This window comes from Thermobia domestica, chromosome 8, assembly GCF_964235325.1.
Source record: "Thermobia domestica chromosome 8, izTheDome1.hap1.1, whole genome shotgun sequence".
NCBI lineage: Eukaryota > Metazoa > Arthropoda > Insecta > Zygentoma > Lepismatidae > Thermobia > Thermobia domestica.
This window is the reverse complement of record NC_137461.1, coordinates 100,460,135-100,532,223: the sequence shown is the minus strand read 5'-3', so window position 1 is coordinate 100,532,223 and position 72,089 is coordinate 100,460,135. Positions and strand designations below refer to the sequence as shown.

The following is a 72,089-nucleotide window of genomic DNA, read 5'->3' as shown; positions in this document are numbered from 1 at the left end:
GCAAAACAAAAAGATACAAAATATTTGTAAATTGAAAAACTGGATTTCTGGAAAACAACTTCAATGAATAATTTTCTTATAAAAGATATTCAGAGCCAATAAGGGGCAAGGACGGAGATTAAGAGATCAAATAGTATTACAACAATTAACGTTAACAACAGGGTTAGAATATTAAAATAATGAAATTGGAACTATGTACAGTATTAATTACTAAACGATTGTGAGGTCAGCTTGGGACGAGGGATTTTTTCCCAATTAATATTTTGGGCAAAAATCACCCACTAAAACTTGCTTTTGGTGAATAAATTGAAATAATAGCAGAATTTTGCAAAATAATTACAATAATTCGTATGTAATCAATTCAAATGTAATTACTGGGTAAAATAGTGGAGGTTAATTCCTAATACAGTAAAACTTCTCTTAACGGCCATCTCTCAATAGTGGACACCTTCATAGGAGGACAAACTTTATTATTCTTCCATGCCATAAATATGTGTAGTGTAGTGTTATGAGAGAGAACCCTTCCTTTTATGGACATCTCTCATTTACGGACAAATAATCGGTTCCACTGATGTTCGTTTTGAGAGTCTTCACTGTATTACTTAGCTTAATAATAATAATAAATGCTCAAATGTGTGAACTTACTTTATTGAACCTACCACTGCGAAGAGCTGATATAATAATAATAATATAATAAGTAGTAGTAGTATTGCAATAGTTGCGTAACAAAATATACTGTTTTATTTGAGTCTGTTTAAAAATGTATATCACTATTCTGAGAGCACCCCCCTTTTTATTTTGAACACCCTCCAAGTAAAAATTTCTGGCGTACTTACTGACTAGAAATGTGCTTACACTAAGTTGTTCAAAATTTTATACACTTGTTGAGTATCCGGTGAAATAATTACCTTACATTGTTATGACTAATTATAGGATTGTTACCAAAGATTTTGTGATTGAAATATTATATATTTATTATTTTTATTATTATTTTTATTTTTTTCCACGGGATTAAAAATTATAGCAAAAATATAATGTACATAAAGATGAAGTTTATATGTCATCATTGTAATTTCCGGTCTTTTTAGTCCATTTATATATATATATATATATATATATATTGACATTGTTAATTTGTAAGAAAAATAGTAGAGCTTTATTGATTTTTGCATTATTTAGTGACAAAAGATTTTGGACCTTGTGAGGGCCAATGCCATTATATTTCGTGATTACGTCAATTAGAATGTTTCTATATTTACTAGTGGAAGAGCAGTTAAAAATATGATCTATATCGGCCTTTTCATCCCCACACCAACATCCAGGGGTGTCTTTTTTATTGATTTTATATAATTGAACTGGTGTTAGTTCCGTATGTAGTCGAAGCTTAAAAATATTTATGATTTCTGAGCGTTCAGTGTTGAATTTGATCCCACGGTTTACTACTTGCTGGATCTGTGATGTTCCAATAATATATACCTGGGCCCATCTTGATTTTTTGTCTATATTGGTCTAAGTATATTTTAAATTTTTCTTTGATAATAGGCATAAAATTGTGGTATGGAAGTTTTATGTTTGTAGATAAGCCGTCTCGAGCTGCTAGTTTGGATGCTGTCAGTTAGTTCATTAAAAATTATGTTATGGGCTTTCGTGTATATAAAATGAATTTCTACTCCATTAGAGTTGAGGGATAGTATGATGCTTTTAATTTGTAATTGAAGCCAAGTTGATTGTTTATTCCAATGTATGGAGAATAAGCTGTGCAAAACATTAAGAGCATCAGAGCAAATACAAGCTTTATTAAATCGGTTTGCTTTTACATAAAGTAATGCTTGCCTTATAACAAATGCTTGTGCTTCATAAATAGAAGTGTATGCCGGAAGTTTATATTTTATCATTTTTTGTTCTTGAGGTATGTAAATAGCTGCACCCACGATGTTCTGAATTTTTGAACCGTCAGTACAGATTATCATAGTATTTGCTGGAAGTCTGTCAATGTATGATTGTCAAATTGCTGGTACTATCTTGGAGGAAAAATCATACGATAATTTGGTAGGATACCATGGGATGATGGGTACAATTTTTGATGAGACAGTGTTGTATGAAACATAGAAGCAGGGTAATAACAATACTTTTGATATTTGATGTTGTATATGTCTTAAATCCAAATAAGCTTCAAAAATCCACGGGAGTCTTTTATAATATGGTAATTTTTTAATTCGTTATCATGTACCATCTGATGTAGTTTTTCTATGAGCGGTAATCCTGTTATTGCAAGTCATGAAAGAATAAACTTAAAAGCTTGTTGCCTTATTTGTAAATCTATTGGGGTGGTTTTGGCTTCTTCTAGTAAAGCATTTTTTTTGGACAGAAACTCGGTTGTGAGAAAATTAATTTTAGACCTTTGTACTGAATGTCAGTTAACGAGTTGATATTATCTTGTGGTATGGGGGATAAAAAAATCGAACCATACATTAATTCCTAAACACTGCTTATATATTGTGTACAAAATTGGAAGGGTGGACACCCCATATTTTTGAATTTAGGCCAATAAATAGTTTAAAGAATTTTGAAGCCTCATTGTTGAGATGTTGCCATTTCAGCTTTTCATCTAAATGTAAACCTAAATATTTGATATGGTGTGTTTGTTTAATACTAGTATTGTTAAATTGAAGGTGAATGGGAGGATTATGTTTTTTACGTGTAAAATTGATGAGACTGGATTTCTTCCAATTTATCGATAGACCATTTTGATTACTGCAATTAGTTAAAATTTTAAGTCCTTTTGTAGGTGTTGAAGACCTGATTGGATGTCATATGTTTTGACAAAAAGAATCAGATCATCTGCAAAGATATTGAATTGGAGATGAGTTTCTTGACTTAGAGGGTTAATTAAGTCTAGAATGTATATATTAAATAGCATAGGGCTTAATTTACTGCCTTGTGGAATCCCCCGTGAAGTTTCTCTAAGTGTACTAATATAGTTTCCAATTTTTATGTAAATCCTTCTGTTAATGAGGAGGTTATGGACTATCCGAATGAATTTTGGGGTGATGTTGAACTTATTCATGTAAAAAACTAAATTTTCAAGTATAATAGTGTCATATGCAGCCGAAAAATCAACTGATAATAGTATTAGATATTGACGCGTTTGAAGGCAGATCAAATATCTATTATTAAATTTCCAAGTGCATCTAATGTTGATAAGTTTTTTTCTAAAACCACATATGCTTGTGGGAAATAGTTGATTGTGTTCAGTGAACCAAGTTAATCTGTTTAAAAGTAGCTGTTCAAATACTTTTTGAACGCATGACGCTGATGCGATGGGGCGATAACTGTCTGCAGAACCTATAGGTTTTTTAGGGTTTTTTATAGGGACAATGGCATATTTTTTCCAAATGTTAGGTATATTAGACGTATTCCAGATGTAATTAAAGGTTTCACATAAACAACTTTTTCCTTTATGAGATAAGTATATTAAGTGTGTGTACCAAATTGTTAGTATATGGAAGAGTTAATTTTGTATGAAATAAAGATCCCCATTCATCTACATTCTTCAAAGTACCATATGAGGATGGGGAATCAAGTGGTTTCCCATTTCGGAAAAAATCGCCAAACTTGAGAAGATGAAGTATGAAAACTTAGGCTATTACAAAATTCTTTCCAATATTGACGTTTTTCTGTATTTAAGATTTTTTTATCTCAACATTTATCTTTCTATAATACAGAAAATCTGTTTTTGAATTACATCTGCTAAATGCACGTAAAGCAATTGTACGCTTATTAACCCATTTTTGGCAAGTTAGTTTCCACCAGGTCGGGTGCGAGGATTTGTATATGTTCTTTTTCTTGGTCTTTGTTTGTCGTTTTAGGTTGTTAAGTTGTGAAACATCCGAAGCATGCAAAATCTGTGACATCAAAGGTTCAATGTTTGTATTATTTTCTTCTGGGATGACAGTATGTTTCTTTTGTATATTGTTGCCAATTTATTTTGGTTGATAGGGTAGGTGTGTAAATTGTACAAAAAGTTTTCTTAGTGTTGGTAACCGGTAATGATAATTTTTTGTTATTTGTGATTGTGGTAATAATGGGATAGTGATCACTTCCAATGATGTCATAATATACTATCCAATCAGAATGTATATATTTATCTTTCTTAATGATAGTTACATCCGGTGCTGAAGGTTTTTTCTTTGTGAGTCTAGTTGGAGTTCCATTATTTAGAATTAAATAATTTGAGTTTTTTAGTGTCGAATTTAGTTCCGATCCCGCAGTATTAGTTCGAGTATTACCCCACAATTTAGATTTAGAATTTGCATCTGCTCCAATTAAGTCAAAATTATTAGTAGAAGTAAATAAAGTTTGCCTGTTTTGTGTGTTTAATATTTTTTTCAGGAGGACTATATATTTACTATTTTATAATTGGAAAGTTCGATAGCTAAACTTTGAGTTGCATAATGTATATGGGGGAGAAAAATAGGAATATTTTTGTATGAGAGACTTTTGTTTACCCCCACAGCTATCCCCCCATATCCATCAGCTCTTACTCGTTCAATAAGATTATAATCAGGTATGTGTATAGGATATTCTGGTTTGGATCAAGTTTCTTGAAGTAATATAATGTGAGGTTGGAAAAGATATATAAGAAATTTTAATGCATACCATTTTCCCCGAAAACTCTGCATATTCCATTGAAGAACCCTGAATACATTAGAATATGTTATATCCATAGCGGTTAATAAAAAATTTGGGAAATTTGTTGCATGATTGAATTAACGATGTCATTTGGGGAATTTATACGAAGTGGAAGTTGGAGTATTTGTTGTATAGCTGCTATTTTGTTTTTTCATAGAAATATGTTGAGATTTATATAATGAATTAGATTTTGTTGTCTGATTGTAAGCATCAGGCTGAGTATCAAATAATCGAGTGTTTTCCAATTGTAATGGTGAATGCATTTTATCTTGCTGTATGTTTGAGAAGGAGTTTGTTGACTTGTTTATCCTGTTACTATTGATGTTACTGGAGTGGGAGGGATCTCTAACCAATTCCGTATTGCTTTTGAATAAGTCACTGTATGGTTTGAGAGAGATGTACCAACAATATATGAGCTCATTTTAGATGACACAGCGGAACTGTATTGTAATGGTCGAGACGTTGATTTTGGGAGTTGTTGTAAAGCTTTGTTATATATGTTTTTTGTTGCCATAAGGTTCATGATTTGTTTTTGTCTCAACCGTTCCGCACAGTTTTGTGCATTAGCTTCATGTGGTTGTAAGCAATGTAGACATTTAGGTGAGTTTGAACAAAGCTCCCTATTATGTGATTTACCACATTTACTACATTTAATATGTTTATCCTTACACTGGGAGGTCAAATGTCCATACCACCAGCATTGCTTGCATTGTCTGATTGCCGGGATGTAAGACTCGACCGGTAATTTTTGATAATATAAGGCATTGTCAAGTGGTAAGGTTTGTGCTCCAAAGCTAATTACTAACGTTTGAGTAGGTTTTTTGGTGCCATCAGGCAAAGTACGGTGAATTCGTCTGACTGATATAATTTCTCTCTGATTCTATGTCTCTAGGTAAGCCCTGCAAGGGGATGTCTTCTTGGACCCCCTTTACTACACCTACGCTAGACACGGCATGGTTTGGGATATACGCTTGCCATTTGTTTGAAGTTAGTACGTCATTATCAAGAAAAGCATTTACATCGTGTGCGGTTATAAATTGGATTTTCATGAGATATCGACCTATTTTTTGGAATTTACTAATGCCCGGAATATCGGAAAGGTATAATATGCGACTAATCGCCATCGGGTGAGTGAGTCCTGTTTCTTTGACTTTGAGAAATACAATGTATGGGGTTTTGTGAATGTCATTATATTTTTTAGCTATTGACGATTCATTATTAATGTGTGCCGTAGACGAATGTCCTTCTGACTCATTGTCTCCTACCTTATTATATATGATATTTTTATTTTTCCCTTGTATATCAGAAAAAGGCTTATTTTTTGCTTTTGAAAGTTGTTCTGTTACTTCCATTGAGTCACTATCAGATTCATTTACAGTGAAACCTGTCAACTTGGCCACCTCTCTAAGTTGGCCACCTGCTTATCTTGGCCTAGTTCGTCTTGAACCTACATTTTCCCATAAGACATTCGTTACTTACTACTCTTATAAGTTGGCCACCTGTCTATTTTGGAAGTTGGCCACACTGAAGCAGTGTTTACCCTATGATGATGATGATAAATTTACTTGCGTATCTTGGCCACGCAAAATGCAGTTTTGTTATTTTTCTTAACTCTTTCGAATTCCCATATGTGAGGCAGATGTTCTGTATTTATGACTGGACACAAAGAAGCATAGATTCGCACGATTTGTTCTTGGAGGTCAATGGCCAGAAGACTACCCTCATAAAGGGGTGGTGAAGGAAGGTGTGATTTAAGAAAAAGCACGTACAGGAATTCAGGACATGGTTGTACGATTTGTTTACCCTGTCTGTTTTGGTAAAACCATTAGCTATATCAACTCCTCTCATCAGTGGGGAGCTTTAGTAATTCCGGAAAATTCTCAAGGTTAAAATACAATTGTCAACTATTGGCACCTGTCGGCTTGTCAAAAGATAGCGGAGTGTTTGAGATATCAATTCCCTCAAGATTTTCTCAAAACATCTTTTGCTGCGAGGGAAACACTTCTGGCGCATTAACAAGAGGTAGTTAACTACAATATTAGAATGTTCATATCTGCCAAAAAGAATAAAACAACTACATCTAGAATGAACCACTATTCAGTAACAACTGAAAACATGTCATATAAATTGCATATGAATTTCTCAATTTATAACTTAACTTTTCTTGTTTTCAATCTGAATAACTCAGTGTGTTATAATATCAATTTCAATAAACTGCGTACATGCGCTTCTATTTCGTGGTTGTTTGAGTTATTGTGTTTTCAGTCCGAATAATCCAATGTACCAGACTAGTTTTCAGGAAGAGAAAGGTATGCACATATATTAAACATACAATAGTAATATTTTCTAGTACTGTATATTTTTATGATTACTCTATATACATTATTTATAAGTAGCTGTCGTGCCACTGCTTATTAAAATTTTACAATCAAGTCATACTAGAAATCCTATTCTAAAAATACACAAATCACACTTATTTTCTGTAAGTTGGACACTTTTCGATGGAACCGATGGTGGCCAATATAGACAGGTTTTACTGTACATTATTATTACTGGATACTATCATGTTGTCCATCATGATCTTCAGATTGTGAATTCCTTGTTCACTGACATTTTATCCCTGCACTTTGTTGACAAAATAACAAAAAGAAAAACTAATCTTACCTTATAAGAAGAGGGCTATTTAAGCAAAAATTATATCCTAAAATACTACTTATCACTATTTGATCTGCTATAACACACGTGAGCAATATAAAATCAAAACTGGTAGTATTTTGTTATTAATTAACAAGGTGTCCTGTCACCTATTTTTTAAAAAACTTTTTCTTGTTTATTTACACTTTACACTTTACACATATAAATCACACAGACACTAGCACTTTATTGATTGACTTTTTAAATCATTTTCATCATGTAGATAATTGTGAGTGTTAATTGTTCACATTAGCGAAACACGGATTTAACATCTTCCGCCATTTTGATCTCTTTCTCCTTTAATAAACAAACAAATGTATGTAAAATTGAAAAACTCATATTCTACACCACGAGTAACATCTTTAGGCTTGTTGCAAGGAAGTAAATTAATCCCGATTCTATTTAAGATTTATATAGTTGATTTAATAACTTCATCATGGAAAAATAGTACTATTACTTCTTTCGCTGATGATCTACTAGTATTTCTTATACAACTCATACTGAACGTATAATATCATGTATGGAGAATAACTTAAATATTGTCAATACATGGATGAATAATAATGGATTAGAACAACTGAGACAAAACAAAATTTATTGTCTTCACTCGAAAAAAAAGTTTACAAAACTACCAGTTGCCATATCAAAATCATAAATTAAAATCTGAAAAATCTATCAATCTTAGATTAATATTAGATCGCAAATTTAATTGGAAAGCACAAAATACAATTTCTTACTCAAGAGAATATAAAATACATTAATTTATTAAAACGTCTCTCTTCCAAAAGATGGGGCATTAATCCGTTTACTTTACTATCAATACTACATCATAGATATCGAAAATATCATATGGCAGTATATTCTATATCAAATCTGGTCAATACTACAACTGTTTAGAACAAACAATCTATAGTTTATCTAAAATAATATTTTCTCAACCGTCTTTCTGTCCAAAAAAGGCTTTAATAAAGGAATCAAAATATATATCTTTATCAATACTATTCTCCAAATTGGCCTGCAAATTCGTAATAAAAGCGTTCGGCAAATCTAATTCTCCTCAAACTTCAACAGATTGAACTGCTTCTCGAAAAAAAAAAAAAAAAAAAAACGCTCCTTATACTCGTAACCATCCATGGATAGTCCAGGCATACCTCAACTTTAAATTATTAAATACCACGATACATAAAGTTCCATCGCTTCCATGTTTTGTTTGGAATTATAAGGTTAATTTGACCAAATAGAAGTGATGAAACTTACCAATTGCAAATGAAGACCTAAAACAAAAAAATTATCAGCATCTATGGAAGGACTTTAAACAACAATTTGATTAAGATGCCACATTTATTTATACAGATGCTTCAAAATTTAACAATATCAACGTAGGAGCAGCAGTTTATATTCCATCTAGAACAACAACGCTTCAATACGAACTACCTATAAACACCACAATATTTGAAGGAGAAGATTTGCCATCCGACAGGCACTAGTCTATATCAAAAAACATAAACCGCCTTATGCAGAGTCGTTTGACGTATGATTAGCCGCATACTAAAACTCAGACTACTGCAGGAAACATGTTAGTCGAACTCTTTAGTATGGCACTAATCACGCATCAAAACGACTCTGCATAAGGCCCAAAATTACTAAATCTGTTATATGCTCAGACTCATTACAGGAGCGTCATTTCAGACTTCGCTTGAGGGAGGCAAGATCACCACCGACATGAGACTTTCGTGTTTCCTACTAGTATATTAGTAGACAATCTATTAAAGTATATGTATTCCTCAAACTCTTGGGGGGGAGCAATTGCCACCTTCTGCCCTCACAAAATGACGCCCCTGACTTATTGTGTTTACAGCTTTAAATTCTATCCATTGGAACAATTCTACAACCTGGACTCTTTTAAATATTAAACACCTTTATCGAACACTGATGGAGAATATTTATAAAATAGATTTCACTTTTATTAAAGCTCAAGGTTATATTGAAACGAATAGCAATATTGTAGACAAAGCAGCAAAAATCTCGTGCCTTGAAGGAATTCCAATGAATATCAAATTATCACCATGGAATTATTATAATTACATCAAAGAGCTTCATAAGGAAGAGTTAATTACCTGGTATAATAAACAACAACCACTACCTGGAAAATTTTATTGGACAATCTCTACTTCACTGCAAGACCAAATGAAAAAAAAAAAATCATTAAAACCTAGACTCGTCGAGAAATCATAATTTATTATCGACTAAGTTTTGGAAAGGCGGTAACACCTATAAAATTATTCCAAATACGGAAAAAATCTACATACCACTGCTGGTGCTATAAAGGAATAGGAACACTTAATCATATTATTTTTGAATGTGAATTGTTTCAACCTCTACGCTCACAGTTATTAACACAGTTACATAAATACCTTGGATATGCACCATTTTCTTTTAAATATATATTGACAACCAACAACTGGCCATCAATTAAAGCTTTAATACATTTCCTCACAACTTCTGGCATAAATATTAAAATAATAATAATAATAATCCATTAAACAAACGTTTTCATTTGGACATACGGAATATAGCGAAGTAATATGGATAATCAAGAATACCAAAAACTGTTTTTTATTCATCTTTTTATTAAGTTGGATACAGGTAATTTTGATAAAGATTGTACACATAGTGAAGATCGACTACCAGAAACATTACTAAAGGATGGGAAACATATTGCTTTCTTGGAACTTGATACAATCTGTTACTGTTTTCTTCCCATTTTGCATTTCTAGCACATACTGGTGGATTCTTGGCACGCCTATTGAACTCTATTAATAGTGCAGAAGACAAGACAAATATGGAGCTTAAATACAGTATTGCAGCGATGAAATGTTTTCTTCTAGAAAATGCATGGTTTAGAACAATGTAAATTTTACGTGATATTACAAAAGGTAGGGAAGAGGCTATTCCCTCTGTTCCTTTGAGAAATCGCTACAGCTATCTACAGGGTAGCTAAATGCTAGTTAATTTTTTCAGTTAAATATTACTTTTCACATTGCGTTGAAAATTGTTACGAAATAAAACAACAAATTTGTAATGTGGTCAACATTAACTACATTAAAATGGTTTCAATCAACGTAGTAGATATTTATTCATCTATACAATTGGAACTGGTCTTTGTATCTTCAACTTCCACTTTGTACATTAAGAAACTTAACACCTCTAAAATAAATGAAATAGTGATGCTTTTTGAATGCTGTTTAATATTCTTTCTCCAAGAAAATATATTTCATCAAGTTGAAGGTTTAGCCATGGACAATCATTTATCTCTGTTCTTGGCCAACTTAGTTCTTCAATCTTTTGAAAATAAGGTTCTTCAAGAATAAGAACTACATACTGTGTGATATTATAGAAAATGTTGATGACGCACTTTTCCTGTATAAAGAAAATTCGCAATAGGATTTCTTAATAAGGAAACTAAATTTGGTACACACTAACTTGAAGTTCATCATGGAACATAAAAATGAAGTTAAACTTACCTAGTTAGAACCAAATATTAAAAGGTACACCTTGTCTCAAAAAGGTTGAGCGCATTCTTTACTGGTGTTTTGAGGCAATAATTTTCTAAGTCCAGCTTCGGGTATCTTCGGGAAAAAGTAAGCCAGGTTCGAACCTCCAAGCCAGCCTTTGCAATCGGGAAAAAGTTTGCAGATTTGTTTTTCTTCTTTTCAATATAATAAGACTTGTTACCAAGTGTTTAAAAAAGCAACATTGATTGAAATACTTAATGATACAATATTTCGAAACTTTTTTTTTTTTTTTTTAATGTCAGCACATGCTTGTTTGTCATTTAGCTCTCCATACGTAATGGAACATTTAAATACGTTAAAGAATCTTTCCATATGTAAAAGAATGCTCAAAGTTAAGAAATAGAACATAATTATCGCCTGAGTACTAAAATAAAAGTTAAAGTAGAACAGAAACAGCGTTTGTAATGGATATGAATGTCATAATTATCTTGAGATCCGTTATACATCGCTAGAAGCATAATTCTAGAAGTCCTTGTGCTAGCTCATTGGTAAGCTGTCGGATTTCAAATCTTGAGGTTGAGAGTTCGAATCCCGTTTAGGTTAATCCTTTTTTTTAAATTATATTTTCCGCAATGCATGAAAAATTATATAAAATAATTACATTAGAATACATAAGTTGTGTATATATAACATAATCATTGCAGAACATAGTAATTATTATGTTTAAAATATAACATCTGAGATAATTTTCACAGTAGGTCGGTATTATATATGAGGATGTAAATACAACTTAAGAAACTCGTTCAATAGCAATAAATAAATCATGTAGTGTATTTATTTGCAGCTATTTGTCATATAGAGGGTAATTCTCAACATTCATAATACAGAATGTCATTTATGTTCTTGAAAAGTTATTCGATGCATAAACAGAAGGTATAAACAGAGAATCCAAAGTCGGAACGCTCACAAAAAAATTCATGAACCCCAAAGATCACGTGAGCAGACTGGAATTGTCCTTATGAAGCATGCCACAGCAGAAAGTCTTTACATAGATTTTCAATTCAATTCCTGATATATGCTTTTGCAATGTGGAAGTGGTGATGCCTTCAGTCGCCCTCTCTCGCTCGCTCGCTCGCTCACTCTCTATTTATACAGAATATAAAAGTGGATTTATGTGTGCATTTCAACATAATTCTGATATATCTAGAGCAATTTTAACTATATTTCTTACAGTCTGGAAAAAGAGTACTGTCGGGATACATATCAAAAATGCTAGAAACGGGTCGATATTAGTATCGAATCCATTGTTTCGTGGTCGCTTAGGTGAATGTTTCTACTTTCAATTCAAGTCCAACTAAGCTCCCATTAGCACCCAGGGTGGTTACGTAGCGACATAAAGATATCGAAATCATTCGATATTAGAATCGAATCGTAAGTTTTCAGCGCCGCTAACAGTGCAGCATTTCCCATTAGTCCACAATAGTCCACATTTCACATTAGTCCCATTGCCTAGAGGGCAACATATTTGCAGAGTGCAAAGTTTAAAACTTGAATAATATTTTATTTTTTTCCGTATGAAAAAGTTATAAATCAAGAGCAAATATACTATTTCACGAACAATCCTCTTTTACTATTCTAATATGTTTAATAATAGCGTAAGAAATCTAATAGTAATTCAGAACATGTTTCACAGTTGTTATTTTTTGTTACATAGTTGTAGCTGTAGCATGTAGTGAGTGGAATTTAACTGTAATAAATTCACTAATTAACCATATTCGAATTAAGTTTTATTTTTAAGTTCGGGATGAAGGGGCGGAGAAATATGTAGTTATTGGGGGCACCGAGCTTTTCTACATTTTACTTTCAAGATCTCCATTTTTCTTTTGTCATTTGTTCCTAATAAAAACAGTTCAGTCACTTTTGGATTGGCATAGGATAGTAGGAGTTGGATTTTGGGATGCAGCCTGTGAGATTCTAGAGGAGCTAACTGCTTGAAAAAGTATTTTTGAATCATCTGTAACATATGAAATAAGGATATGTATCATAAAAAATTGAAAGTAACTATGTCTGCGTAATCATCACGGTCAAATTGCAAAGTCAAATAAATTGACGTTTGGTATATAATCAGGCTCCAATCCCAACTGGGAAGTTATCATACGCGTGTCACTTTCATTATAATACATATCCTTAGGGGAAGTAGAAGTCCGAATTTTTGCGAAAAATTGAGTTGAGTTGAGTTTAGTTTAGCGTCCCTTTCAGCAGCGAGGCTATATGAGACGTGGACCTACTGATTAACGTGGAATCCGAACCACATGAGCGAAAAATTGAGTATCTCACAAGCCGTTCAACTGAGAGCTGAAATTCAGCATATAACTCTTTATTAAAAATAAAGAGAATATGTCCTGGCATTTTTTAAAATTATCTTTTATGAGCGGGGGGACGGGGGTGAATTTTCTATATATTGGAAATTGGTAGTGGGTTGATTTGTAAAAATAATCGAAAACGATTGATATTAGTTGAGAAACAAATTGAGTAATGCAAATTAAAGTTCTTTTTGAATTTTATACCCACTGCTTTCTATTTATAATTGCTGAAGCTGGTGTTTAATATATGGAGCGTTCCGAGCATAAGGCAATCAAGCCATAAAGTTAGAGAAAAATGGCCATAAAATTTGTATTCTAAACTTAATTACATGGGCATTTTCAATTAGTACGGCATGCTTAATTATATAGAAAATTAGTTTCTCTCTCTCTCTCTCTCTCTCTCTGTTTTTTTTACGTTGGTCTACTTTTCCTTGATTTGAAACTTTCAAATTTCACCCTATTTTCTACTGAAATGTGTCTGTAAGGCAACAAAGAAATAATTATATATGATAAATTTAAATTCATTTTAATTTGGAAGATGAGAAACACTTTTCCATTATATATCGTAAAGGTCAGACCCACCAGTATTGTAACAGAGAGATGCTTGAGCCATTAACGGTAGAAATTCAAACTCCGATAAGTGATAATTTCACAGTCTTGTTTTATTACAAGTGTAACCTCTTTAGCCAATGGAGAGGAGGACGTGGGCCATCGGTCAGAGTTGATGTCGATGGGTTTTGGTGGGCAGAGTTGGTCACAATGGTTCAGAGTGGTTCATAGTTGGTGGTGGGTCAGAGTGGATCACGATGGTTGATGGATCAGATTGGGCCAATGGGGCATTTGGGTGGTGGGTGATAGTGGGTCATGATGGGTCGTGGATCAAATTTTCATTGACCCACACCATCTCTGGTTAAAATTGTACTAAAGATAAGAGGCACCGAAGATGCATGTCGGCTATTATGCTCAAATTTTGCTCATGGATAGTACTCCACCAGGAAGCAATAAATCTGAAACGGTTCACGGTATCACCTTCTAGAACTCGAGATGTAGGGGTTTGTCTGATTGGCTAAATTAAGACGTCAATGATTTATCCTTCAACAACCAAGCTTTTTATGATCGTTTCCGTGGGGAAGTCAGAAGAACACGTGCCTAGTAATCGTAATATTGATAGTTTGCGTCCACCCCGGGTATTTGTTTTGTGTTTTTTGATTCACCTAAATATAAACAAATCACGCATATAGGCATTTTGACATATTTTGGGAGAGTAATTTTGTGGTTCGTTGGCGTTTCATCGCGTCTCTGCTGCTGGTAGTAAAGTTTTCAAAATGGAACTTGGGCCACCACGGATCGTCGCTGCGGGGCCACCAATTTCTGGCGAGAGGTCAATAGTTGACCATCTGTAGTCCACCGACGCTTACAGCTTAGAGTAATGAACGATGTCTTTGCCTTGTAGAGTTCATAACTACCGACGTCGGCAGTCAACTAGCTTTTAGTATTCCTTTACTAACCATCTATTGTTCATGTTTGTACACGGTGTTGTCATAATAATAATAATAATAATAATAATAATAATAATAATAATAATAATAATAATAATAATAATAATAATAATTATTATTATTATTATTATTATTATTATTATTATTATTATTATTATTATTATTATTATTATTTGTAGTAATAGTAGTATAATTGATGATAGAATAATTATTGTCTATGTATTGTCCAGGTAGGACTACACACAGGATTTTGCTCGTTTTGGTTCGACTTGACTCTAATCCGAGTCGAGTTGGAAGATATTTTTCGCGCCGAGTCCAAGAGTAGACCTCAAAGATGTCTGTTTCGAGTCGAGTCGAGTTTCAAAGAAAAGTCGTTCGTGCCCATCCCTACTAATGAGAGCTTAATCGGAGTTAAGCGAAATTGAAAGTCTCACTATTTATCTAAGCGACCCCGAAAACTATGAATCTAATATCGATCATTTTCAACCAATCTTTTATATGTATCCCCCTCCCATTCACCATAGGTAACCCGACAGCACTCTTTTCGAAACTATAAGAAATGTGGTTAAAATTACTCTAGGCCAGTGGTTCTCAATCTGATTCCTATCACGATCCCCTTTTATCACACGCTCTTGCCAGCGACCCTTTTATAATTTGTTTTATAATAAGCTTGTGTGGGATTTTTAACATACCTATTTCTATAATAGTAGAATCCATTTTTTTTTTGTTTATAGTGAACAGTGCCATGGAAAATCAGCGCCCGGGGCGAGAGTATAGTACGATGTCACCGTATATATGAATGAGGTCGACATACTAGCTACGAAGCGCCACCATGGTTGGCACGAAGCTCAATAACATTTTCAAAATAAACCCTACCTTTCCTTAATTTTGAGCACATTTTATTACGTTTTTCCTTCTATTTTACCCATGTGCACATGCACTTTCCTAACATGAGTAACACACTTCCTCCGAAATGTGTGGCCCCTTTTTTCGGCGCCCGGCACTGACAGTGGATACAGTAACTGTAATATCTATATTCCCAACGACGAAGGTGCTGGTTCAAGATGGATGTTAAACTCCTTCATTGAAGAGGCCATTAACGTATCCGATCTAAGCCCACAACTTCTTGACCAAATAATAGAATGATCTTGCGACAAGTCTTTGCAACTGGTTTTTTGTAACGAAGACTTGGACAAGTTCTGCCTGATGAGGAGAGAAGAATATCCTGGTCTGGGGATTGCTGCTTTAAAAGTAATAATTCCATTTGCTATATCGTACTTGTGCGAAAGTGTGTTTTTATGGCAAACATTAAAACAAAGATGAGAAATCGCTTATCAGTTGAAAATGGCTTGATAATGTTCGTCATGAAGATTGAACCGGGCATTGCTGAACTGTTGAAATTACACCATGCTTAGGTGTCTCATTAGGTTTTAATTTTAATTGTATTTCAATGTGCAGCTTTTGTTGCATGTGTATTTTTCTAGTATTTCTATATACAGTTCTCATTAGTTTTATATCATACCTCTTTGATTTAAATTCATTTTTAAACAACTCTACTAACTAACTAACTCTATGTCCTATGGAACCCGGAGGTTCAATGCCGCGTTCACAAAAGCTCTACACTGACTTCTATCCTTAGCTAACTGCATCGAGTTTCTACTTTGTATTCGTATCTCAGCGAAGTCCATCTTAATATTGTCCTCCCATCTGCGCCTAGGTCTTCCTAATGGTCGTTTACCGATTGGTCTTCCAGTCAAGATTTTGAAAGCGTTTCTACTTTCTTCCATTCTAGCTACATGACCTGCCCACCTAAGCCTTCTAGACTTGACGACCCTAACAATGTTGGGTAAACCGTATAAATTATGTAGTTCCTCGTTATGAAGTTTCCGCCATTCCCCATTCCCGTTCCTCTTGGGTCCGAATATTCGTCTCAGGATCTTGTTCTCAAATACTTTCAGTCTATGTTCTTCCCTCAAAGTAAGCGACCATGTTTCGCAACCATACAGAACAACAGGCATGATTATCGTTTTGTATATTTTAAGCTTCAAATTTCTCGACAGAATTCGCGACGACAAGACTTTGAACCGAATAGTAACACGAATTCTACACCCTTTGAAAATGTTCAGTAGACTTATTTTTTATTGTTCTTTACAGTGTGTATAAAAAACAAAAGTATGCCTATCAGAACAAAATTAAAAATAATATTTAAAAATAATTTCTGGTATTAGATTCTAACTATATTTATCTCTTCCGCCTATCTTCGCGATCCCCTAGGGGCCGCGACTCCCAGGTTGAGAAACCCTGCCCTAGGCATACATGAGTTATGTTGGAACATACATACATACACTTTTATGTGTATAAATGCAGATAAGAGAGAGTTGAGTGAGAGCGATTAAGGAATTACCGCTCTCAATCTCTTCACTTTACTTTTGCGATTCGCGAATTTCTTACGTGACAGTTTGGGGCTAGCTAGTTTTTTTGTCTTGGACCACGATCCGATTTTCGATATGCTCTACCTAAATGCTGTAATGCGAATATTGAGAAGTTATCTGCGATGAAAGTAGCTGCAAATAAATACATTACATAACTTATTTATTGCTATTACACGATTTTTTAAATTTGTATTCAATATTCACACATAACACACCGACGTTCTGTCAATACCTCAGATGTTATATTTTAAAGATAAGAATTACTTATGTCGTGAAATGATATGAATATATATATTCAACTGATATATACAACTGATGATATGAATATATATATTCAACTGATATATACAACTGATGAATTGTAATGTAACTATTTTACATAATTTTCATGCATTGAGGAAAGTAGAATATCATAAAAGAATTTCACCTGAACGGGTATCGAACTCACGATTTAAACGCTCGGTGGTGTACCACTGAGCTAACATGACCTCTTTTCGGAAGCTGCTTCTGAAATATAACTGAGCTCATACGTAAATGCTCTTTTCCGTATGGAAATCACAATGACGAAACGAGAGTGTGAATACATAGTCTCGAAATATTGTATCATTAAGTATTTCAATGTTACTTTTTTCTACATTTAATACCATTTCAACATGTCTTATTATATTTAACAGAAGGAAAAACATATCTGTACATTGTTTCCCGATTACTAAGGTTGGCTTTGGAGGTTCGAACCAGCAGCTTTAGTTTACTGTTTTCCGAAGATACCCGAAGTTGGACTTCGAAAGAGTTTGTCTCAAAACAGCTATCATCATATCGCTCAATCTGTTTGGTATATGGTATATGTTTTTATACGTGTAAAGTCAGTATAACAATTCATTCTTTAAACAGCTTTTCGTATGTATTAATATTCCTTTATAAAAACTGTTTTTGATATTATTATTACGGCACACCATTTTCAGATTTCTTTCGTGAGTCGTTGACCAAGTCGTTCCCCACCAGCATTGCCAGACTCACAGCTCGGAATTATTCCAAAACCTGATCGAACTTATGCTAGATTCGGTCAAATTATGCTAGATCCTCATAATTACTAATTCAGGAGTTTAAAAAAACGAAGTTGAGATACGATAACGTAACTTAAAATACAGAGAGAGCAAGAATGCAATACTTCACGCACCAAAATTTTAACTCAGCTAAATTAATGCAGTCGTTGCCAGACTCAATGGCGTATATATCGTATAAATGAATGCAAAGTTTTTGTTTACATATTTTGAAAGAAAATTACTTCGCAGCATAAGGGGAGTTGGGAATCGTCTGCTAGGGAGGGGGTGGCAGATTTTTGGTCGGTCTCGGAGCTGTCATTTCAGGAATAAATATGATCATGAAGTCAGAAATAAAGATGGCAAAGTTGTCAAAAAGTTGGGGGGAGAATGGCCCCCATAGCTCCGCCCATGCCTCGGAGTTAAAGGATTAGAAAACCCTGGGTGGAGCCACAAAAAATCCCAAAGACGTTTCGAACTTACTTCGGAAAATAAGACTGCCTGTATGGTTTACCGACTGTATGAATCAATGGAAGAGGATACATTTCTGCCGTTCTTTTTCTTCCCACGACCAACTTCTTTCTCATCTCCAGGTTTTACGGCTTTCTGATAAACTTGCTGAAATTGTGCTAGATTTGGGCAGGATGCCAAAAGCAAGATGCTAGATGCTAGAGACATGCAAATTATGCTAGATCTAGCATCATTATGCTAGATCTGGCAACGCTGTTCCCCACAATAGGCGTGTCGTGCAAGTAACCAATCACACGTCAGGTACTAGCTTTTACCTATTGCTTCCTTCTCACAGCTCAGAACATTGGTAACTATGGATAGGCGTACAGCAGTAATTTCTTTATGGGAGTTGGAAGGTTATTCTGCAACTGCAGCTAGCAGGCGAGTAGGTGACCCGGCCTCTACAGGAAGGCGATGGATTCGGAAATATGGTGCTACAGGTCAGACTGATAATTTACGATCTCCTGGTCGTCCGCATGTGTCAACCGAAGCCCAAGATGCGAGATTAGTAAACGAAGCCCGGTTAGACCCACTAAGGACGTCTAGACAGCTAAGGGAAGTTTCTCTCTTTCCTGGTAGAAAGCATACAGCTCTGCGAAGGCTTCGTCATGCTAGGTTACGTGGCCGTGTTGCTGCCGTGAAGGAAAAACTCTCAGACGACCACAAAATTTACCGTCTCGCGTTTGCACAGGCGAATGTGGGTCTCAATTGGGAAAACGTAGTTTTCTCAGATGAATCCATATTCACAACATCAAAGGAGGGACGCCGTTTTGTGTATCGTCCAAGAGTCACCCGATATGACCATGGATATGTGGCTGCTTGCAATCGCAGTGGCCATGTATCTATTTTATGTTGGGATTGGATTTCCAGTCGCGGAGCAGGACAGCTTCATAGAATTGAAGGACATCTGGACAATGCTCAGTAATTAGACATTATCAGTAATATCATGGTGCTATCTGTACGAGTATTTCAGCCTGATGGTGTAATTCAGTTCCAGCAATACCAGTCGCCAATACATACTTCCCGTGTGATTCAGGAATGGTTCGCAGGGCATCCTAAGATTGATTTAATCGACTGGCCGCTCGTGGAGCAGACCTCAATCTCATGGAAAATATGTGGGCAGAAGTGAAGCGTACTCTAAGGGAAAGTTGGCCTGAGGCAGATCCACCAAGAACTCAGGATGACCTGTGGCATCTTGTTTCCGAAGCATGGCTGGAGGTAGGGGAAGGAGATAGATTTGTCACCCATGTAATAGATTCCATGCCCAGAAGAATGGAGCGTGTAATAAATTCAGAAGGGTCTTGGACACAATATTAATGTCCCCGCCTTAACTCCCGAAAACAGCCCTTTTCAGGGCTACCTAAACGCTTCTGAAAATATTTCTAGAAATAAACCACTCCTTGTATCCGATTTCTGTGCAATCCTACTAACAAAAGAATGATTATTAGCTGTAGGCTTTGAACTCAAGACCTCTTTATTGGCAAGTCCGTACTCTACCAGTGAGCTAACATGAACACGCAAACCCAACCTGAAGAAACACGACTTTCAATTTCTGGTATTCGATGACAATGATGCTCATATACTTGGCAAATGTTGTATTCAACTTGGGATATTCCGCAACACACACACACACACACACACATAAACAAAGCGAAAGAGAGAAAGAGAGAGAGATGAGCAAAAGCATATTCAACGTATTCGAATGAGACTCTAAGTAACGACATTCCGTTCTAAAGAGAGTTTGTGTTTCTTCCCGTGACGTTAAGGGGATCGGGAAAAGTTATGTGTCTTGAAGCAGGATACGACTTTGGATACTCTGTTTATACACTTTCTATATCCGTAGGAATATATTGTATTTCACGAATGTAAATGACATGCTGTAATGAGAATATTGAGAAGTTACATCTGTATGACAAATAGATGCAAATAAATACACTACATAACATATTTATTGCTATTGAACGAGTTTCTTAAGTTGTATTTACATCCTCATATATAATACCGACCTACTGTGAAAATTATCTCAGATGTTATATTTTAAACATAATAATTACTATGTTCTGCAATGATTATGTTATATATACACAACTTATGTATTCTAATGTAATTATTTTATATAATTTTTCATGCATTGCGGAAAATATAATTTTAAAAAAAGGACTAACCTAGACGGGATTCGAACTCTCAACCTTAAGATTTGAAATCCGACAGCTTACCAATGAGCTAACGCAAGGACTTCTAGAACTATGCTTCTAGCGATGTATAACGGATCTCAAGATAATTATGACATTCATATCCATTACAAACGCTGTTTCTGTTCTACTTTGACTTTTATTTTAGTACTCAGGCGATAATTATGTTCTATTTCTTAACTTTGAGCATTCTTTTACATATGGAAAGATTCTTTAACGTATTTAAATGTTCCATTACGTATGGAGAGCTAAATGACAAACAAGCATGTGCTGACATTAAAAAAAAAAAAAGTTTCGAAATATTGTATCATTAAGTATTTCAATCAATGTTGCTTTTTTAAACACTTGGTAACAAGTCTTATTATATTGAAAAGAAGAAAAACAAATCTGCAAACTTTTTCCCGATTGCAAAGGCTGGCTTGGAGGTTCGAACCTGGCTTACTTTTTCCCGAAGATACCCGAAGCTGGACTTAGAAAATTTTTGCCTCAAAACACCAATAAAGAATGCGCTCAACCTTTTTGAGACAAGGTGTACCACTACGAATAAGAAGTTTGCTATGAGCGTCCACTGTAAGCACACAACATATGCCTTATTGATCACTCAATCACGAGCAACCAAAACGAATATATGATTTTTTTTCATGCTATAAGACACCTTCCTGCTTCCTCTCCCCCCCAAAAACAAATTGGTAAAGAATACCACTCAATTTAACGCTAAATTGGTAAAGAATACCACTATTATAACGACTCAATGAAAAATCCGGAGTGTACGAGATAAAATGCAGTTGTCTGGAGGTTGTATAGGCATGGCAAAAAGGAACTTAAAAGTGTAAGTCAAAGAACATCCCAGAGATGCTTAAGCAGAACACCCGGTTTCAGGTCTCTCGAAACATCTTAAAGAAACACAACAATGCTGCTGATTCCAGAATTACATTTGTAGCCAAGAATGAAATAGGGAAAACTTGTTTATTTTCCTTTTAAAAAATCAAAGTTTAACTAGATAAGGATTGATTAAACAAGGAATGAGAGACAGTAATTAAACAGAACATACAAATTGAGCCCGACATTTCAGTGTGCTGTTCCTCAGCTCGACGTGTGACTGGCAGCTAAGAAAAAGCTTCATACTACCCTATCCCGGTGAATCCGTTCCTTTTGATTTTCCTGATGCTTTTATTCCTTTGTTTTTATATCTGTGAACAAGCCGAGAGCAAAATATACGAAATATTTTCAAGAATTACAATTGCATGTAAGTAAAATGATTAATACAAAAGTAATATTAAAAGTAAAATAACCCAAAGACATGGAGAAGAGAGGAAGTACCGTAACTAGTGGTTTCGTCAACTAATGCAGCATGCTGTGACGCCATCAAGTAAAGTTGCTATTATTCTGATGCAAGTTAAAATCCAACATATGTACTGATACAGGATTTGTTATAAACGACAAGATTTTTCCCCCTAAAGGGTAACTATGCATTTGCTTCATAACTTGTTTATCTTGCATTCATACATTACAATGTACAAACAAGAATAATTTTTACATTAACGTGGTCTCTTGCTGTTCGCAGAAAGGAAAACCTCTCAGGGATTGGCAAGATGGGATTTACGAAGTCTTGATTAGTTTTATTGGCTATGTACAAGGGCTGGATAAGAAGTTATAGCAACATTGTTATAATTCTTAACTGGCTTTATGCATAGAAGCACAAGCACACCTGATGTATTCCTTCAATGTAATCTATCATCTTTTATCACCTTCTTCCACGAGTATGGAAGGGAAGATCGTACACCGCCAGCACGTCAATCTTTGTCGATGTCAGACAAGGACTGCCATGTGGCACGGATGACGGTATCTCTTGTGTTACAGTGCTTCCCGCGAAGTACTTCCTTGCAGGGCTTTGCATCCACGACGTGTCTTTTCATTTGTTGTTTTCTGAGTGGTGCTTCAGCACTGTGTGTGTTTTCTCGGACTGTAAAATGCCTAAAATAAAGGTAAGTGTTTCAGCTTTTTTGCAGAAGTTCTGTGACAAAGGATGTGTTTTCTACTGATAGCAAAGTGCTATTTTGCCAACCGTGTGGTAAATCTGTCACCGCTTATCAACGTTCACAAATTATACAGCATTTAGAATCAAGAAGCTTATTGCTGCTGCTTCACGTTTGAGAGAGACAGGCATTTATCGATCAACCAATTGCGTCTAGTTCTGGTGAACCGTTAAAATTGTCCGCTTTTTAACGAACTTGTGCAGAGCTTTTGTATCCACAGATATTCCACTGTTCCAATTAAAGAACCATGAATTACGGAAGTTTCTTGTGAAATACGAATTTCGAACCGCCTCACAGTGCGTCGACCAATGGACAAAAATGAGAAAAGAGACAATTTTCTTCGGACTTGCAAATAGCACGGAATGAAGTACAAATGATTCACAAGACAGAAATCCCTAGCCACAAACTGATGACAACCCGTCAGCCCACAGAGAGCGCGCGTAAAGTTACAATATTAGAGCGACCCGAGTCGAGATGACACTCTTACAGATGACAATTCGCATGCATAACTACTATACTAGACCGACCTGAGTCATTATGTCCACAGCGATCGCACTGGTGTTTCATACCAAAGCGAAAGTTGAGACCTTTTGTCACTAGCGGGCAGTTATAGCACAGGTACATTCTTTCCTTCACGACGAACGATTGGTAATCATTTTCTACTGGTATATTTGAAATATCTCAAAAAAGCCTAAATATGTCTTGAGATCTCTGCAAGAATATCTTCCTTTAATGATTTCCTTTGGATTCAGCAATAGTGTGTGTGCAAGTGTCCGCAATATTGACTGTAGTTAGTGAAATTGCGAAAGAAAACACCATGAAAAACAAGGACATTTTTGAAAGATGGATAACCACCAGTGCTAGTTGGAAGAAAGTGGAAACTATGCAGGCTATTTGTAGTCGTTATAAAGTTGAAGACGTCACGGAAGATGTGTACAACAGTTTAGAGAAATTTAGTAAGTTATTAATATGACCTTGAGCAATAAAATGGAGGATGTCGCACAGAGTTTCGTCGGTTTTCCTAGCTAAAAATAAAGAGTGGTTTGATCGTGCATATACACTTCCGAACTATGTCTCAACAGTGATAACTGCTCGGTATCACAGCAACGTGAAGACCGATGTAGCTTGCTCTACTCCCGGTAGAACCAGTAAACTGTTCACAGTGTGTTCAGTAAAAACCAAGAAAAGGCGCTTAGAACCTCTTGTAGCGACTAAATCGCCAGAGGAGCTTGCCTTTGCTGCCAAAGAATCTTCAGTGAAAGTAAATACACCAAGAAATGACGAATAGTTAAAGGATTGTCGGTTATGCGGAAGAAGCTTTAGAAGCCCTCCACAAAGTCTTCCGTCACTCTAGGCTACATCTTATAACTTCTCTCTTCAATACTACTAATTTAGACCTAATGAAGCATATGCTTTTTCTTCTGACCCTATTGTCTCCTCCAAGATACAGATTCACGCAAAGAAAAGGAGGACAGATACGGATCTGGAAAGTTATTTCAAAACTGATGGTGTTAATGCTGTCCAGCTTCATAATTCTGTCGCTATGGAATTTGATAACTTAGACAGTGATGGTACTGGCTGATCTTAAAATAATAATAATAATAAAAACGAACTATTTCAGTTATTTCATGCACTGCTTTTCATTATATTTTAGTGTTATGTAGTTTTGAGTCGTATGGGTTCATGTTTACGAGTGCCGTAAACAGGAAGGGCCTTATGCAGAGTCGTTTTGACGTATATTTAGCGTCATACTAAAGGCCTGACTACTGCAGGAAACATATGTTAGTCGAACTCTTTAGTATGACACTAATCACGCGTCAGAACTACTCTGCATAAGGCCTTAAATGTCTAACTTATTTTTTTACGACCCTGAACGGGGTATTATTTTCTATATCAGTACAGCTGTCAAGTTCGATAACTTCAAGAACAACTTTGCTTCAGTCTAAGTGAGCAAAGAACGTCTTGCGACACAATAAAAATGTAATAAAAGCTTCAGTATGATTTGTTTTATTTTTGTCCATTACTCCCATATGCTCGACGCACTATGCGCCTGAGGAATCAACATTGCGAAAAACTTACCTGCACAGGTGTTACGAGCAAACTTTACAACATATTCGCTCGGAATGTGCGCATCAAAATATTTGGGTGTGTGTGGACGAAACTACAGAATCCAGTGGTAGAAAAGTGGGAAACGTGATTGTAGGAGTGCTGAGAATGATGATGAAACTGTGTTGACGAAAAATTATTCGCTAGTGTGTAAGTAGCAATCTGCTGCTACACATGTAACGATAGCAAGGCTATTCAACGAAGAAATGCAGCTATTGTGGCCAGAAGACATAAAATTTGACAATGTTCTTCTTGTTACAGATTCTGCAGCTTACATGAAAAAAGCTGCAGTAGACCTTGCTGTTGGTTACTCCAAAATGGTTCATGTTTCACGTGGTTCATGCGTTGCATAGAATATGCGAAAAGATAAAGAGTTCTTTATCCCAAGATCGATGAACTAGTCTCAAATGGAAAGAAAGTTCATATCAACTCTCCTAAAAGAATATAGATTTTTAATGAAAAATGCCCTGGGATTCCTCTTCCACCCTCTCCTATTAGTTACGAGATGTGGCACTTGGTTAGATACCGTTGAGTATTATGCCCAGAACTTAACATTTCGTATCTGCCGTAAATGATCTCGACAAAGACGAAGCATCGTCTATAGAAATTCTGCATGAACCGTTAAAAGATCCCTCCGTAAAACTCGAGTTAACATTCATTTCAACAAACCTGCCCTTTCTTTCTCGTTGTATAGAAAAGCTTGAACCGTCAAGCACTCTGTCAACTTCAGTGGATTAAATCCTCATAGTAGAAATGAAACTGAAAGAACTTACTGAAGCTAACGGACAAGTGCCTCGATGTCTATATTTACAGACATGAAATTTCGTGTTTTAATACACGAGAACTTATTTATTGTGATGTGGAGCGATCTTTTTTGCAATATAAGATGCTTTCTAGAGATAATCATCACAAATTTACTATAGAGAACTTGGAGTAAACTATGGTTGTCTACTGCAACGCTTCCAAAGTATAGCTCGCTAAGAGTTAAGCATTTTAAAACTCACTTTTAAGATGTTCACAATATACATAGGGCCTTATGCAGAGTCGGTTTGAAGTCTGATTAGCGTCATACTAAAAGCCTGACTACTGCAGGAAACATATGTTAGTCAAACTCTTTAGTATGGTACTAATCACGCGATAGATGGACTCCGCATAAGCACTATAGTATTTAAATTTCTGTTACGAAATATTTTTATTTTTGTTACATTTTTCTGGTTCTATCTCATATTTTCAAAATTTATTGCACATAAATAAATAAACATTCCTGAGCTTTGTACCACATAAAATTCCGTTCCCTAGTGATTAGTTCGGTTAGTTAATCCCTCTTTTCTGTCGAATCGGATTAATCATGACGGTCAGAATAAAGGTATGATAATGAGAGGGGTGAAGAGATACACAAAAGCTGCTATTTGGATGAGAATATTAAAAATTAAGATAAATAAAGAGAATAATAACATTTTCGAACTTCAAGCAGTTGTAGAATGGGAACTTAATGGGTCAGAACTTAACCCAACGAATTTCGTCTTTTCCAAAGACTGATCACTACCAGTGATTATTTTTGAAAATTGCATTGACATGAAATGCTTCCAATTCGAAGGAATTTATTGGAATCATTTCTCCATCAATTACTTGTATCGCTAGGATTTTTTGTGCATACGTATTATTTGTTTATATGTGTGTGATATTTTTATCTATCTGCGTACAAAAGATATACCTACATTATATATATGCATGTGTGTGTATGTGAATCAGTATATTTTTAATATGTCAATTAATAATAAGTAATCTTGAATTCAGAATTTTCATTCATTAAGAAATTAAGTAATTACTATAATTTCAAACATATGTAGTAAACAAAGTATATTTTGTATTTTAAATACAAACATTAAAAATACTCTTCATTTCCATCGATCAATATTAAGAAATTCGCAAAGAAGGCTTCTTCTAAACTTCAGTTACATTTCACAGTTATTTTTACCGCAAAAGAATCGAAATTAATATTAGGACTACAACTTTTTTTTTTTTTACCGTAAAGAATCGAATGCTATTTGTGTGGCCACATACAGAATAAAATTACAAGAGTTTAGAATTATTACTGGAAATTGATGCTGTCACCTATTTCATATTCAAATTTCATTTCTTATCGATAGTATGAAACGTAAATAGTTGGTATATTTCCATAACTGTTCTCCAAGTGAATTTGTAGACAACCAAAGATAGTTTTGTTAAGTTTAACAAAAAGTCCAAAATAAGCCTCTTGAAAACAGCTCGTACAGATAATGGTCGGTCCAAGCTCAGCGTAGTATAACAACAAAAGCTGTTTCTCTTATTTGTAAATAAATAAATAAAAAGCTTGGTAAGGTGATTGTAGGAGGCGCCGAATTCTACTTCGTCCCGGGCGCCACAATCTAGCTACGACTCTCCTCCCCTGTTAAGCTGTAGATCCATATTTCTATAGAATCGCTACTGACAAGAACACAACTCAAATCCAAATGTAAAAAACGCCTTTGTCCCATGGCCCTCAAGTTAAATATATCCAAGTGTGATGGCTTCTTAATGCATTGTTGTATCTTATCAAGCGTTTTCAGTGTATCAATTCTTGATTTAACTGGAGCTAAAACGTATTTATAGATTGGTTTGATGTTTGTTAACAGTAATGATCTCGATATTAATTTCTTTCAATTGAAAATTTAACTTTAGAATTATTCATTAGTTCAAACAATATCGTTCAAAGAAATAATTGTAAACAGTGATGATTTCAGAGGATTGCCTTGAGGGCAAATTTTACTTCCAGAGCAAAGAAATTTCCCGGGATATTTCTCAATTCAAGCTCAGCTATAGTTACTAGTAGTTACAGTACTAGTTTCGTCCACTGTTCATTTCAAGTCCTCCTCTGGGTTAAACTTGAAATCATCATTGGTTCTATGTGCTAAAGGAAAGAAAGAAGCAAATTGTTTCACAATTCTCCGATCAAGAGTTTGAACACAAAAACTCAAATAAATGTTTTAAGAAACATCAGTGGTCCGATTTTTGTACTCTAAATGATAACACATTTGATAGTGAGTTTCCTGAAAACCATGTATATGCATTAATCAGGACCAGATTAACCCATCTGGAGGCCCGGAGCTAGAAAAAATAGTCTATGTGGCCCCTGCTGACTTCTACTTTGTGAAAGTATAGTAGGAAAGTTAAGGGAATATGTTTCAAATTTTTGGTAAAATTTTATTTTATGATGATGATTATACGTTTATGATTCTTTTTAGATAACTAGTTGAAATTTTGATCAGAGTAGAGGCCCTTGTCCATCTGGAGGCCCGGGGCTACAGCCCCCTAAGCCCCCTTAATCTGGCCCTGGCATTAATTAAACTTGTAGTTTAAGACCACTTTATATATATAACAATCACCAGATATAGCTCAGAGACCATTTTATACTGGGAATCAAACAACAATAACAATGGAAAGGATTTGGGAAGGTATCGGCCAGCGCCTATTTAGTAGGTACCATCCCGGCATTTGCCTGGTATATATATATATATATATATATATATATATATATATATATATATATATATATATATATATATATATATAAACTTGTCATTAATCTCCCCAAAAATCAAATTGGAAAAATTCTTCCTTCATGAATTCCAAACCTTATTTTTCGACGACAGCTTAGGCGCTAAAATACAATTCGATTTGGTTAACATGCATCATTTTTTTTATGCATAATAAATAAATTACAAATGAATTCATTAAAATTTGTATGTTACTCGGGCTTATTTTAATGACGTAATTCATATTCTAAGCAATATATATATATATATATATATATATATATATATATATATATATATATATATATATATATATATATATATATATATATATACATTATTTAGGAGCGGAAACATTGCTAATTTGGTAAAACTATATTGTATAATAGAAATTATTATTATTAATTACAAATGGGAGATTTATTCTCATCCTGTAGGTAATTTGCACATTAAGCTTAGAATATTCGTGACAGTTAAAAGATTTATTAAATGACACTTTTTAATGAATATTTTATTACTTATTTAGTAGAAGCATGTATTTTATTTAATTAATATATAGATTTTACGCTTAGACATATTTCGATTTCAATGTATTATTTTTGTCGTTGTATCAAACTATTTAGATCTGAATATCTATTGTTCTTCGTAGGCTATTTAGATTTAATAAGTAGATAGCAACGTGTATCGAGTGAAGTGTAGAGATGTTTAAAATCGTTATTATTAATATTTACATACTTTGTGCTTATATGCATATCTTTCCTCACTTCACTTTCAGATAGCTGTCAGACTGAATTTATAGAAAACAATAAAACATTGCATTATTTCACGCTCATTTTAATCTATTTAGTAATGTTGTGTCTTTAAATAATTGATACGTTTTAAGTGAGTTCTATTCAAAACTCGAATTTGAAATTTCACATGATAATATCGCTTTCACATTGAAACTACAAGTGGCTATCAAAAAGTTCGTGCAAAGAACGAACCTACAAGATGACGAAGTACGAACCATTTCGAATATTTATTTTAGAGTTATATTCTGGTATGTCAACCATGTAAATTCTGGACTCATTACAACAACTCTTTCTTTTTTTCCTTTTTTGCAGGTAAATCATTGAAGGTGCAATGATTGACAAGCTTCAGGCACAGAGCGTCATTAGTTCCTCCGTCTTCGGAGGAAATAAGCAAAGTAAATCCACGAAGAGATGAAAGAAGTATATGAGGATGAAAATCTATCCTATGAGATGATATCCGAGTGGAAACGGCGATTCCAAACTGGACACATGACCATCGTGGACTCCTCTAGATCTGGAAGATCATCTTTCACTGATGTCACCTTGACGGAGAAAATTGAAAAGATCATAATGAAAGACAGCAGTATAACTATTGAATGCATGCAATAGGTATGAATTATGATCTGCCTGGGATATCATTCACAACCAGCTGCATCTTCAGAAAGTGTCAGCACAATGGGTGCCATGACTGCTAATACCTTTGCAGAAGAGAAATCGCAAGAACGCTGCAAGAGAAATGTTGCATTGCTGTGAGGTTGATGAAGAGGAGTATTTCAGAAGACTTGTGACAATGACTGAAAGGTGGGTTTATATTTATGACCCAGAAAGAAAGAAAATGAGCAAACAATGGAATCATCCCCTATACCTCTAAAAGGTACGAGTGCAGAAGTCTGTCGTCAAGGTGATGCTTTCCGTTTTCTGGGACTGTGAAGGGGTTATCATGACAAATTACCTACCATAGAAGCAAATTATTACTAGTACCTATTATTCCCATCTCCTGACTAAGTTACGAGAGAAAGTGAAGAAGAATCGTTGTAGATTGGTCACAAAACGGGTGCGGCTGTTGACAGACAATGCACCACCTCATTCCGCATGAATCCCTAATGAAGGCAGTGGAATTAGGATATGAAATATTACCGCACCACCATACTCACCGGAGCTAGCATCAAGTGACTTTTTCTCCTCAGAAATGAAGCGTTCACTCAGAGCATGCTATTTTGATGGTAAGGATGACCTCATTTCTGAGGTTAAACTGTGGTTTCAAAACCAAACTTTTACAAAACGGACTTACGGAAAGAACCGCTGGTAAAAATATATCGCTAGCACGGTGACTACGTAGAGAAGGACTAATACCATCACGGCATCAGAGTTCTCCAGAGTGGATTTCTTCTAGATGATTGCACGAACTTTTGATCCCTTGACTGTTCAATTGGCAACGCCCTAATAGCTGGAATTATATATAGTGGCTCCAATTGTGCCTCTGGTGATTAGTTCAGTAACTCTACAATATGTATATGCAGACGGATGAGTACCTATATATAAGTTATTTACAAGCATATCTAAGAATACATAGATTATCTGTAACCATCATATTTGTTCCAAAATAAACATTGGACAGCTTGACAACAATATCTTTCGGGTCTTTAACGGTTTTGAGCAACAAAGTAAAATCTGTAGATAATGTTACAACTCCCAAAGTTACCGGTATTAGCTATGACTTCCAAGAATTTATATTTATCCGAACTGGATTCAAAACATTCTTCATGAACATCGTCAAAGTAGTTGTCAGCCTCGTAGGATGTCTCTACTTCCGTCTTATGTGGGTTATAGGAGAAAAATCTTGTCCAGTTCTTTACCAGCAGGTAATGTGCCTAAGATCGATGACACATTCCCGCGCTGGATGGCGATGCTGATACGTTGGAAAAGGAATACAGTAGCTCGGGGATCACCAGTTTTGATTGCTATTCGATGACCAACTTCATTAATGAAATTAGATCCTTCGTGAGCCCAATGGTTTCTATTGCTACTATTATAAACCAATATTTGTCCAATAGGTTTGAGTATTTTAGTCTTTTGTCTGATTCTCTGTGAGCGGCGACGAGACCTGCCTGAATTGAAGAATAGGGTAAGTTGGAAGGAGCAAACGTATCGGAACATGTGAAATCCCAGACTAGCGCTTTTCCATTTTTCCATGGTACCAAGGCCATGCCATCAAGCCTTTTACCATCACAGCGGCAACAACCATTTGGTTCTTTTATTGAAGGAACTCCCGCTGATACGAGGGCTCTACAAATGATGTCGAGATTGTCTTCCCGCACTTTTTTTTTACATGAAAGACCATGTAATCCTGTGTTATTAACATATGCGTTGCAAGCAGGACAGTAGTGAGGCTCACAAATACAGTATTAGCACCTAAGCACAGAGCTGTAGCAATACGAAAGCTCTTATTAGAAAGGTGTAGACATATAGACTATATATTTGCATATTCCACTATAACTCTGTCTGGAGCATAACCAAACTTAATGCACATATGATTTATAATAGGGGCAAAAGTGCTCTGGAGTAAGACACCCCTAGCTCTACTAGAACTGAGTAGAAAGGGTTGGCATGTAAAATTAATCGAAAACTACAGATATTAATGTAAAATCCATTATTTTGAGGAGACTGATATGAATACTCACACTTTCGATGCCGTTAAGTCCAAGTTCAAGCCACGGTAGAGATGTAAAAGTGTCACCTCTCAAAAATTTTCATACTGCCTTTCAAATCGCGTTGTGTACAGGACACAAATAATCATCCTCCTCTAATAGTACGTTTGGGCAGACAAGCTGTACGCAATCCATATATTTTACTGTAAGATAAATTTTTTGTCTAGAATTCTTTCTGTGCACAATTCTCTTATGGCTTTTAGAATAATCAACACATTTAATACGGTCCTTACTGTAATAGGAATTCTCCATTATTATTCACACAAACACTGTAATGCACTACAATGTCATGTTACCAATGAAAACAATTTTCATGGTTCCAGAGAACACTAGGACGATGTTCACGACACAGAACTACGCAAACTATCAATAACGCACGAGATAAAACTTTTTTAATGAAATACATGTAAGTTTTCAAAAACTGTGGTGATGTGGGAAAAATTGTGCTTCATGTGATGTTTACAATCATTAATGAATACCAAATATCAAATAAAATCCACGTAGTGTCATTTGGAAACAAATAAAAGTTCTACCAAGTTGGCAACACTGCCAACCGAATTGCAACTTTCGTAAAAATCATCATATTGATACAAATCAACTTTCTGAACTTTATCAAAGGTTTAACACACAGTTTCTGATTTAACGCGAAATATATATTTTATTTTCTATTGTCCCGAGCCGATTTTGCGTTTCGAGTTGGATACCCTGTAACTGTAGCGAAATTCGACTTATGTTTATACGAACTTTTCTACTGGATTTGATGTCAGGATTCATCTCTCAAAATTTTCATACTCCCTTTGAAATCGCCTTGTGTATAGGACCTAAATGCCCATAGGAAATATTTACATTTCAAGTACAAAAATTGAAGTTTCAATAATTAATTGCGAATGTTAGGGGCTACAACCGCATGAACGGTTAGCAGATATTAAATACTTAGGTACTTCTCCAATATATGAAAAAAATTCAGATTTTGAAAAGATGTTTTTTTTGAGAAAATGGCGTCTTAATGAAATTTTCAGCTTTTCATCTTGCTATAACGTGGGATGTAATAATCAGAAACTTAAGTCCTTTACATTTTCAAGAGACCTTATGGAGTAGATTTCGATGCTAGAAGCAGATGGTTGATATTGCTCGTGAGGACAGAAAAAAAATGTTTGAAGTTAGCAAAAATTTCATCAAAGTTGGCAACACTGTGAGTGGCCCTCCACCGAAACATACAACTTTATACTCTTCCTGCTATTGCGACTCTTTTCTCTACAATAAAATTTTTAATTTGACATGTTTTTCAGTTTTTCGAGGAATCCGAGAGGAGGGCAGCCATTTTGGAAGGCTGTATATCGAAGAAAATTTTTTTCAGCAAAAAGAAAAAAATATAGGTCTAATAATTTTGTATCTAGTTTCTTATTTTTAAAAAATAAACTAAATCTGAGACAGTCGTGTGGATACCCTGGAAGATTGGAAATGGAATCACTCATATGTTTAATTGCAACTCTGTCTGCTCCACTTCACTTATTACCTCAATTGCTTGCTGATAGGTTAACTTACTGCCTTTTAACAGTTCTTATTTCTAATTTGAAAAAAAAAAAAAAACTTTAAAACACGCTCACCAATTACAGTATTATGCCTGCTTTCTTAATGCCATTACAAATTGTACTATCGTTTGATGTCCTGCTTGCTTGATATTATGGAATTTTATCATCCCACAGTATCGTTCAATTCTCCATAATGAGAAATCATAATTTCTTTGAATTGTTCAAGAATCTTATCATACGGCACGTCAAGCAAATTTAAATGACTTCTTCTACGCTTTTTCACCTAGACGATTCCCCAGAACGTTGCATTTTTCTAACTTTTGACAGGATATTTGATATCCATATTTGTTCGAATATTTGTACTCACTTTCCAATACTAAAAAAGATGCCATATTTCTTAGTGCATGCATAAGTTTCTTCTGTAATTAAATTCAACTTCCGAACCAAGAGAAGGCGCTACTAATCTTTGTTTATATTAAAGGTTATCTAAAGCCCTGTTATTCATCATCCTCTCTTACAAGAACCAATCAATCAATTTGTTATGTAGTGTAACAAGTGAAATTTCGCAATCACAACTCGTATGGTGTGTTCTAAGAGTATGGAGAAACTTTTACCTCTATAATTATGAGTTCACGATAAATTGAGCACATCCCACCAAATCCTCGTGAACTTAGGTGTTACATTTGACCAATCTTTAACATGGAAAATCACTATATCTCCTTAACCGTTTAATCTAGAGTTTAAGTCCATATACTCATAATATCTTAGAAAAGCTTCCTGGGCCAATACCAAAGTTTCTATCTGGATTTCCACACCAGATAAATAACTTTCTATTCAGTAAACTCAATGCTGAACAACACATTCCGTATCACTCCACACTCTACCATTCTGGCGCACACTTGACTTTAATCCTTTTAAAATTAATGTTATCAAATTAACGGGCACGGACCTTCTAAGCTGGTGATTACGAAATATCAGAAGTACAAATAAGTATACGTCAGAAGTTTCTAAAGAGTATGGAGAATTGCAACGAAACTTCGTATAGGAACAATTTGCAAAACAATAAATGAAATGTGCTTTAATTTGTACTGAAAAACAGTGTTGGGGCCTAGAGCCCCTTCGAAAAAAAAGTAAATATTACCGTAAAAGTGCAGGAAGGAGTGGACCGAAGCAAATAAAATTGTGTAGATATTGTATAGACTGTATGTAAAATAAGGACTTTCGTGTTTTTAAGATGTCCCTATCAATTTTGGCACATCAACAGCAAACAGGAAATTAATCGGCACGTGTTTTTGTTTATGCGGAGAAACATTGTAAGGGTTAAAGTTGCCTCGTGAAATACTATAAAATATGCTATACTCTTTGTGCTTGTTGTTGATCTGCCAAATTTGAAGAAATCTGATGGAGACACTTGCGAAACACGAGAGGCTTAATTTTCATATCCAATATCTACAGACAATTTCATTCGCTTCGGTCCACTCCTTCCGACACGCAACGTCTCGGTCCACTCAACAGTTTTTTTATTTTTTTATTTTCAGGAAAATACGAAACACGTATTCCCTCATCTTACTTCTACAACATTTGAGAACAATTTCATTCACTTCGGTCCATTTCTTCTTGCCTTTCGGGCGTCAAATTTCAAAATTGTGGGTTTGAAAAATGAAAATGAAATTTTTGAGATTTACGTCCCACGTTTATGCCGGTTAGGCTAAAGGAGACGGTGATGATGAGAGATGAATGAAATGGTGGAATGAAGAAAGTGGGAGGAAACGGGAGAACCCCGAGAAAACCCACGCACACGGTGTTTGTCCACCACAAAGTTAACTTGGCGGGAGCAGGGTTTTCTTTTTCGGAACAAGCGAGTTATACTTATTGTAAGATTACTACAGATAATATTTTTACTGAAATTAGAACAAATTTGTCTCAGTTATTAGAGAAAATTTTCCCAAAAAATTCAACCCTTGAGAAAACCACTTCTTCTGTATGTTATCGGAATAAACGATTTATGCTGGATGTTAGTTTATTAATGAAACATTTCTTTACGAAATATGAACAAAATTGCCTGAGGCGTTAATGGGAAAACCATGGGGAGAAAGCTCGCCCTAAGATTAAGCTACTCCTTCGAACGAGTTGTCATATTGTTAGGTTATTAATGATACGTTTATTTATGAAATGTGGTTGAGAAAATTGTGCAAAAAGAACGCATACCATACAGTAAATTACACCATATATATTTTTTCAGAAAAATTATTCATATGCGGTGGAGATTTGTTAATAAAATATATATTTATAAAAGTAAATAAAATCGTCACGGCTTTTTTTACTAGAGAAAATTGAATTATTTTAAATTTTAATCCTTCAGTAAATTACCCTTACTTTTAGGTGTCGAAGGATATAAAATTCGAAAGATAGTTTCTTATTAAAACGTTATGTCTAGAATTCGGTCCAAATACAGATGTCAGAGCAAGATGGCGGCACTGGTAGGTAAAAGTTTTGAGGCTTCCCGTGTAGAGAATAAAATTAAGTGTGATATTTGTGACAAAACCGAAACAAATAGTGCTCAAAAGGTATGTAAACCATGTGAAATTAAAATTAGAAACAAAAATACAATTATCACAAGAGCAACGTCAAGAAAAATGCTAAATTCCAGTTCAACAGTGACAAGTGACAATCAATGTGTATTGGAAAGTGTTGAATGCAAATGTAACACACCTGAAATACTAAGTGTGTTATATGAAGAACTATGTGCTTTAAAGTGTGATGTGCAATCTCTGAAAGTTGAACACACGGAGTTAAAAAAGAAACTTAACGAAGTAAGTATACAAATTGACTCTGTAGTACAGGATACTGCTGAACACGATAAGACACAGGTACGACATAACAAAAGGGGAGCAGAAAACATAGTATTTGAAAAAGGTAATACGCTGAATGAAGGAGATCTATCTACAACGTTATATTCTGTACCAGTGAACAATAAGTTTGATGTTCTATACAGTGAAGTAGTAGAAAATTCAAGTGCAAGGAAGAATGTACCCTTGCACACTCAAGAAAAACAACTGTCAATGTGCAAGGGAAATTTTCATCTCAAAAGCATAATCATTTACACATAGGGAAGAAAAGTGAAAAGAAACAAAAGAACGTCGCCCAAGAAGTGAAACAAAACTCCGAGGTAAAAAAAGAAGTAACTCCGAGTAAATTGCAATTAAGTGACAAACGACGCGTTTTGATTCTTGGAGATAGTCATGCTAGAAATATAGCTAACCTACTACAAGAAAAACTACAGTCAAGTTATGATGTGAGCTGCATTACGAAGCCTGGGGCCGGAACCAGCGAAGTGTTGAAAGATTGTGTATTGCTTTCCAAAAACATGACCATGAAAGATACATTAATTGTGATTGCGGGAGGAAATGATGTGGCAAGGAATGGGGGTCAGGGGGCAGTGCGAAACTTGTACGAGGTGCTGTGTACGTTAACAAAGACTAATGTGTTTGTAGTGGGAATTCCATACAGACATGATCTGGTAGAGAGTTCATGTGTAAATATACTACTGAATTGTACCAATCGTAAAATAGCAAAGGTATGTAAGTTTTTCCCAAATGTAAAGTACGTTGATTTGCAGTCGCTAGATAGGTCACATTTCACAAGACATGGGCTACATTTAAACAGCAATGGGAAGCACCTTATGTGTAATAAATTTGTCCAGCTCATAATCTCACAGTCTACTACCTCAGGTAATGCAATACCTCTAGCTCATGCTAATTTTTTAGATCAAAAGAGTTTAATGATGCAGACTTAGCCAAAAATGTGCAAGCGGTTATAGCACAACAGGATAATGTAAAACAAAGTCACGCTATTGATTTTAAAGTGGGATATTTAAATGTTCAAGGGATCAATAATAAACATGTAGTTTTAAATGACTTTGGGAATGAGAATAATTTAGATGTCTTAGGTTTAAGTGAACATTGGTGCAAAGAGGATGAAATTGTGTTTAATAAATTAGATGACTATGTACTTGTTAATAGTTTCTGTAGGAATCACCGTGGTCACGGTGGGGTAGCTATTTTTGTAAGAGACAAGCTCTCACTTAAGTGTAAGAAATTAGACCTTGACTTTCTATGTACTGAAATCGATTTCGAAGCCACTATCATTATTAATTGTCTTAAGTTGGTTTTCGTATCACTATACAGATCCCCAAACGGTAATTCAATAGTCTTTCTAGATAAGCTCGAGGAACTGCTAAACTTATTGAGTAGGCCTAGTTTTAGAAATTTTAAGATAGTCATAGGTGGTGATATAAACTCTGATTTTGACGTAACAACAACAAAGAACAGTGTAGCTGAATTAAAAAATTTGTTAAGGCAATTTAATTATGGTATTACAAATATGAAGCCAACAAGAGGTCTAGCTTGTCTTGATAACATATTTATAAATTTCAATTTATGTCAAATTCATTGTGATGTATCAATATTTCCTTTTTCTGATCATGATTGTGTATGGGTAAAATTGGATAACGCACTATTAAGTAAGGAGGTTGATATCTTGTCCACAGAATGTAAAATAGTTGTCTCTAGGCCAATCACTGAGGGTAAAATATCTGAGTTTAAGAGTTCACTCTGCAACATGAATTGGTTTGAATTGCTGTCGAATTACAATGACTCTAATGCACTGTTTGAACGCTTCTTGAATTTGTTTCTCTATAACTTTGACATCTTCATCCCACAAAGAATTTGTAAAGTTAATCGGAGCCTACTTAAAAAGCCACATAAAGAAAATAATTCCACGTGGTATACCCCTCAACTTTACTCAATGAAGTGTGAGGTGATGTTACATTTAAACAAATATAGGAGAGAGAAAAATGATGTAACTAGGTCAGTCTATCTGAAAGCTAGGAATACATATAAGCAAGCTGTTAATGAAGCGAGAAAGCAGTATACTTCGGCAAAAATCGAATCGTCTGTTAATAAGTGTAAACAAGCTTGGAATGTAATTAATTCTATAGCTAAGAGTAATCAGGACTGTCTTTACCCCAATCCAGAAGATTTTAGTAATTATTTCGTAAATTCTGTAGATGAAGTACACAATAATATTGACAAACCTGATGTAACAGCAGTCAATCTAATGGAACAATCTGTAAATCCTATACACGATAGTTTTGTATTCAGAAATATATCTCCCCAAGTAGTTCTCAACATTATAAATAACTTTAAGTGTTCAAACAGTGTTGATGTTTATGGATTGTCGAGTAATCTAATTAAAAAAGTTATTGATTGTATTGTTCTGCCGCTTACACATTGCATTAACCAATGTCTAACACAGGGAATCTTCCCCGAAGTTTTAAAATTATCACGAGTTGTGCCTGTATATAAAAAGGGACCCGAAAATTGTCCATCTAGTTATCGACCAATTTCTCTGGTACCAGTCTTCTCAAAAATTCTTGAAACTGTGATACATATGCAGTTATGTGATTATCTTGATAAGTATAACCTAATTAGTGATTCACAATTTGGTTTTGTAAAGGGTAGATCTACTGTTGGAGCGATTGATTCGTTGGTAAAGAGGGTTATTAGAGGGTTTGAAAACAAGGATTTTGTTCAGGCAACATTTTGTGATTTAAGCAAAGCCTTTGATTGTGTTGAACACACAATTCTCCTTAAAGAATTAGAGTACTACGGTATCAAGGGTTTAAGTTTTAGATTATTCAAGTCTTACTTAGAAAACCGTAAACAAATTGTTTTTGTAAATAACAATAAATCTGGTATTGCATCAGTTAAATACGGAGTACCCCAAGGTTCAGTACTTGGGCCACTTCTATTTTTACTAATGATAAATGATCTACCTTACTTTTTATCTGCTTACTCTATACTATATGCTGACGATACGACCTTCCTAAATACTAGTCCTGATCTTAGTAGACTTAATTCTATAACTGAAAATACTTGGGATCAGGTTGTGATTTGGTTTAAGGCTAATGGTTTTTTACTTAACGAGAATAAAACTCAACATATGACTTTTAGTCTAAAAGAAGTGCCTGCTGAGAATAACTCAACATGTGTGAAGTTCCTAGGTATATATATTGACAACAAGTTATCGTGGGAACAGCATATTAATTATATTTCTGGAAGACTCTCAAGAGTAATATATCTGCTAAAACAACTAAAAAATCATGTTCCTGATAACTATGTCAGATCGGCTTACTTTGCTTTTTTTCAAAGTATAATTTTGTATGGTATATTATTTTGGGGTAACAATTATCATGTAAATAGCATTCTTTTAATACAGAAAAAGGCCATCAGAATTATTTCAAACGTAGACAAATTAGCTCATTGCAGACCTTTGTTTATCAATCTTAAAATTATGACAATAATCAATCTATACATTTACACAGTACTCCTCTATATAAAAAGTAATCACCAAAATTTACAACTCAGGCAAGACATCCACTCGTATAATACTAGAAGCAGTAAATTCATAAATGTCCCATATCAACGATTGTCCAAATCATTGAACAGTTATGAGACAGTTGGAATAAAACTGTATAACAAGTTGCCTGCATCACTAAAAGATGAACATATAGATAGATTTAAAAGTAAGTTATACAATTGGTTAGTTGCAACGCCCTTTTATTCATTACAGGAGTATTTTAATTGTTCAATAGAAGTGTAACGTATTTTGTAATCTCGTGTTGAGCTTGTATTTAAAATGTATATTGTTATTGTAATTTATTTTGTAATGTCATTTCATCATTAATTTAGTTATATATCATTATTTATTTATACTTACGTATCAATATTGTATCGCATTTTGACGTTGTCTATTGCTATGTATAGCTTAACGACAATAAAATTCTTTATTATTATTATTATTATTACGTAGAACAGTATGGCCTGTATTTGAGTGCATGTAAAAGCCTGACGAATCGAGAGACGAATAGATGGACAGACATCGAAAAATCATTTTTTCGATATGTAAGAGCCATTGAAATCATTGAAATCTGGTATTCGGTTTTTATAACTATCACCACACTTTCTTTTTTCGTCGCTCGAATGTGAAAACGAACAGGCCTACACCGACATGTAATGTGATAATTTGTAATCCCAAAAATTTAATTTGTTATGTTTAATGTGTTGTCAGCTAGAAAAAAAATCTTATGCATGTTACATCATTTCATTATCAGTTTTTCACGCTACTGTATAATTCGGAAGAACGGTACGATTACAGTTAATATTCATCGCATCTTTTGGAAGCATTCGTGTTCCTCACAAATAGAGCTGTAAAATTTAGTTTTGTTTAAAGAAAGCTCTTTATTTCTTACACAGACCTATGATTGCAAGTTGCACTTGTGGATATGAAAGAAAAGGAGAGAGAGAGAGAGAGAGACAGTCAATACCCTAAAAAGAAAAACACACACAGAAACACTAGAACAGTAATTTAACATCAGCTTTTTTTTCTTCATGACAACGAGCTATCGCTGTGACTGTGGACTGTGTTCGTCACGCTGTAAGACTGCAGGTCGCGCATGTTTTGCTTTTTCCTGTTCCTGACTCTCAGACACACTCGCAGTGAGTTGAAGTTACTTCTGCTATGTAAAAACGGAGAGGGAATTTTACCCATAAACATGAGGAAAATGGAATAATTGCGAAAAATCGTGAGTTACAGTATACGCGCAATTTTTTTGCGCATGAGGGTACCTGACCCTGGGACCTCTATTTTTGTTAAACAAAGAAGAGGCATTTTTCGTACAAAATTCCTGAACTTGTGGATCGTAAATACTTAATTTCAAAGACAATAACGTACAAACTATGAATCTAAGATAAATTAGAATAAAAGTAGGAGCTTCCTAAATAAAAGTCTACAACTTTCTTAAACGCTTAATTTTAAAACAATTAATCTCTCATATGCTTTGAGATTTTCACGTAAATCGCGAACCACTTTTTAAATGAAATTCAATACTGAACGCCACATACATCAAATATCTTTTATTCCTTAAAACATGAATTATCTCGCTCTCCACTTATCCAGTTCTCGCTATTGTTACACCTCACTACATTCTATTCGTTTTATTCCCATAATACTTTCTAACCATGTTGATCTTAATCTGAAAGAGCATCGTGTGCATACCCGTCTACCACACAGATTTCCATCATATTTCCAACAATAACTACCATCGTTATTAACAACTTCCCTCTTGTTCTCATTAGCCTAAAACAGTCCAAATAAAATGTAACTTAAGACTGTGTATTCATTCTTTGCTTCATTTTCTAATAGTTCTTTGAAAATGAGTACAGACCTTCATAAGGCTGCCTAGCATTCTTTATTAAAAGCGAAAAAGAACTGAGATATGCACTGTCCCTAACAAATATGTGCGCGAAGCAGCTCGAGCTTAAAACAAGGGGTTTGGGACAAGATGGCGCCACGATTCGACTGACTGCCTCGACCGACTGACTATTTCGTACAAATACTTTGTTAATATAAGTTATAATTTGGATTTACTTTATGTTGTATTCAATTTTTGTGCTCAGAACTTTTGAAATGGCTTTCGTACTTACTTAGAATATTTGTATATACCTGGCGTCAATGTACTTACCATCTCCTATTTATTATTCAGTGCAGGCGGATTCGGGGTTATACCCGCGCCATTTTGATTGCGACTTCTATACTGAAACTTAATTTAATACAATTACTCAACTTTGGGACAAAAACTACGCAAAATGTCAATACTAAAGTAATTTTTCGTGCAGCAACCACTTGGATACATTCTTAAAAATAGGTGCGGTATGCTACGCAGAAGTCTTATTTTTTTAAGGCTCCATTCCATTCTGCTTTCTGCAATCTACAACAATATTTCGTTCTTATTTTTCATTTTTGTTGTACACTTGGTTTCGGAAAAGTGAACTTCACTTAATGAGATTTAATGATAATTATTGGCTCATTATCAAAATTGCTGTTGTAATTTTGCAGTAAAATTATACATAGCGGACATTTCAATTAATATTATTTATTTTAAAAAGTAAATGCTCGTTTCTTTGTTTGTTTGTTGAAGTTTAGCGTCTCTTTTCAGCACGGAGGCTATATGAGACGTGGGCTTACCGTTTGTGAATCCGAACCATTTAAGTGTTCAATCATCTAACCTTTTCCACGGAGAATCATCAGAAGTCCACGTGCCACCCGTCAATCCGAGCTATTTAAGTGTTCAATCATCTAAGCTTTCTAACCGGGAATCATCATAAGTCCACGTGCTACTCACTAGACCAACAGGTAGGGCCAATTAGTACTAGTAATGAATTATCAATTTCCTGAAGTACTTGTAAATCAATTCCATAACTATTTTTAATACATTTTTCAATCACTATATTTTTAATATTCTAAGTATGAGGGTCATTTCAAAAGTTCTGCACACAAAGATACTATGGAAGTAAATTTATTGTACAAAATACCTCTACAGGCCTTCAATACAGGGTGGCCCAAAAGTAGGTATACACCCCTGCATTGATCAAGTATAACAGTCATAAACTAGAATGGGTTTATTTGCTTCGGCTCTTCCGAGCTTAAGATGTAAATTAAAACACATTAAGAACAAATAATAAAGAAACTAAGTCTACCTGACGGATAACAATAAGGAATGATATAAGATGCAGTACGGTACTGTATACCTACTTTTGGGCCGCCATGTATAATCTCCATTCTTGTTTATGACAGCTCTCCAACGTTTTGGTCAATTCTATATTCCGGATAGGACACCTTCATTGTTGAGCTGTCTCATCACTCGGGTCACTTCACTGGAAGCTCTGTCAATTGTATCGAACCATTTTCCACAGAATTTGTCCCTTCAATTTGGGAAGCAAATCCAGGTTTCATCAACTGCAACAATTCTTCGTAGAAACTGATCTCTTTCTGTTCGGTAACGTTGACCCAATTCTTCTGGTATTCTTTTGCGACATGCTTTCTGCTCTTCACTCAAATCATGCGGAACCCATCTGGCAGCGAGTTTTCTCATCTTCAACTTTTCAGTAATGATTTTATAAACTGAAGTGACAGACATTTTGGCCTCGTGTGCAATTTCCTCACATGTTTTTCGTCGATTCTCTATCAAAATGTCATTCAGAATGATGTCAGAGATGTAGTCTGTTGCAGTTGATGGTCTTCCAGTTTTGGATTGTCCGCAGTGCTTACGGCCTTCACGGAAACGAGCTGACCACCGTGATACAGTGCTACGATCCACTACACCATTTCCACAAACCTTTTACAAAGCATTGTAAATTTCAGTTTGATTCTTTCCACGTAGAATTTCGATTTAGATATAGGAACGCCGGTCACTATGTGTAATCTGACCTGAGTCGAGTTCACCTTTCATGTTAATGTTTAATTTCTGAACACAACACAGCCAGGAAACACAGACACAACCGTTAAGGCCAAACTCTGACCCACAATTGACATAAAATTGAACTTGATCACCCTACTCAAACGGTCGCGCATACGCTGGGTGCAAGATTTTTAAAATTACCCTCGTATATGACGTAAAAATACATAATCAAACCTCGTTAATGCTTTTCATAATAATCTTTAATACTAACAATTTCAAAATCACACAACTGATATATCTCTAAATCAATTTACAAAAATTCTGTGACAAAAATAATAAAACAAATGCTTCTTCACCAACCATCAAAGAAAACCAGATAATTAACCTGCCTGAATGTGTAAATTACAAATACTTGAAAGTCAGGTACAATCGTGTTCCAACCTCAAACAATATTCAGTACTTAATACCCAACAGTATTATTATAAAAATAAAAATGTAATGTAGTACTGATCAGTCTACAAGCAATATTGTATAGTTGTTATAAAATGCCACTTATAATGCCAGGTTTTAAAAGTACCTAAGTTACGCTTTGAGAGCATTAAGTTTCCTTTTCTAAACGTATCTCTCTTAATGCGAGGTAAATACCGCACACGTTCGTAACCATGTTATTATTTTACCAAAACAATTGAATCTGCATGTAGATTACTTCACATGATTGCAGATATACGTATCATACTGTAACCTTGACATTACAAAGATTTCCTGATTTCATTATGTTAATACAAATGCAAAAGTGATACTCACATCCGGAATGAAATAGTACTACTTAATGCATTATATTAGGAACTTTATGAACCTGTATTTGAATGCATAGATGAAGCAATTTGTGTGATAGTAAACGTCATTTTTTTAAAATCACTTCATCTACGTACACTTACAGAAATATCCACTTTATTAATTGCGGCTGATTTGACCAATTAGAATTGGGAAACTGGCTCCAAGATAAATACATATTTCTATTGAATTACAGAAAATTGTAGTTGAAGTGAATAATTTGTTGAAAAAAAAAAAAAAAACCTGAGTATATATTTAACAAAGAAAATTCTCGCAGTTAGTGCCACATTTTGTACAAATTCTTGATAATATTTTTGAACGCGTTCTATTTGAATCGTTGTATACACTATGTTGAAAATTTAACACATTAAAACTTGCTGAGTCCCGTAAGTTTCTCAGGCAAAATTTTCACTGCCAAGAACTGATTATTGCACCTATGACTTTCAAGGTCACATAACAAACATAAACATTAAAACTAAACACACAAACAGTAACTCAACAATGACTTTGGTATACATAAACAATCAGCAGAACTTTTAAATAAGAAAAGATGGAATGGTTTCATGGTAACTGTGGCAGTACATAAAACTTCGGAATACAAAGAACTGTATACATATTTAAGCATATCACAATCCATTATAGATGATCAAATTCGTTCTATAAAGAGCTAATTAAGATAAGTTTCTGAAATTATGTCACACACTGTCCAGGCAAATTAGTTCCTTCATTGCTATATCAGGTAACAAAGGACTTCCCTAGTCCATTTTATGTTAAAACACTGCAAAACTGCATTAGAATTTTACGCTATATAAATACGTTTACCTAAAACTTTAATTTTACATCAATAATTTGGGAACAAATAGTCCGACCTGAACACAGTTTTCGCAACTTTACAATGTTAATACTTTAGAACAGAACAAAATACCAAAATTAATAGGTATTAAATCTCACTACAAAAGATTGCATATATTGAATCCACTTATCTACAGAAAGTACTTGATTATATCATTCACATTTCTACTGATTTTCAAGATGTTATACTTTAAACATACTTCTGTATATACAATTTACTTTTAATATTTGAAAAATGCGTTATGTAAATATTAAGATTTTAAGAACTCTGGTAAGAATTTCTCATTTCGACTAAATATTATTAGATTATACAGTATATCTTCACATTTATAATATCATTCTCGATAATACAGTCTTATAGAATTTAAAGATTTCTTACAGGAAATGCCAGCTAGGAGAACAACAGAAATTAGACTTTTTTTTACTGTGATAACGAAACATTAAAACACAAGTTATTGCCTGTTGTGAATAATGATATCGTAACAACTACTCTAACTTTCACTGTATCCCCTAGTCCCTTCTAAAATTAAAACAGCGATCCTATGTATATGAGGCAGAATATAACTGAATTGATCTGGAATAATTAAGCTTTTTTTCTGAATGTAAATTCTTTGATTTTTGACAATTCTAAATTTTAGTCTATCCAGGTAAAACGCACGCTTTTTTGTTTTTTCAAAATAAATTACAACTTAAAATTGAAATTTGGAGAACACAGTGTCTCAAAACTTGGATAACGCAATAAAATAAATTGATAAAAAAAAAAAAATAAAAAAAAATCAGAGAATCTTATCCATTCTACTTTCTAATACTTTTGAATACTCTAGTACGCTATCTTTCGATTTCACTGCTTTACTTCGAAGGAAACAAACAAACATACAAACAAAAAAGGCGGGAGTTTCACTCGGAGAGAGACTAGTAGCATACGAAGATGAAATTAGATCATATTGGCTTGAATTAATTTTTGTAAGCTAATGAAATAAATATAATGGGGCGATGATAAATGAACAAATAAATAAGTAAATGCAAAATTCAACAATAAACATCTCTCGTTATAAAATATATTGTCAAATCGGCTTAAAACTTGAGGAATTAACTTGATATACGTTACATTAAACGACATGAAGCTGGGCGAATAATCTCAAATTATGAACAGCTTACACATGTTGTGTTACTGGGTATGAGAAATATTTATGAGTAACTTACTAAACATATTCAAATGCTATAATACTAACATGTTCTAATAACGCGCTATCTATGAATGATTCAACATCTGTGAGTATCCAAATGCTGTTAACAATAGTGTCCCAATAACGCGCTATCTATAAATAATAGAGGATTTGCAGTAATAATAAACAAGTTCTCTATTGTAAGGAAAAATAAAACACCCTAATGACTCAGTGTATGGATGTATAATGATAATTTATTGCGACTTTAAAATCCGAATACATCTCTTACATTCACGCCCCAAAACTACTGAAGAATTCACCGGTATGGAATGAACATTTTCAACATAATAACATTGCAATCCAGTTGTATTCCCAACCCCTTTTCATTTATTTCTTATAGAGCACAATAAATACAACCCTTCCATAAGTGACAAATTTTACCGTCACCCTATCAACCCACGAAATATTTAAAATATATTTCGAAAACAACTTGTGAATTTGGAACTATACAATACATATACACGGCTTTTTTTTCTTCCTTGCAAAAACGTCACAGTCACAAAAAACAATTATCACCCACTCAACACACAGAGAAATGAATCAAGTGACCAATCTACATGAATAACTGATTATTTGTTATCACATTCTCTTACAAAATAACATTAGAAAAAAAAAGTAAAATTTCATCAATGAAAATTATCACATGGAAAAGACTAACAATTCTCTCTAATTGAATACTCGTTATAAAGGCACAATCACAGTTGTTCACAATTCATCATGTGACGGATTGGGGACGAATGACTGCAGAATATTTATTCTGTATTGTATGTCTTCCTTCTTTTCTCTGCTGACCTTGCCGTTCTTCAGGTTCTCGAGGCGCTTTACTTCTGCCTCCGCAAAGTCATCCCCTTTCTCCAAGATCTTCCGCATCATCTTCACATACGTTTCAGCTGCCTTCTGGTCCGTATTCCCTGACACTTTATCCCAAGCATCTTCAGCTTCACGGAGAATCTTCTTCCTCTTTTCCTTGTCCTTTTCCAGCATAAATTTGTTGCTCAACCTATCAAATTTCTCCAGGCAGCCGGGTAAACCAATATACACGTCCGAGTTGGCTCGAATGAATTTCTTTAAGTTGTTCGCCGTGAATTCGCTTTCGAAAGTTAATGGCTCAGATTTCCCGTCCACAAACAGTTTCACAACGGGAAAGTCTTCTTTCTTTACATTATACCTCTCTGCCAAGTCAGAGTTCTCTCTTTCACCATAGTCCTTGACGCCCACTTCAGCAATAAGAACATCAGGTAGAGTGAATGCAGATTCTGCTACTTTAGCAAACTCATTATGCTTATCTCCATATGGGTAGGCGACATCGAATTTAACAAGTGAGGCTTTGAACCTGAACACTAACTGTAAAGATAAAATACATCATTATCATTAAGAAAATCAAAGCGTAAATATTATGAAGACTTAATTTTAGATTTTATTTCAACTCAAATCAAATTTTCATTTCAGTAGTATAATCTTACACAAAATATCAAAAAATACGAAACTAAGTTCTCTTATAAATAACTGTATGTGAAGAATTGGAGTATGATGTAAACACTGTTATGCAATCATGTGTGAAAATTCGTCTTATGCGCTGATGATAGCGTCAGTTACATAACTCATTGCGGAAAGCTAGCACAAAAAATATCTCTTACTACTTCAATTCCGAAATTTTGTTCTTGAATTTTTGGAACCCGGACTCGGAAAAGTTCTTAGACTACACATGGCTTTACGCCACGTCCAAGAGCTTTTAGATTATCTACCTAAGCAAAAATTGTGATATAAAATCTTAGATAATTTTAAAGGTAGCATCGAGTGCCACTAGATTATAGACGACGCATAGAGGCTATGGATATAACTCAAGCTCTATACTCTGCGTTTACCCGATTTCTATTTTAATTACAACAGAAAAAGACCGACGAATTTAACACCGACGAAACGGAGAGAGTTCGGCATAATTGTTAAGACGAAATTTTACACACATTCGACAAATCATCTTTTACCGCGGCATTAACGCACTTGAACTTGTATTGACTTGTCACGGGACTATATTAAAAAATAACACCATCCATAAACTTTCCGCTGCTCCGTTTATAGACAGGCTTAGAATCTTTGTAACAACCCACTATTTTCTCCGAAATCCGGTGTTGCCAACAAATGCGAATTGGCCAATAGTTTTCGGCCAGAATAGGGGGGGGGGTAGGTAAAAGCTGATTCTATTACTTTAATAACAATTTGGTGCGAGAAAGGTTAGTGTGGTGACCCGTATCTTTTATTAGATATTCAGAAAATTACAGAAATATTCCTTTTAAATGCGGAATTTCAGAAAATGCTGAAGCGTGTGCCCATTTCTTTTTTTATAAGGAGTTTATATAAGAATTCTAAATTTCCTATTATGTGAAATACTCACATTTTGGCATACATTTTAAAGCCTTTTCCTGCACCTTAGCAAACATTTTGTTGACATAAAATCCCAGCTAAAGGACAGTGCTAAGAGTATCACATATTCAAAAAATTCATTTCAAACTGTGATCAGACAGACAACGCTGATCTGGATATGTAGAAACTTCCCCCTCAGCTGCTAAAGCAGAATTTTCGAAAACACTGGGAAGAGTTCCCGTTTATTTTCTGTGAGGAGGTTATATGAAGATTATAATCCTAACTTGAGCGGCTTTTCGGATACTCAAATTTTGGCCATAAATTTTGATCCTCCTGTCCCCTTTAGGATATGCATGTTAAATCAAAATGACATGGTCTGGAAACTCAGTTCAGTGTAAGCCAACTTTCTTCCGTTGTAATGGAACAGACAAAGTCGATTTCATTTTTATGATGTAAATAAACTATACCAGATTAGAATACAGAGTACTATAGCACTTCCAAAAAAAGACAAAGAAGAAAATACACTAGTCCCGTTTAACCAAATTTGATACGACCGATGGTGCTTCGATTGAAAGAAAATTAGGTTAAACCAAGTTTTTTTTTGCTTTTTAATATACAGTACTGTGCAATAAGTATGTCAAAATGGAACAATGATGAGGGAGTGAAAGAATATAGCTAAAGCATCTTAACAATAAACTTACACTTTGATAAGTAATTGTTAGACCAAAACAAATACTGTATTCATTGCTGGTATTTTTAAAATCCCGAGCGAGCAAAGCTGTTTTAGCGATTCGGTTAAGCGTGACTGTAATGTAGTGGTATTTAATCTACATTCTTACTTTTATAAATTATTGAAATAATGTTGAAATAACCAAAATAAATTTAAAAAAAATAATAAAAATAAAATAAGCCAGAATGATGATTAATTCATTCTTCTTAACAATTTAAGTGACGTACATTTTCTATTTTAAGAAATACTAGCTGAACCTGCGCTCTACACAGCGCATCATTCGCATATGTGCATAAATCTCCTTATCATTCCTTACAACATTTGTACATGTCCCTTTACAAACACAAGTGAAAGACGTATTGATTAAAAAAAAAGCCAAGGAGTGTCATAAAGGGGAGACTTTTTTCGATTATTTTTTCTCAATATCTCGCATCGATTGCAAGATTTGAGCCTGCTTCCGGTTGGAGTTTCTAATTCATGTATGACCAGTGTTTTCTTTCTTTTTGCATCCAGTATGTAATAAGCAAATACATTACATACACAATTAATTATAATGTCAGTTATATATGGTGTTCATTGGGCAAAACACTCAAAAAAAGTTCATCTTAGACTGGAGAAATGGTTATCCTTCCTTTTCCATTATTATTTGGCCATGAAACAAACGCCTGAGACATATACAACCCCTATATACAACAGTGTGGTGTTCGAATGTATAATACTTAGGATGTGATGCTTTAGTTTTTTTTTTTTTAATTTCAACACTTCCAATGTACCCGTAAAAATGTAATAAAGAAATAGTGCCCATGTTTTTTTTTTGTTTTTTGTTTTTTTTTTAAATATTCAATTAGAACTGGACAATCTACATGAAATTTGCAATCGATCAGTGAAAACGTCATGTTTCTAGAGCCTGTAGATTCCGAGATCTCAATGTCGAAAAGGATTGGCCACAAACATATAAACGTAGTTTAAAAGAGCTCCAAAGATGGCAGCACAATTCATTTGCATTTATTTCGGAGAAAGCTTATTAAAGGCAAAGGCCTTTGAACAATAATTTAAAAGGATAAACTTTGTGAAAAATATTTCTTTAAGTATTTTATTTAAAGCACACTGTTTTAAAAATATTTGTCTTTGTTATAAACGTGAAATCACAAATAACTGTAAATCAAAGGTTTGAAAGCTAAGGTTATAGGTCAGAGCTCAGTCGCTCTTAATTCGCACTGTAGCATTTTAATAGATAGATATTGAGGAACAGCTTATAATTTATGACGTTTGCATGAAATTAAAGTGAATATTATAGTAATTATTTACATAATTTCCTGCTGTGGACAGAGCTAAGGAATAAAAGTATAGTGTAAAACACTGAAATATTAAAATATTGGAGGTGCCATGCACGTTAAAATCTCTCATTTCTATTCTATTTATTTACTTGCATTAACACAAAAGGGAGCATCCATCGTTCATTGTAAAAGGGAGAAAAAAGGAGAGAAAGAAGACGAAGAAAAAGGAAAGTGACTTCTCAAACCTCCATGTGTATGTCATTCATCACAATTAAAAGCGGACCAAATATATGGCAATGTGTTTGGATTAATGGTGGGAACAAAAACCGGTTTTTGGTTTTTAGGAATACCGAAACCGGTTTTTGAAAATGTTTAAAAACAGTTTTCACCGAAACCAGTTATCGGTTTCCTCCAAATCCGGTTGGGTTTTTCACCGGATCCGGTTGTCTTCAAAACTAGTTCCGTTATTTTCCAAAATTAGTTCTATTTCTGACCAGAATAGTGTTTCTTGTTCTTCGGAAACCCATACCGTTTCCACAGAAATAGTTTTATGTGTTTTCCAAAAGTTTTTATTGGAATCAGATTCGGTGAAAAATCGAACCTGTTTCGGAGACAACCGAAATGTCGGTTTTCGGATTACAGTTCTAGAAACTGGTTTCCGGTTTTTATTTTTAAAAACCGGTTTTGCCCAACCCTAGTTTGGGACGCACATTAAGTTACAATGTCACTAGTAAAAGACGACGACTTTGTGGTCAGTTCCGAACACCACACATAGTGGCCGTCATGATGTTACCGTCACTATACTTTTCGCTTGACACTTCTTTCTCTATTTTATCTACATGCATTTCATTCTTATACCTCTTCTCTCCTCTCTTTTTCATATTCGTTTTATTACAAAGTTACTCGATGGTGCGCTAACATTTTAAAAATTCTTACTGCTTACTTCGCTGTTAATTTCAATGCACAGAAACATTACAACAACGTGTTTTCCTCAGTTAGATTTGAAGGCGAGGAAAATCAGCTTCTTATTGACAGTACTTTTAAGAATACACAAACAGAATTTTTGTAGAAGCATTATTTCTTACGTTTTCCTGTTTTCACTTTTCCTACCAAGTGTGCCAATGTTGCCAACATGAAGTATGAAACTGATCAAGGAAATTAAAAAAAAAAAAAATTAAGTTAATAAATTGAATAAAATCAAATTCTTCAACTATACAACAAACTCAAAACAAGGAATAAAATCATATCCCTCTCAGTGTAAAAGAAAGATTCAACACCATATTCTGTTTTAGACCCAGTACCGCTGGGGAGAAGGTATGAACTCACCTATATAGTTTGAAATCGCATGATCCAAACACACAATAACTTTGAAAATTAAAATAAAAGCTTTAATCTTAACGTCCAACAATCATGCTCTTCAAGATAAAGGGAACGAATGATTAACAAAAGTGATTTCGAAAGTACAGTAATTGGTAAAATCAGAATTTTGGAAGGAAACTGGAGAAAAAAAAAAAAAACTTGAATAGTTTGATTGAGTTTTTGAACATAGTACCTACCTCAAGTTACGATTTTATCATGTAACTTTCCTTAAGGGCCGTAGCCTAGGGGAGAAGGGGATTCAAAATTCGTGCCAAAAATAGAATATCTTATGGAGTTTTTATTAAGACGCTTATTGACATCAGTATCCTAAGGGACCGAGGAATGTCAAATATTTTCCATGAATCTAAGTCTCCCCGTGCAATCAAAAGTAGTGCGGCTACATTTCCTTTGTTTTAGTTACATGCGTATTAATATCAACAGATAAAATGTTTTTATCCATGTGTTAATTAATTACAAATCGAGAACGTTTCAGTTGAAAAGGGAAATTACTAAAGACACACATCTGTCTTCTCAATACTCACGGCAATCAGATCGTGAAACTCATTAATTTTTCTTGCGTATCTGATGGAGTACGTGAAGCACAGTACAATTATTGTAACCCCTTTAATCGAAAAATCTATTGTAAAAAAACAAATTGGCAACTGAAAGTAAGGGAAAAAATCAATTTCCAACATTTCAGTTCTTAAAAGAAAGGAATTTATTTTAGAATAACAACAACCTATTCAATAAAGCCATTTTTCATCTCTGGCTCCTAACCTTAGTTACTACCCGAGTATTTGTCTGGCGAGTTTTGAATGAAACTCAGAACAGCTGGCTCTGGGATTTGAATCGTAAGTGCAAGAGGTGATTTATTCCTATTCTGTATTATATAAAATTTCCCATCTTTGTCACTATAAAACATGCGTACTTTCTTCTTTCTAGAAATCAATATATATATACATACAGTGAAACCTCTGAATAACGGACACCAATGGGACCCGAATTTTTGTCCGTTACTGAGAGGTGTCTGTTACAGAGAGATTACTGAAATTTAATTTCTCACAACGGTAATTGTATGCAGTAATATACAGTAAATATATTACGTATGAGTGTAAATACGTAAAATTCAATATGAAAATACTCTATTTAGTACGTATTTGAATTACTGGGAGGGATGAAGTAGAAATTCATTCCTGTTAAATAATATTATTGGTGGGTGATGTATTAATATATTCGTATACTGCAAAAGGTAGTGCGTGTATGGTAATTTTCTTTACTACATGTCATCACCCTGTAAAAAAAAAAAAAAAAAAAAAAAAAAATCATTAATTCACTTGTTATCTTTGAAATTGTCGGAAAGATGCAAGACCCAGAGGAAAAAGGAATAAATTTGTTAAGGTAAGGAAATATAGACTTTCTTTCGCGTAGAATTCTTGACCATTCGACTGACCCTGTATGAGTATTATTGCTTATTGAAGATTTTCTAGGATTTCCAGCAGGAAGCAGTTTATTGCGGGCAGAAAAAAAAGAATTTCAAGTTGAGCTTGAAGCTGTTCTGTTTGATGGTTTACAAGGTCTAGACTCATGATAGTTACGCTTGTGGGGAAAAGACTTTTCTGTCTACTGTCCGCATAACCAAGAATAATATATCGCATAATCAAGAATAATTCATGTCCGTTGTGAAGATGTTATTGAAACGTTTGGGAGAAAAAAAGGACTGTCCGCGTCCGTATCTGAGAGTGTCCGTAAAAGGGAGGGTTTTGTTCCGTAAGAGAACATATATTTATGCCGGGACAAACAATCTATCCGTATTGTAGAGGTGTCCGTTGAGGGAGGTTTCACTGTATATATATATATATGCGCGAGTGTCAATGGTGCAAAGTGTGTTCCACGTATGGGGCTTTACGGATTCCTTGTGCATCTTTTGTTTATCTTTTTATTTTTTATTACCAAGTTTAGTTCAAAGTCTCATGATTATGCAGCAGGACTAAGCGAGACTGTGACGACACGGATAATAATGATGGCAAGGTTGGCAAAAAACATACTTTTTATTGAAAAAAAAGTTTCTTTTTTTTTGTTTGTTTGTTTAAACCAGTTTTTTTAAATAATTTGTTCCATGTATTTATATTACATATGGAAAGAAATAAGTTTGTTTCGCCTTGGTGTTATCATGCAACAACCGGGTTATGCTAGAAGGGGCCACATAAGCTTAAAGCGGAATGCAAACCGCTTCTCGATTTACATCCGAGATAAACTGCTCTCCATTTGATCTCGAAAACGGGACTAATTGGTCACAAATGCCGACTCACTCACGAAAAACTCCTGATAAAAATAGGCTGTACTGATCTTTACATACCTGTTAATATAACTATCAAGAGTCACTTCAGAAGGACAAAAAGATAAACAGTCGCACAAGTGAAACCATTATTCAGAATTACATATGGACAATTTCAAAATACTGCAGAGTACAGAAGAACTAATTTAGTCCAAGTTAGTCCACTGTGACTTTTATTAGTCGACGTTCAAGAAATACGACGACTTAATTTGCATATCAGTAAGAAAAGTGAATAAAGACAGGAATTATTTGAGTCTACTTTGGCTCTGACCCATTTATACATAAATAAATAGCAATTATACTTCTGATTTCAATAAATGCCCATTGTGCGGTTTGTTAGACTCCCCCCCCCCAATAAAAAGTACGGCATTTCGATGTATTTTATCAGTAGGAAACATTACTAAAACGAAACAATATTTAAATTTTTCTTTGACTGAAATTGCATAACAATAATAAGAAACTACAAAAAAATCACAAAAGAAACATTCATACGGTAAACATAAAAAGAAAAGATTTTGTTGTATAATCTCTTTGAGTAATGAATGGGAAATTTAGGTCTGAATATAATACGAATAATATATGGGAATGAAACGTGATCACCTACAAATTTACGAACATTTTTCGGTTTTTGGTTTAAACCAGTGTTTTTTTTTTTGTGTGTGTGTGTGTGTGTGCGTGTGTGAAAAAAAACAGCTGGTTTAAACCAGCCAACCCTGAATGATGGCATGGACGAGAGTGGCAGGAAACAGGAGAACCCCAAGAAAACCCTGCACACCAAATTTGTCCACTAGAGAACGTACTTGGCGGAAGCTGGGATCAAACTAGAAACCAGCACCAGAGGTGAACCACCGTGGCATCAGAAAGGAATTCCATAGTTTCATGAGTACAGTAGAACATATATGCTTAAATGGTATTTCAAGTAGGAATATGACTTTAATTTAATAAAACACAATATTATCCAACAAAACCTAATTCTGACCAACAAAACCTAGTGTTTTTTTCCTTTTTCTTTTTTTAAACTAAGTTTCTCACAACCCTGCCGCTAACGCGCACTGGTAATGTCCTAGAACACATGCCAGTACCTCCATTCATTTGTAATAAAGAAAGGAACCGCTGGACACTAACCTACCATCACCTATACATGCCGGCCAGCACCTAGAACCATCCCACATGCACCAGTGTGCCCTCCTACAGGGTAGGATTCAGAAGTAATGAGCCTCAATTTATACTGACGCGTGTGCATCCTGCAGCGCGCTCCGCTTGACAGCGACGGTGGTGGTGGGTGTTGGCTTCACAGCGCAACGCGGGTCATTTGGCTCCCAGCGTTCGGAGCGGTAGCATTGGCCTTACCAGTAGCCCCTATACAGTGGTGCGTGACACGGCGATATGGAAAGTTTGCTAGAGCAACGCTACGCGATCAAATTTTGCTTCCGGTTGGGCAAGTCTCCTTCCGAAACGTTCGCCATGCTTCAACAGGCGTTTGGGACTGAGTATCTGTCCTATTCTCAAGTCAAAAAAGGGCACAAGGCTTTTTGTGAGGGCCGGGAAGAGGTGACTGACGAACCCCGGTCTGGACGCCCGTAGTCGGCCCGTACTGACATGAATGTGCAACGAGTGCGTGAGTTTTTGAACACGGATCGGCGTTTCAGTCTCTACCAAGTAGCAGAAGCCCTGAACTTATCGGAGACAACGGTACAATGCATTGTTACCGAGGAATTGCACATGCGGAAAGTCTGCGCGAAACTTGTGCCGAGAGTTTTGACTGAAGAACAAAAACGGAACCAAGTGCTCCGATGCGAAGGCGATCCTGCCTTTCTCAAAAAAGTGATAAAACAAAACGACCATGCTCATCGCCTTTTTCGGAGTGACGGGGATCGTCCACTATGAGTTTCTCCCGTCGGGACAGACCGTGAACGCTGCTTACTACCAGGAGGTCCTGAAAAGGCTGAAAAGAAGCGCCGCGCGCAAGCGCAGGAACATCAAGGACAGCTGGAAGCTTCACCACGATAAAGTCCCAAGCCACACCACCTTCATCATCACCGACTACCTGATCCGAGTTAACGTTCCTGTGGTACCCCAGCCTCCCTACAATCCGGACTTCGCCTCCTGATTTCTTCTTGTTTCCGCGCTGACAGGAAAACGTTTCGACTTCATCGAGGACATCAAAGCAAATGTCAAGACAGGCCCTGTAGCAATCCCGGGAACAGGCCTTCAGGGAAGCCTTTGAGTCATGGAAAAGCCGCCTAGAGAAGTGCATTGATATAGGAGGTGCCTATTTTGAAGACTATTAGCCCGTTGCACCAATCAGCTCAATAAATGTCTTTTTGAACGAAGGCTCATTACTTTTGAATCCTACCCTGTATTGTACTCCTGCCCGACTTGGCTAGGTAGCATTTGTATATTTTAGTGGCCAATTGGGCCATGTGTTTTGGGGTTACGTTTAGATGTGAAAAAACAGAAGTACGTAAAAAACGGAAGATTTACAGGAGAAATGAAGTTGATGTCACATAAGGGTAAGTGATTCATGTGTAAGTTGAGAGGTTAATGGAATAAAAATATACTGTATGGAAGTGCAATATGCAAAAGGCTGTAGAGACTACTGATAGTTATCAGAAGCGTACGTAAGAAAGTATGAATAAAATATTGCAAGTACTTAGCCTTTCTGAGTTATGGCGGGCTTCGTAAACATCTTTTTAAAGGGAGTGTCCAATTTATACAAACGGTGAAGGTAAGAAGAAAATCCAAACTCAAAGATAACCTCATTTTTTCTTTATATATATATATATATATATATATATATATATATATACAAAAAAAAAAAAAAAAAAAAAAAAAAAAGCTGGTAGCCCAAAACTAACCATATGCCGTGATCTCTGCACAATAGTTTTCATGGCATTCGTCCATACGTGTAACTGTAGCCGTACGAGGTCACATCAGTTTGCACGCATATTATCAATCAGAACGCGATTATTCGTTAATTCTAATTGCGGGAGGCCAAAAATGGGTAAAAAGAAAAATACAGGAGAAATGAGGGTCCATGTACCGTTAAGGGTGTCCAAAACTAACCTAATATAACGTTATATTATGTAATCAAACGAAAATCAATGAAAAGAAGTGCAGAAATTGCAAATTTCGTGTGCAAGAAATTACTGGATCCCCTTAACGGAACATTGGCCGAAATGAGTTGTTGGTATTGAAGCGTAATTAATGTTTGAGTAATATGTGAGGTAAACAAAAAATAGAACTACAGTGTGTGCAATGGAAAAACAACAGTAAAACAAGAGAACATAATGCACACCTTTTTAAAAACCATTGCCAATCTATACAAGCCATGAAGGCAAGCAGAACGCAATGTAACCTAACTAAAAGCTACAGTTATAAAAAAAAAAAAAAGTGAAATTTTAGAAGAAAAATCTTCGTCCCCTCTACCGTAATTAAATTTATCCTGCGAATATTTGGGCAAGCGCCACGGAAATATCTAGAATGTTTTAGGAAACCATTTAGAGCACAAACAGAGCAAGGTTCTAGAACACAGGTCCCTCTTCCCATTTAGCTGTAATAAAGCCAGAAAACAGGGTTCCTGTCACCACGGCATGGCGCGTCCTCAGGTTGCGGATCGAGGAGAAGGCCTCTAGATATAAAGGTTAGCTGCGAATATACTGAATAAGCAGTCGCGGACAGACGACTAGGAGTGGTCCTCCAGCTTGGGGGTTTGGGTAAGGCTAACACCCTCATCCTGTAAAAAAAGGTACTTGTTCAGAAACATTCACAAAAGCCTCGGACAAGGACTGATAACTTGGCACGACATCAGCAAAAGAAAATGGACATGAGATTTGGAACATGGAATATTAGAAGTCTTTATAGGGCAGGCGCGTTAAAATCTGTAACGAGTGAGTTAGAGAAATACAGGATGGACTTAGTAGGAGTTCAGGAAGTTAGGTGGGAAGGAAATGGATCTGAGAATTCCGGAAATTTTACGTTCTTTTACGGGGAAGGAAATAAAAATCACCAGTTAGGAACAGGGTTTTTCGTTCACAAACGAATATTACCAGCAATTAAACGGGTTGAATTTGTTACTGACAGACTCTCTTTTATTACTCTTAAGGGACGGTGGTGTGATATTATTGTTTTAAATGTACATGCTCCAACTGAAGATAAGGGTGACGATATAAAAGATAGTTTTTACGAAGAAGTGGAACGGATATTTGACCAACTCCCGCGATACCATATGAAGATTCTATTAGGGGATTTCAATGCGAAGGTAGGACGAGAGGACATTTTCAAACCGATTATAGGGAACGAAAGTTTGCATAAGGAAAGTAATGACAACGGTGTTAGACTCGTGAACATTGCAAAATCCAAAAACCTAATCGTGAAGAGTACAAAATTCCCACATCGCGACGTTCATAAATATACTTGGACATCACCAGACGGAAAAACACATAATCAAATTGATCACGTTTTAGTAGATAGAAGAAGACAATCTAGCATAATTGACGTCCGGTCGTTTAGAGGGGCTGATTCTGATACTGATCACTACCTGGTAGTAGCGATAATACGGGAGAGATTATCGTTGAATAAAGGTAATATTCAATGTCCGAAAACGGAGAGATTTAATTTAAAGAAATTAGAAGAGAGCCAGGTAAGAGAGGAATACCAGATTGAAGTTTCGAATAGATTCGCGGTTTTAGAAGACTCGGAGTGCACTAGTGTTGAGGATAATTGGATTGAAATTAGAGATAGCATTAAAAGTTCAGCAATAGAAAAATTGGGACACGCGGAAATACGTAGGAACAAACCATGGTTCGACCAAGAATGCATTAAACTAGCAGAGAAGAGAAAACAGGCAAAATTACGGTGGCTACAAAATCCGAATGAAACAACTACACAAAATTTCGCAGATATCAGGCGGGAAACTTCCAAAACTTTTAGAACAAAGAAACGGGATTTTTTGAAAGCTAAAATTAAGGAACTTGAAGATAATAGTAAAAATAAAAATATTCGGGACATGTATAAGGGGATCAGCGAATTTAAGAAAGGCTATCAACCTCGTGCTTATATATTAAAGAAATCTGACGGAACAGTTCTCACCGATACGGATAGCCTCTTAAATAGATGGAAAGATTTCTTTGACGATTTGCTGAACACGCAGCCAAAAACTAATGTGCGTGGAGAAAAGGAGATACACACCGCAGAACCGTATATTCCAGAACCCAATCGAATAGAAGTGGAAGCCGCTATAAAGAAATTGAAGAAACACAAATCTCCGGGTGTAGATGAAATTCCGGCTGAGTTAATTTTAGCTGGAGGCGAAAAATTGTGGAACAAGATACACAAACTCATTCTCCTTATCTGGAGCAAGGAAGAATTGCCACAAGAGTGGAAAGAATCAATCATTGTTCCAATTCACAAGAAAGGCGACAAAACTGACTGTAATAATTATCGAGGCATTTCTCTTCTGTCAACATCCTATAAAATCCTTTCAAATATTCTGTTAGCAAGATTGACCCCATACGCAGATGAAATTATTGGAGATTATCAGTGCGGATTTAGACGAAATCGATCAACTATCGACCAAATATTTACCATTCGCCAAATACTCGAAAAGAAGTGGGAATACAATACCCCGGTACATCAACTATTTATTGATTTTAGAAAGGCTTACGACTCGGTTAGGAGAGAAACATTATACAACGTTCTTACAGAACTTGGAATACCGAGAAAGCTAATTAGATTAATTAAGATATGTTTAAGTGAATCCCAAAGTAAAGTCCGGGTAGGAAAATTTTTGTCCACGAGCTTTCACGTCGAAAATGGCCTGAAACAAGGAGATACGTTGTCGCCATTATTATTTAACTTTGTGCTGGAATACGCCATAAGGAAAATCAAAGATAGCAACCAGGGCCTAGAGTTGAACGGTATTCACCAGGTTATGGCATATGCTGATGATGTAAATTTAATAGGGGATGAGAGGAGAACAGTAGAAATAAATGCAGAGATCTTATTAAACGCTTGCAGGGACTTGGGTTTAGAAGTAAATGCAGAGAAAACTAAATACATGGAAGTGCGTCGGGACCGTAATACGGCAAATTGTGGAGGCGTTAAAATATTAAATAATGCTTTTGATAAAGTGGATACTTTCAAATATTTAGGATCAATATTAACAGACGAAAATCATATTCACGAAGAAATTAAATGTCGACTAAAAGCAGGGAATTCGTGTTACTATTCGGTTCAAAATCTCTTGTCGTCGCGAATTCTGTCGAGGAATTTGAAGCTTAAAATATATAAAACGATAATCATGCCTGTTGTTCTGTATGGTTGTGAAACATGGTCGCTTACTCTGAGGGAAGAACATAGACTGAAAGTATTTGAGAACAGGATCCTGAGGAGAATATTCGGACCCAAGAGGAACGAGAATGGGGAATGGCGGAAGCTTCATAACGAGGAACTACATAGTTTATACGGTCTACCCAACATTGTTAGGGTCGTCAAGTCTAGGAGGCTTAGGTGGGCAGGTCATGTAGCTAGAATGGAAGAAAGTAGAAACGCTTTCAAAGTCTTGACTGGTAGACCCATAGGAAAACGACCATTAGGAAGACCTAGGCGCAGATGGGAGGACAATATTAAGATGGATCTCGCAGAGATAGGAGTACAAAGTAGAAACTGGATGCAATTAGCTAAGGATAGAAGTCAGTGGAGAGCTTTTGTGAACGCGGCACTGAACCTCCGGGTTCCATAGGCCATAGAGTTAGTTAGTTAGTTAGTTAAAGCCAGAAAACATCGTGCCCTGCGGGTCTCTAACCCGCCTTCACTCGCTCGGCAATACTATGTGAATTAAATATTAAAGTTCGGTACAGAAAGAACCAACCTAGCTACTTATCTATATGGGAAACTTGTGTTCTATAACCTTCTTTGTAAATAGGTGTATTTTCGTGCAGTTTTACTATATGGACCCATAGTATAAATACCAGTAGTAGTAGGAACGGGTTGGAAGCTCCGCAGGGGTTTCTTGGTGGGTTAATTGCTGTATCGCCGGATCAATTTTAGGAAATTAACCAGGTCAATTGGAGAATTTATCTAAGTTTGTGAGGAAGAATGAGTGAAAAATCAGGTAAGAGGAATAGTAAAAGTCAAGAAAGTGGTTGTATTTGTTGTTTTTGATGTAAGCGGCACGGTATGTGGAGGCAGATGGACTCTTCCGCGGAGGTACACTTATTTTACTATACGGATCCATATATTGTAATATGTACAGAAAAATATGGGCAAATCTTTCATTTGCCCATTTAATGTGGAGAACAGAACCTAACAATCCCTGCGGAGCTTCTAACCCGTTCCTACTACTACTACTCCTACTACTACTTATTATACGATTGAGGAGTACGTAAATATCATGACAAGGTAATATTACTTTATTTTACTCATGTAAATTTTTTGTACATATGACGCATGTTACACTTACTTGAGGACATTCCTCATACTTGTAAGTTCATACAAAAAAAATAAATACAAATACAAATTAAGGGTCCGTATAGTAAAACTGCACGTATATAAGAAGAATAAATTTTATAATACGTCAGTAATTCATACCTTATCAAATGTTAAGTTGTCCAAAGGAACACATCCTTTACAATTAATCCCTTCAGACGGCTGATATAACACTAAAATGCAAAAAAGAACACCAAATATTCGCATTTCCATTTCCCACGCAACCTGCTTCAACACACGTCACTCCTGCCGGCTTCTGATTTGTATTTGCACTTGCCAGCTTTAAGTATCAACGTAAGTTACGTGTCAAAGCAGAGATAATCATTAAACGTCTAGAAAAGTCAAAGACGTTAAAACAAAAGAAGAATGCGATATGCTCTGAGCTGCTTTACGAACTCAGAAGAAAGTAGAAGCAACATCAGTGCTATATACTATATGTAAGTGTATGAAAAGGATAATATTTAATTAAAACTACATTTACAGTTGAACAATGTACCAAATTAAAGATTTTACTACTTAAAGTACTATATCAAAAATTCTATCTGAATAGCCCATCTATTACTTTAACATCTTTGGTAAGCAACTCTATTTACCGAAGTTGCAGTATGTTCAGAAATTATCATACACAAGAATTACTTTGCTAGAATATTGAGAAACTTCCTACCTGATTTGTACTTTTAACTAAGTAACAATTTAAATTAACAACCATGTATTTATATAAACATTTCAATTTATACCAAAATACTATTTAAATTTCAATATTTAGGGTTTTTTTTTATTTTCACTATGTAAAGACCTCAATATATCTTCTCACATCGGTAGTTGGTGCTCTTGCTGAAAGATGACTTTTTGAACGTACGGATATTAAACTGTCAGCCACACAGCAGAACGTTCTTTTACCTGATTGGATACTACATACAGCAGACAATATGTTTATCTATCGATACACATAAGCGTCGAAAGAGCAGATACATTGCTGTAGAGACTGAGGGCATCATTACATACCAGCACACTGAAACGTAACGCAAAATAAATAAATAAATAAAAATAAAATAAAATAAAAAATAAAAATGAAAATAAAAAATGCAAGAAATCTTTATTAATGCTGTGGTTTTATCGCAATAGATATAGCGAATTTCGCGTTACGTTCATACTGTTCTGAAATATGCCTGAAAAAAAATTAATATTGCTTGAATTTCACTTCAAAAACTTATTATGAGTTCGTTACCCATAAGAAAAAAGTAGTTATAACTATGATAATTAATTTTATTAATAAATTTGGGAAGTAAACAGAAAGGCTACATTATACAATACCGTAAAGGGGGTGATCTGATAAAGCTGTAAGGTTTAAAATGGTATATTAATGCCTTATCAAATTATATTCCAGAACGTTTTGTACATCTTCGATCGATCATATTGTAAGCTGTCACAACCACTAGTCTGATGTTCATTGGCACTTATATTTTGCAAGTGAGAATAAAAAACATGGTGTATCGCTTCACCCCACCTATTGGAGGGATGTGAGACAGAAATGTTACATATAAGTATATATCACATCAAAGCAGGAAAGGAGACTACTGAGGTATACTAGAAGACTACAAAAAAATATTGAAATGCTCCAAACTGTATTTCGGTTATACGTGAGATATCATTTACATTAATTTCAGAGTACGAAATTGAAAATGAAATGAAATATTTAAGTTTTACGTCCCACGCTTATGCCGGTTAGACTAAGGGAGACGGTGATGATGAGAAATGTATGAAATTGTGGAATGAAGAAAATGGGAGGAAACGGGAAACCCCGAGAAAACCCACGAGCACAGTGTTTGTCCACCACAAAGTCCATACGATGCAGCTGGAATCGAACCAGGGGCCCCAAGCACCGTAGGTGAACGCTCTACCACTGAGCCACCGCGCCCCCGAGTACAAAATTAGTGTTATATGATACATTCATACTATTATTTCATGAAACTTTCAAAAATGTCCTAACAATTACATAAACCTATCGTACCAGCCTTTATGGGAATTCACCCACAGCAAAGAAAAACTAAGTTAGGGGTTTTGAAGAAATAGAAAATGAACTAAAAAAGACATTAAAAATTATTAGTAAAATAGAAATATGACACCATATTAAAGGAAGTTACATGGAAATTCAAAAATTTGCGACATCGCAAATTTTTGTATAAAAACTCATTTTATCAACTATGTGCAATTTCTCATTGTTTGTGTTTAATTAACCTAAAACACACCTGTTGCAGTATTTTTATGACAACAGTGTTGCCAGGGGCCGCGTTTCTGTCAAAAACACCCCTTTTACGAATTTGCATTAAATAGCCTTTTTATATGGCAACACTGCATCAAGCTTGTCACATTATCGATGCATACTGTACATATACACAGGAATTCACCCATAGGAAGTTTTCTGCAACTGAATCAATGGCGAAGCGTGCTGAAAAAACTGGGTAAACAGACAGACAGACACACACACACACACATACATACACACTCATTCCCACACATCTTGAAAACGGTGCCCGATATCGAAAATTGTTTCCCACAAAAATTGTTCAATTTTCCAAGCTCTTTCGAACGAAGAGTTTTTCCCTATGTTCCCATTTGAAAATTTCACGTACACCCCTCCCCCCAAAATGGTTGCGGGGGAAACTCGTGTTTGACCCATTTTTAGGCCCCTCTGTATTGTACATTGACTCTTAACATTTTTCTTATTTGATGTATAGTTCGTGAGATATTAGCTTGTAACACTTATTTTGACTCACCCTGTATATATTTGTAGGGTATTGTTTTTTACTTCTATTTTTAGTTTTGATATTTCGTACTGTATAAAGGATGCTGATATACACTAATCACTATTGCAAGTAAGATTATTCCTGATAATCCATAAATATAGTATTAATGTTTGAGTTTTCAATATTCTTTGCAATATATGTTAACTCTTTTCCTTTAAGTATAAAATTTTATAATTAATAAAATTTGGTGTAGGCCTATAGTATTTTTTTTTTCCGAAGTATAGATTTCTGAATGGTACCGCATTTGCTAGAAATGGGAGCATTACTTCCCCGTACTGTCTTTAGGGATAGTCATGTCTAAATACCTTAGAAATGAGCTGTAAAGTATTTTTAAAAAATAATAGAAGTAAAACATCTTACAACACCTAACCTAATACCAAATAGCTTACCTAATACTTTACAGTCTTGTAAATGAGCTTCATACCCTGTTCTTCGTTTCGGCGAAAATATTAATAGCTCTTTTGTTTGGATTCAGGTATCCTAAAAGCTTCCACATCAAGTTCTTTATTGTAAGTGTCCATAATTCAGAAAGAGTGTCCGTAATTCAGGAAGTGTCCGTAATTTGTCATACTGTTCGTTAAGTAAGTTTTCACTCTTTTCAGGACACTCATTGAATGTTTTCAGAAAACTGAAGTTGATGGAATGCGCAATACCATATTTAGCAGCTTTGTTATTTCCTGATATACGCTTTGAAGTTCAATACTGAGAATATATTTCAAGTATTCAGGAAGAGAAATATGTTGGTTCCTATCGGAACATAAGTTGATAAGTTCATTCTTAAGCTAAACTGAGCAAAAAGTATTAGGAAAGATGAATATAAGTGGATCATTCAGTTTGCCCTATTAAACAATTTATTGATACATAGGAATCGTTCAAGGTTTCGCGAGACGCTTTGCTCTCTGTCTTTCATATGGAAGCATTTAAAAAAAAAGAATAAAATACAGGAAATTTTAAGTTCAGAATCTTTAAATTACAAAATTTTAAGTTAGCAGTTAATGGCTTAATACATATAAAATTCTAAAGGAAAATGAAATGAAATTTTTGAGTTTTACGGTTATGCCGGTTAGGCTAAAGGAGACGGTGATGATGAGAAATAAATAAATGGTGGAATAAAGAAAGTGGGAGGAAGCGGGAGAACTCCAAGAAAACCCACGAGCACGGTGTTTGTCCACCACAAAGTCCACACGGCGCGAGCTGGGATCGAACCCGGGACCCCAAGCACTGGAGGTGAACGCTCTACCACTGAACCACTGCGTTCAAGACAGTTGCGTTCAACTAAGAGGACGCTAAGCTCGAAAAGGTTAAAAAAAATACGACTAGACGAATTAAACGAATGCTGTCACGTGATGACACCGCATGGTAAAAGTGTGTGGTGAAGCAGGCCAACTACAAGAAAAGAAATGAAATCTTTAAGTTTTACGTCCCACAATTATGCCGGTTAGACTAAGGGAGACGGTGATGACGAGAAATGTATGAAATTGTGGAATGAAGAAAGTGGGAGGAAGCGGGAAACCCCGAGAAAACCCACGAGCACGGTGTTTGTCCACGACAAAGTCCATACGGCGCGAGCAGGGATCGAACCAGAGACCCCAAGCATCTTAGGTAAACGCTCTACCACTGAGCCACCGCGTTCCTCAGGCCAACCTACAATGTGAGAAGATACATCTCGTTCTCCGCTTTAACAAAGTAGACAAATTCGTGCTAAGATCACGGATAAAAGTACGGGGGAACGCGGGGGACGCCGTCCTCTCACCCAGTGTTGTAACTAAAGGTTTGGGGGCCTCCCCGCAGGCAGCGTGGAGTAGGGTTCCTTCTCTACGTCCAACTTCATGATTTGTGGCCCCTGATGGTTTGAGCCCCCCTAGCAATGCGGGATCTACGGGGTCCTATTTACGCCACTGCTCCCACCTCCAAAAAATATATACGGCATCCCCCCAGTTCCTAAGAAATTACAGTGGGCAAATATAGCCAGGGGGACGGCGTGACGCCGTGCCGCTACCTACCGTCCCCCTACCTTTTCAGATCCACTTTTTCTCCTGGCCAAGACTTATTTTTCAAATATCTGGGTCACTCAGCACCAAATTTGAGAGAATTTTCCCCGGGGGAACTGAATAAATAGGGTAAAAGTAATACCGTGGAAATATTGATACATATTTATAGGATTGAGGAAATATTCGTGGGGGAATTTCCTCCCAGGTCACTCCTAAAATCACCACTATTCAGCTTCGAGTCTATTTGTTGTCCATCATTCATTGAACAAACTTGATCAGATGAATACATTACATCCAGGGCCGAACTAGGCAGGGTGTACGGGTGCACGTGCACCCCCTTCGTTGTAAATATACACTATCTAAAATAAGAAGCCAGCACTGAACACAGCAACACTTTCCAAAACTTTCTGCCTTGACAATTACGTTGGGACCTAAAAGAAAGCGGAATGTTGCAAAAGCAATAGTTAAGTCGATTTTCTGAAGGCATTGGCGGAACTATGGGGGCAGAGGGGCATTGACCCTCCAAGTTTTTGACAAAAAATATAAATGCCATCTATAAGGTCCTTCAATTCTCATTTGTATTTACCGTGGCCCCAGCAGACAAAATTTCTGCCCCTCCAGGAGACAATTCTTAACTCCGCCCATGTCTGAAGGTTGAAGGAAAAGAAGTCATCAAGCAAAACAATATTCCTCATTCACACTACAGATGCCTGAAAGCATTAAAAAATTAAAATATCATTCTAATATAGTGGTATGTTGTACCAACCTCAGAAAATCCTGGGTTCGTCCCTGATTACATCCATATCTATTAAATCAAGTCCTTTTGTGACAGTCCAGATTTATTTCACAAAATTCATTGTTATTTTAATTGTGACAAACAACAATCAAACAATAAGAAAGTAACAGTAGTACTGGGAGCATTATGGACTCATCGTTAAAAAAAAAAAAAACGAGAGACACCATGATCCAGATCAATTTTGGGAGTGGGTAACTAATTTTTCAGAACTTGCGGAGTCAAATGATCAAGATCAATTTCAGGTAGGGTGGTCTTGATTCAAGTTCATTGTGCAGTATGATTCCCGCTATATTTTCGTATGTGTGTGTTTGGTCACGTTTCATTTCCTAGGATGGGTATAAAATTGCCCCCAAAAGTACAATTTATTATATTCTTATTGTTTAAAGTAAGGCCTTATGGTTCTATAGATAGATTGGTAAGGTGAAAGAATACACTGACTCTCTGAGAAAGATGAGGGCGGGGGGGGGGCGGGGAAGGAATTGGGTAGTACTCCTTGAATATGTACATAGGTCCATATTATTTCCGTCCATGGATTTTAAGACAAAAGTCAGCGTATTTTTTTTTTCTTGAATGAATCAACTGCTAGCAGTAGTAATGACAGGCATACTGTTAGCCGAGTAAGAAAAAAATCTGGGATACATAGGCCACCCCTTTAAATTATGGCAGGGGATCTTGGCCCACTCTTCTTAAATTTCGATAATTGCCAGATTTAAATTTAGTATGGTCAAAAAGGACAACCTATACATCTGTAAGTGTAGGTGGTACATCTCATTCCTTTATATGGGTAAAAAAAAAAAGCCAAAAATTCAAATTTCGGAAATTCTTTTTCTATTTTATAGACCTTGACGAGATTTTATTACCTTATATTGTTATATCATACGTACAGTGGTCTATACCCTTTCATAGAACATGGATACATTGATGAATCTCATTAATAATCTGGATGAGGTACATTGGACCTCCCTTTTAGTTTAGGAATTATGAAACACAAAAATTGAAAAATTCCCCAAGATAGAAGTTTATAAATTTGGTTGGTTCAGATTCTTTCTTCTTATGGGTAAAAGAAAATGACAAGGATGATACTTTATTACATTATATGGTTGTATGGATTTATTTAGGGACTCGATCTCTTGAAAAGCACACAGGTTTCATGGTGCACTCCATTTAAATTCCGGGAGAGGTTCTTAGATTTGAAAATTGCCAAAATATAAAAATTAGTAACTGTTCTCCAGAGCCCAAACGTATTTTTATAAATTTGTTGAACTTGTTGCTCCCCTTCTATGGGTAAACATAGTCAAAAATATATCACCTGCTCACCATGTGATCGGTTATTAACCTAATTTATCTTCATTGATCAGGCTTTATTACAATATGTAGTTACATAGTTAACTATAGGAAATCATCATCTTTTATAATTCATGTTGTACATTGATGTACTACGCTTAAGAGGGGTACGTAGAACTACCTCTTAAATTTCGGAATTCTTAAGAAGTAAAAAATTCTAAGCGTTCTCTATAGGATAAATACATACCTCTGTATATTTGGTTGGTTACCCTTGTTTACTTCTCTAATAAATAATTCTTTAAAAATATGAATAAGCAGTAAGGCGGGAAATTTTAATTTTGGCGGTAAATTTGAATTAGCATGAAGCGGTATTTTGAATTGTTGCTTCTAGGTTAATTAAGATGAGTCTATCACGTTATATGATTAAGTCGTTGAGTACAAGAGTCTATTCTCTTTCATAATACATGGGTACATTGATGGTCTCAGTAGTAGATATTCGTAAAACGCGTCTGTTGTTTGACATCTTTATGCTTTGTAGCAGTAGCGTAGCGTGATATTCCGAAAGGTGGATGCCAAAGTTAGTCATTTGTGCGATATAGTACTACTACAAGCAGCAATACATAGCTATTCCGAATGGAAATATAGAGTTATACAAAATTTAGGAGGAAGCCCCCCTAATTGGAGGTCTAGTGGGGTATAGAGAAGTGAATGCGTGAATTACACTAGAATTTAATAACCAACTGTCTCAGCTCCTTCTTGCCACTACCGTTGTGACGAGAAAACTAGGCCCCACTGTTGTATGAACATTATTTCCAGTATCGTTCCCTTCATTTCTTTCTCGTGGGCGGCTTTTTTCTCCACATACCACACGTCAATCTCGTTCCTTAAAACAAAATATGCCCCTAGAAATTTGTCATCTTGGGTCCGGAACTCAGACGCCCGTTCGTGAATATGGGCCTGAGTGTATATATCATTTGAAGATGTAAATACAAAGCACTTAAACCAACTCTGGGGGCCTGTTTCTGTATCCAGATACTGAACTCAAGGGCGCAAATGTCTTCAACGTTCGTGGGATGGGTAAGACTGTTCCCATAATCCTTTCCTTTTTTTAACGATGTTCAAAATATTTATGAAGTTGAAAAATATGCTGTGGAGGATTAGGGGAGCAAAGTTGTCTATAACATCGGCAGGAGGGCACATTTTAAGGCTTATTGTGGGGAGAGGGGGAAGAGACTCATATTACAGTAGATGAATCAGATTTCTGAGGTAAACCTGTTGTACTCGTATATTATATACCAAATGATTTAGATGAAATAGTGGTACATATCATTACAACTCAGTGCGTGAGCACATTCTGAAATTTGAATATATGCATAATAATAATTGACATATTACTACTTACGCATCCATAACGATCCACATTAAAATTTTAGGACATTTGTTTTATAACAATACAAATAATGACTTCCCCAAAACTATGAAAGAAAATCAATCAGGCCTATATTTGGCGCAACAATACTCTTATCTTAGCAAAATTATGATAACCACAATAGCATTATAGGAATTGTTACAGGAATTAAACAAATAGTTGAAAATAGACTACTAATAATTAATGACAATGAAATATTAAAGAATACGATTCTTTTTTAAAAATGAAACAAGTCAAAGGACATCAGTTTCCTTTGTGGCAGTCGGATAGAAATCATCATCATCACAATCTCAAATCGGATTATTGGGGGGGGGTGGACAAGATTGTAGGGAACATGTTCCCCTTATGTCGCCGAGATTTGTGCCAGTGACTGAAGGGCTCTCGCACAATCTTTGCGAGTGACGGGGAGTGGTGGCTCTCTTGTCCTACCAGATCGGTGACCGTAATTCTACAGAATGCTTTAAATTTATGCCTGTGTCTGTGAGCTCCTTTACGATGAAGATTACAATTACGATGCATTTAGTTACGATTAAGGCATAACTATTTTAATACTATTATTTACATAACCGGTATGCTTAAAAAATGCGTTGAACTAACCATTTCCGTTTTGTTCTATTTCCTTTATATTAGGGCTCGTACGTTCTGTTCAGAAACTATAGCTTAGTTCAAAATATATACAGTTGGAAATACTTGAATATGCCAGCGTATATCTAAAGCAAATGTTGGGTGCAAGGGATGAGGAGGAGTGAGAAGGAAAGTATTGCGCATGCGCATTCAACAGAAAGCAGACGAAAACCCCGATCAGTGAAGCCATATCTAGCATCTTGGTGCTAGATCTAGCATAATCCACAAGCATTTAGCATCTAGCATCTTGACTTTAGCATCCTGGCCAAATCTAGCATAATTTCATTTTACCCTTTGTTAAAAAGAAAAAGAACGAAAATTTAGATGGTTTTAAAGACCGTCGGAAATTATTCTTTTTAGTTGAAGCGATGGTTGGAGCAATGAAACCAGTCAGTATTTCTGCGGTTGTAATTTTTGTTGAATTCAGAGCAAGCGCAAATGTTCAAAAATAGCAAACGTGACTGCAAAACATATTTACTTACCCATAGTTTTATTACTGCCAACTGACACCTGAATGTATGATTATCTGGGATGTTTCTGTTCCTTTCAATTTACAATTTGAGAGGGGAGGGATTTAAGCGTCAGGGGACAACTAGTAATACACTAAAAGAAATGCTTCAGGGCTGTGTCGGAAGCGGCATGTTGTATATATATTTCTTAAAATGTTATCCATTCATAAAATATAAATTCGACCATCCTCCCCTATAACGTGCCATTTATCATAATTCCTAA

At 35.3% G+C, this 72,089-nt stretch overlaps 1 protein-coding gene across 1 annotated transcript; it reads right to left on the bottom strand.

Annotated features, from left to right (window-relative positions):
- Positions 1-44,206: 44,206 nt before the first annotated feature.
- Positions 44,207-62,770, bottom strand: wbl (endoplasmic reticulum protein 29-like protein wbl). Its single transcript, XM_081768798.1, has 2 exons — positions 62,529-62,770; positions 44,207-48,220 (listed from the first exon to the last, which is right to left on the bottom strand). Exons 1-2 carry the CDS (start codon positions 62,637-62,639, stop codon positions 47,582-47,584), a joined length of 750 nt encoding a protein of 249 aa, XP_081624924.1. The 5' UTR covers positions 62,640-62,770; the 3' UTR covers positions 44,207-47,581.
- Between the last annotated feature and the right edge of the window lie 9,319 nt (positions 62,771-72,089).

Bases quoted from the DNA above. Each gene is read 5' to 3' on its own strand.
- wbl (XM_081768798.1), bottom strand. From the start codon at position 62,639: ATGGAAATGCGAATATTTGGTGTTCTTTTTTGCATTTTAGTGTTATAT. The intron at 48,221-62,528 runs GTATGAATTACT...TTATCTTTACAG, and splicing joins ACAACTTAACATTTGATAAG to TTAGTGTTCAGGTTCAAAGC.